Source organism: Phalangium opilio, unplaced genomic scaffold, assembly GCF_054372755.1.
Source record: "Phalangium opilio isolate 3A_F unplaced genomic scaffold, DU_Popi_V2 ptg000043l_1, whole genome shotgun sequence".
NCBI lineage: Eukaryota > Metazoa > Arthropoda > Arachnida > Opiliones > Phalangiidae > Phalangium > Phalangium opilio.
Window position 1 is genome coordinate 6,138,618 of NW_028324167.1, and position 72,089 is coordinate 6,210,706.

The 72,089-nt window shown below is 43.3% G+C and overlaps 2 protein-coding genes across 8 annotated transcripts; both read right to left on the reverse strand.

Annotated features, from left to right (window-relative positions):
- Nucleotides 1-29,153: 29,153 nt before the first annotated feature.
- Nucleotides 29,154-32,318, reverse strand: LOC149677943 (uncharacterized). 6 transcript variants are annotated; one of them, XM_089837324.1, is made up of 8 exons: nt 30,911-32,318; nt 30,644-30,833; nt 30,416-30,558; nt 30,264-30,337; nt 30,152-30,201; nt 29,650-30,079; nt 29,475-29,555; nt 29,154-29,411 (listed from the first exon to the last, which is right to left on the reverse strand). In XM_089837324.1, the coding sequence occupies exon 1, from the start codon at nt 32,301-32,303 to the stop codon at nt 31,839-31,841; it is 465 nt and encodes a 154-aa protein (XP_089693450.1). In that variant the 5' UTR covers nt 32,304-32,318; the 3' UTR covers nt 29,154-29,411; nt 29,475-29,555; nt 29,650-30,079; nt 30,152-30,201; nt 30,264-30,337; nt 30,416-30,558; nt 30,644-30,833; nt 30,911-31,838. The 6 variants fall into 6 exon arrangements, with proteins under 6 accessions (XP_089693450.1, XP_089693454.1, XP_089693452.1 ...); XM_089837328.1 differs by lacking the exons at nt 29,154-29,411; nt 29,475-29,555 and having other exon boundaries at nt 29,942-30,079; nt 30,911-31,008; nt 31,476-32,318; XM_089837326.1 differs by lacking the exons at nt 29,154-29,411; nt 29,475-29,555 and having other exon boundaries at nt 29,942-30,079; nt 30,911-30,952; nt 31,046-32,318.
- A 1,730-nt stretch (nt 32,319-34,048) lies between these two features.
- Nucleotides 34,049-38,735, reverse strand: LOC149677944 (uncharacterized). 2 transcript variants are annotated; one of them, XR_016366401.1, is made up of 3 exons: nt 38,174-38,735; nt 38,028-38,104; nt 34,049-34,185 (listed from the first exon to the last, which is right to left on the reverse strand). XR_016366401.1 is itself a non-coding variant. In XM_089837323.1 (2 exons), exons 1-2 carry the CDS (start codon nt 38,639-38,641, stop codon nt 38,090-38,092), a joined length of 483 nt encoding a protein of 160 aa, XP_089693449.1. In that variant the 5' UTR covers nt 38,642-38,735; the 3' UTR covers nt 37,651-38,089. The 2 variants fall into 2 exon arrangements, 1 of the variants encoding a protein (XP_089693449.1); XM_089837323.1 differs by lacking the exon at nt 34,049-34,185 and having other exon boundaries at nt 37,651-38,104.
- Between the last annotated feature and the right edge of the window lie 33,354 nt (nt 38,736-72,089).

A 72,089-nucleotide genomic window follows, 5' to 3' on the forward strand; every position in this document is an offset into this window, starting at 1 on the left:
TTTCCCGTCTTTGTCTACAAAGACGGTTTTTTATTAATACCTATTGGCTTTGGCTTAACCTCTCTTAACGAGTTTCATTTTTATTGTTCTTTATTTTACTTATGGTTAGGATTTGGGTAAAATCTTGGTAGCTTATATTTCTTGCGCTTCTTTGGTTAGGATCTACGATCGAAATTTCAAAACTTGAGTTTGTTAAGAAATGAAAGATTTGGTACCTTGGAGATGTATTATTACCTGGGTTTTCAAATAGCGAATCTCCTGTGAGTTCTCAACGAAAAGCCCATGAAGATCCTTTTGTTGGATCAAGTCGTCTAATGTATCCACTTTAAAGGAATGGTTTACCCATAAACTTTTTTGTCTCTTAGCGTCAATAGTACTTATATAAAGATAGTGGTACTACGGAAATTAAATTATTAACGATAGTTTTCATTTTATAACTAAAATAAAGTTTTATATGGACGAAACCCTTAACCCCTATCTGTAAACTTCACTGTCGTGCTTTTCCAGACCTGCCAGATGACTGGCTGGTTTAAATAGCGTTTAGCCAATGAGATTTTAGCACTCCAAGCAGAAGAATTTAGGTCGGGTTTTTTTTTTGAGTCTGACAATTTCGTCTTCAAGAATGTTTAGCTCTATCGTTAGTCGTTTCGTTGATCAATTTGAATCAAAATTAATTGCCGAAATAACAAGTTGTATTATAAAAGACTGTCAGAGTGTTAACTCTAGGTGTGCGGTTAGTTTTTATACTGTTCCCTTATAGTGCATCAAAATGGTTACGATTTGCTAGCGTACTAGCTAGGCCTTTGCTACGGCCGTCTACGAGCAGGCTTGACTACGGCTCTACCGGCGCTGCCAACGTACCTTGTTGCCGGTCTAGCGCTCAACCGCGTAATAGTCGAGTTTACTTTTTAGTAGAAGCTTGTCCTATAGATACCTCGGCCAATAAGATGGAGGACTGAATTAATATATGAGAGTGACGTATCGCACTCTCTCTGGCTTTGCGGAAAAGCACCATACAGGCGCGATAAGGTCCTCAATGCAATTAGTTTTTCTGATTTAATTTAAAATATACTTAATGTAAAATTTTTTCAACTCTCGAAATCTTGGTTTTGGATGTAATTAAAGGGATTACAGCAAAAAAGGTTTATGGGTAAACCATTCCTTTAATTAGTTAATCGTACTTGAAACCATAGGTTTAAGGAAAATCAAGTGCAATCTGCATCGTTAAACATTCAGGAAATATCTTCGAATGATTATTAAAATTCAAATTCTATTCTAGGAGAGCGATAGCTCTCTTAGATAAGACTTCATACTGACTTTAATGTATAAGGAGGGTTTTTTGTTCGGATGTAACTTTTTTTGGATTGTTTCAACTGTTTTGAAAATATTCCACAGAACTACAATTCGGGCCCTCAATCTGTGTTTAAAATTTCAAAAAAATCCACCCATTAGTTAATTTTATAAAAAATAAAGTTGCTAAGGGTGGTTTTCATTTCAATAAAATTAGTCAGTGTTTTTGGTGAAAACGTTCAAATTTTCCCATAGAAATAACATGGGAGTTTTTCTCCATTTTACCCATTTTGTCGCAACCGTTTTGAATTGAAATGTTCGTTTGTTACGTTTGGGAACGGTTTTATATCAATACATAAACCTTTTTCTAGGACCATTTTTAAGGTTTTTGAGAAAAATTAAGTTTAAGTGCTAAATTTCATGTTTTTTAATCATGCTTTGACTTACGTTGTTGCACCCTATATGTCATACTGTTGGACTTACGGCGTTTTACCGTGGATAAAGCCGAGGAGAAAGCCACTATTGCACATACGCTGTTTTACCGCGGACTTTTATCTGATTTTACTCTCTTTCGTTGCAAAAACTAAACGATTACAGGTAATTAAGCTAGACTAACGATTACAGGTAATTAAGCTAGAGTAACGATTACAGGCAATTAAGCTAGAGTAACGATTACAGACAATTAAGCTAGAGTAACGATTACAGACAATTAAGCTAGATTAACGATTACAGGTAATTAAGCTTGAGTAACGATTACTGGTAATTAAGCTAGACTAACGATTACAGGTAATTAAGCTAGAGTAACGATTACAGGCAATTAAGCTAGATTAACGATTACAGGTAATTAAGCTAGACTAACGATTACAGGTAATTAAGCTAGAGTAACGATTACAGGCAATTAAGCTAGAGTAACGATTACAGGTAATTAAGCTAGACTAACGATTACAGGTAATTAAGCTAGAGTAACGATTACAGGCAATTAAGCTAGAGTAACGATTACAGACAATTAAGCTAGATTAACGATTACAGGTAATTAAGCTAGAGTAACGATTACAGGTAATTAAGCTAGAGTAACGATTACAGTTAACTAAGCTAGATTAACGATTACAGGTAATTAAGCTAGATTAACGATTACAGGTAATTAAGCTAGATTAACGATGGCGGGTAATTAAGCTAGATTACCGATGGCGGATAATTAAGCTGGATTACCGATGGCGGGTAATTAAGCTAGATTACCGATGGAGGGTAAATAAGCTAGATTACCGATGGCGGGTAATTAAGCTAATTACCGATGGCGGGTAATTAGGCTAGATTACCGATGGCGGGTAATAAAGCTAGATTACCGATGGCGGGTAATTAAGCTGGATTACCGATGGCGGGTAATTAAGCTAGATTACCGATGGCGGATAATTAAGCTGGATTACCGATGGCGGGTAATTAAGCTAGATTACCGATGGCGGATAATTAAGCTGGATTACCGATGGCGGGTAATTAAGCTAGATTACCGATGACGGATAATTAAGCTGGATTACCGATGGCGGGTAATTAAGCTAGATTACCGATGGCGGGTAAATAAGCTAGATTACCGATTGCGGGTAATTAAGCTAGATTACCGATGGCGGGTAATTAAGCTAGATTACCGATGGCGGGTAATAAAGCTAGATTACCGATGGCGGGTAATTAAGCTGGATTACCGATGGCGGGTAATTAAGCTAGATTACCGATGGCGGATAATTAAGCTGGATTACCCATGGCGGGTAATTAAGCTAGATTACCGATGGCGGATAATTAAGCTGGATTACCGATGGCGGGTAATTAAGCTAGATTACCGATGGCGGATAATTAAGCTGGATTACCGATGGCGGGTAATTAAGCTAGATTACCGATTGCGGGTAATTAAGCTAGATTACCGATGGCGGGTAATTAAGCTAGATTACGGATGGCGGGTAATTAAGCTAGATTACCGATGGCGGGTAATTAAGCTAGATTACCGATGGCGGGTTGTTAAGCTAGATTACCGATGGCGGGTAATTAAGCTAGATTACCGGTGGCGGTAATTAAGCTAGATTACCGATGGCGGGTAATTAAGCTAGATTACCGATGGCGGGTAATTAAGCTAGATTACCGATGGCGGGTAATTAAGCTAGATTACCGATGGCGGGTAATTAAGCTAGATTACCGATGGCGGGTAATTAAGCTAGATTACCGATGGCGGGTAATTAAGCTAGATTACCGGTGGCGGGTAATTAAGCTAGAATACCGATGGCGGGTAATTAAGCTAGATTACCGATGGCGGGTAATTAAGCTAGATTACCGATGGCGGGTAATTAAGCTGGATTACCGATGGCGGGTAATTAAGCTAGATTACCGATGGCGGATAATTAAGCTGGATTACCGATGGCGGGTAATTAAGCTAGATTACCGATGGCGGGTAAATAAGCTAGATTACCGATGGCGGGTAATTAAGCTAGATTACCGATGGCGGGTAATTAGGCTAGATTACCGATGGCGGGTAATTAAGCTAGATTACCGATGGCGGGTAATAAAGCTAGATTACCGATGGCGGGTAATTAAGCTGGATTACCGATGGCGGATAATTAAGCTAGATTACCGATGGCGGATAATTAAGCTGGATTACCGATGGCGGGTAATTAAGCTGGATTACCGATGGCGGATAATTAAGCTAGATTACCGATGGAGGATAATTAAGCTGGATTACCGATGGCGGGTAATTAAGCTAGATTACCGATGGCGGGTAAATAAGCTAGATTACCGATTGCGGGTAATTAAGCTAGATTACCGATGGCAGGTAATTAAGCTAGATTACCGATTGCGGGTAATTAAGCTAGATTACCGATGGCGGGTAATTAAGCTAGATTACCGATGGCGGGTAATTAAGCTAGATTACGGATGGCGGGTAATTAAGCTAGATTACCGATGGCGGGTAATTAAGCTAGATTACCGATGGCGGGTAATTAAGCTAGATTACCGATGGCGGGTAATTAAGCTAGATTACCGATGGCGGGTAATTAAGCTAGATTACCGATGGCGGGTAATTAAGCTAGATTACCGATGGCGGGTAATTAAGCTAGATTACCGGTGGCGGGTAATTAAGCTAGAATACCGATGGCGGGTAATTAAGCTAGAATACCGATGGCGGGTAATTAAGCTAGATTACCGATGGCGGGTAATTAAGCTAGATTACCGATGGCGGGTAATTAAGCTGGATTACCGATGGCGGGTAATTAAGCTAGATTACCGATGGCGGATAATTAAGCTGGATTACCGATGGCGGGTAATTAAGCTAGATTACCGATGGCGGGTAAATAAGCTAGATTACCGATGGCGGGTAATTAAGCTAGATTACCGATGGCGGGTAATTAGGCTAGATTACCGATGGCGGGTAATTAAGCTAGATTACCGATGGCGGGTAATAAAGCTAGATTACCGATGGCGGGTAATTAAGCTGGATTACCGATGGCGGATAATTAAGCTAGATTACCGATGGCGGATAATTAAGCTGGATTACCCATGGCGGGTAATTAAGCTGGATTACCGATGGCGGATAATTAAGCTAGATTACCGATGGAGGATAATTAAGCTGGATTACCGATGGCGGGTAATTAAGCTAGATTACCGATGGCGGGTAAATAAGCTAGATTACCGATTGCGGGTAATTAAGCTAGATTACCGATGGCAGGTAATTAAGCTAGATTACCGATTGCGGGTAATTAAGCTAGATTACCGATGGCGGGTAATTAAGCTAGATTACCGATGGCGGGTAATTAAGCTAGATTACGGATGGCGGGTAATTAAGCTAGATTACCGATGGCGGGTAATTAAGCTAGATTACCGATGGCGGGTAATTAAGCTAGATTACCGGTGGCGGGTAATTAAGCTAGATTACCGATGGCGGGTAATTAAGCTAGATTACCGATGGCGGGTAATTAAGCTAGATTACCGATGGCGGGTAATTAAGCTAGATTACCGATGGCGGGTAATTAAGCTAGATTACCGATGGCAGGTAATTAAGCTAGATTACCGATGGCGGGTAATTAAGCTGGATTACCGATGGCGGGTAATTAAGCTGGATTACCGATGGCGGGTAATTAAGCTGGATTACCGATGGCGGGTAATTAAGCTAGATTACCGATGGCGGATAATTAAGCTAGATTACCGATGGCGGGTAATTAAGCTAGATTACCGGTGGCGGGTAATTAAGCTAGATTACCGGTGGCGGGTAATTAAGCTGGATTACCTATGGCGGGTAATTAAGCTAGATTACCGATGGCGGGTAATTAAGCTAGATTACCGATGGCGGGTTGTTAAGCTAGATTACCGATGGCGGGTAATTAAGCTAGATTACCGATGGCGGGTTGTTAAGCTAGATTACCGGTGGCGGGTAATTAAGCTAGATTACCTGTGGCGTGTAATTAAGCTAGATTACCGATGGCGGGTAATTAAGCTAGATTACCGATGGCGGGTTGTTAAGCTAGATTACCGATGGCGGGTAATTAAGCTAGATTACCGGTGGCGGTAATTAAGCTAGATTACCGATGGCGGGTAATTAAGCTAGATTACCGATGGCGGGTAATTAAGCTAGATTACCGATGGCGGGTAATTAAGCTAGATTACCGATGGCGGGTAATTAAGCTAGATTACCGATGGCGGGTAATTAAGCTAGATTACCGATGGCGGGTAATTAAGCTAGATTACCGGTGGCGGGTAATTAAGCTAGAATACCGATGGCGGGTAATTAAGCTAGATTACCGATGGCGGGTAATTAAGCTAGATTACCGATGGCGGGTAATTAAGCTGGATTACCGATGGCGGGTAATTAAGCTAGATTACCGATGGCGGATAATTAAGCTGGATTACCGATGGCGGGTAATTAAGCTAGATTACCGATGGCGGGTAAATAAGCTAGATTACCGATGGCGGGTAATTAAGCTAGATTACCGATGGCGGGTAATTAGGCTAGATTACCGATGGCGGGTAATTAAGCTAGATTACCGATGGCGGGTAAATAAGCTAGATTACCGATGGCGGGTAATTAAGCTGGATTACCGATGGCGGATAATTAAGCTAGATTACCGATGGCGGATAATTAAGCTGGATTACCCATGGCGGGTAATTAAGCTGGATTACCGATGGCGGATAATTAAGCTAGATTACCGATGGAGGATAATTAAGCTGGATTACCGATGGCGGGTAATTAAGCTAGATTAACGATGGCGGGTAAATAAGCTAGGTTACCGATTGCGGGTAATTAAGCTAGATTACCGATGGCAGGTAATTAAGCTAGATTACCGATTGCGGGTAATTAAGCTAGATTACCGATGGCGGGTAATTAAGCTAGATTACCGATGGCGGGTAATTAAGCTAGATTACGGATGGCGGGTAATTAAGCTAGATTACCGATGGCGGGTAATTAAGCTAGATTACCGATGGCGGGTAATTAAGCTAGATTACCGGTGGCGGGTAATTAAGCTAGATTACCGATGGCGGGTAATTAAGCTAGATTACCGATGGCGGGTAATTAAGCTAGATTACCGATGGCGGGTAATTAAGCTAGATTACCGATGGCGGGTAATTAAGCTAGATTACCGGTGGCGGGTAATTAAGCTAGATTACCGATGGCGGGTAATTAAGCTGGATTACCGATGGCGGGTAATTAAGCTGGATTACCGATTGCGGGTAATTAAGCTAGATTGCCGATTGCGGGTAATTAAGCTAGATTACCGATGGCGGGTAATTAAGCTAGATTACCGATGGCGGGTAATTAAGCTAGATTACCGATGGCGAAAAATTAAGCTAGATTACCGATGTCGGGTAATTAAGCTAGATTACCGATGGCGGGTAATTAAGCTAGATTACCGATGGCGGGTTGTTAAGCTAGATTACCAATGGCGGGTAATTAAGCTAGATTACCGATGGCGTTTAATTAAGCTAGATTACCGGTGGCGGATAATTAAGCTAGATTACCGATGGCGGGTAATTAAGCTAGATTACCGAAGGCGGGTAATTAAGCTAGATTACCGATGGCGGATAATTAAGCTAGATTACCGATGGCGGGTAATTAAGCTAGATTACCGATTGCGGGTAATTAAGCTAGATTACCGATGGCGGGTAATTAAGCTAGATTACCGATGGCGGGTAATTAAGCTAGATTACCGATGGCGGGTAATTAAGCTAGATTACCGATGGCGGGTAATTAAGCTAGATTACCGATTGCGGGTAATTAAGCTAGATTACCGATGGCGGGTAATTAAGCTAGATTACGGATGGCGGGTAATTAAGCTGGATTACCGATGGCGGGTAATTAAGCTAGATTACCGATGGCGGGTTGTTAAGCTAGATTACCGATGGCGGGTAATTAAGCTAGATTACCGGTGACGGTAATTAAGCTAGATTACCGATGGCGGGTAATTAAGCTAGATTACCGATGGCGGGTAATTAAGCTAGATTACCGATGGCGGGTAATTAAGCTAGATTACCGATGGCGGGTAATTAAGCTAGATTACCGATGGCGGGTAATTAAGCTAGATTACCGATGGCGGGTAATTAAGCTAGATTACCGATGGCGGGTAATTAAGCTAGATTACCGGTGGCGGGTAATTAAGCTAGATTACCGGTGGCGGGTAATTAAGCTAGAATACCGATGGCGGGTAATTAAGCTAGATTACCGATGGCGGGTAATTAAGCTAGATTACCGATGGCGGGTAATTAAGCTGGATTACCGATGGCGGGTAACTAAGCTAGATTACCGATGGCGGATAATTAAGCTGGATTACCGATGGCGGGTAATTAAGCTAGATTACCGATGGCGGGTAAATAAGCTAGATTACCGATGGCGGGTAATTAAGCTAGATTACCGATGGCGGGTAATTAGGCTAGATTACCGATGGCGGGAAATTAAGCTAGATTACCGATGGCGGGTAATAAAGCTAGATTACCGATGGCGGGTAATTAAGCTGGATTACCGATGGCGGATAATTAAGCTAGATTACCGATGGCGGATAATTAAGCTGGATTACCCATGGCGGGTAATTAAGCTGGATTACCGATGGCGGATAATTAAGCTAGATTACCGATGGAGGATAATTAAGCTGGATTACGGATGGCGGGTAATTAAGCTAGATTACCGATGGCGGGTAATTAAGCTAGATTACCGATTGCGGGTAATTAAGCTAGATTACCGATGGCGGGTAAATAAGCTAGATTACCGATGGCGGGTAATTAAGCTAGATTACCGATGGCAGGTAATTAAGCTAGATTACCGATGGCGGGTAATTAAGCTGGATTACCGATGGCGGGTAATTAAGCTGGATTACCGATGGCGGGTAATTAAGCTAGATTACCGATGGCGGATAATTAAGCTAGATTACCGATGGCGGGTAATTAAGCTAGATTACCGGTGGCGGGTAATTAAGCTAGATTACCGGTGGCGGGTAATTAAGCTGGATTACCTATGGCGGGTAATTAAGCTAGATTACCGATGGCGGGTAATTAAGCTAGATTACCGATGGCGGGTTGTTAAGCTAGATTACCGATGGCGGGTAATTAAGCTAGATTACCGATGGCGGGTTGTTAAGCTAGATTACCGGTGGCGGGTAATTAAGCTAGATTACCTGTGGCGTGTAATTAAGCTAGATTACCGATGGCGGGTAATTAAGCTAGATTACCGATGGCGGGTTGTTAAGCTAGATTACCGATGGCGGGTAATTAAGCTAGATTACCGGTGGCGGTAATTAAGCTAGATTACCGATGGCGGGTAATTAAGCTAGATTACCGATGGCGGGTAATTAAGCTAGATTACCGATGGCGGGTAATTAAGCTAGATTACCGATGGCGGGTAATTAAGCTAGATTACCGATGGCGGGTAATTAAGCTAGATTACCGATGGCGGGTAATTAAGCTAGATTACCGGTGGCGGGTAATTAAGCTAGAATACCGATGGCGGGTAATTAAGCTAGATTACCGATGGCGGGTAATTAAGCTAGATTACCGATGGCGGGTAATTAAGCTGGATTACCGATGGCGGGTAATTAAGCTAGATTACCGATGGCGGATAATTAAGCTGGATTACCGATGGCGGGTAATTAAGCTAGATTACCGATGGCGGGTAAATAAGCTAGATTACCGATGGCGGGTAATTAAGCTAGATTACCGATGGCGGGTAATTAGGCTAGATTACCGATGGCGGGTAATTAAGCTAGATTACCGATGGCGGGTAATAAAGCTAGATTACCGATGGCGGGTAATTAAGCTGGATTACCGATGGCGGATAATTAAGCTAGATTACCGATGGCGGATAATTAAGCTGGATTACCCATGGCGGGTAATTAAGCTGGATTACCGATGGCGGATAATTAAGCTAGATTACCGATGGAGGATAATTAAGCTGGATTACCGATGGCGGGTAATTAAGCTAGATTACCGATGGCGGGTAAATAAGCTAGATTACCGATTGCGGGTAATTAAGCTAGATTACCGATGGCAGGTAATTAAGCTAGATTACCGATTGCGGGTAATTAAGCTAGATTACCGATGGCGGGTAATTAAGCTAGATTACCGATGGCGGGTAATTAAGCTAGATTACGGATGGCGGGTAATTAAGCTAGATTACCGATGGCGGGTAATTAAGCTAGATTACCGATGGCGGGTAATTAAGCTAGATTACCGGTGGCGGGTAATTAAGCTAGATTACCGATGGCGGGTAATTAAGCTAGATTACCGATGGCGGGTAATTAAGCTAGATTACCGATGGCGGGTAATTAAGCTAGATTACCGATGGCGGGTAATTAAGCTAGATTACCGGTGGCGGGTAATTAAGCTAGATTACCGATGGCGGGTAATTAAGCTGGATTACCGATGGCGGGTAATTAAGCTGGATTACCGATTGCGGGTAATTAAGCTAGATTACCGATTGCGGGTAATTAAGCTAGATTACCGATGGCGGGTAATTAAGCTAGATTACCGATGGCGAAAAATTAAGCTAGATTACCGATGTCGGGTAATTAAGCTAGATTACCGATGGCGGGTAATTAAGCTAGATTACCGATGGCGGGTTGTTAAGCTAGATTACCGGTGGCGAGTAATTAAGCTAGATTACCTGTGGCGTGTAATTAAGCTAGATTACCGATGGCGGGTAATTAAGCTAGATTACCGATGGCGGGTAATTAAGCTAGATTACCGATGGCGGGTAATTAAGCTAGATTACCGATGGCGGGTAATTAAGCTAGATTACCGATGGCGGGTTGTTAAGCTAGATTACCAATGGCGGGTAATTAAGCTAGATTACCGGTGGCGTTTAATTAAGCTAGATTACCGGTGGCAGGTAATTAAGCTAGATTACCGATTGCGGGTAATTAAGCTAGATTACCGAAGGCGGGTAATTAAGCTAGATTACCGATGGCGGTTAATAAAGCTAGATTACCGATGGCGGGTAATTAAGCTGGATTACCGATGGCGGGTAATTAAGCTAGATTACCGATGGCGGATAATTAAGCTGGATTACCCATGGCGGGTAATTAAGCTAGATTACCGATGGCGGATAATTAAGCTAGATTACCGAAGGCGGGTAATTAAGCTAGATTACCGATGGCGGATAATTAAGCTAGATTACCGATGGCGGGTAATTAAGCTAGATTACCGATTGCGGGTAATTAAGCTAGATTACCGATGGCGGGTAATTAAGCTAGATTACCGATGGCGGATAATTAAGCTAGATTACCGATGGCGGGTAATTAAGCTAGATTACCGGTGGCGGGTAATTAAGCTAGATTACCGGTGTCGGGTAATTAAGCTGGATTACCTATGGCGGGTAATTAAGCTAGATTACCGATGGCGGGTTGTTAAGCTAGATTACCGATGGCGGGTAATTAAGCTAGATTACCGATGGCGGGTTGTTAAGCTAGATTACCGGTGGCGAGTAATTAAGCTAGATTACCTGTGGCGTGTAATTAAGCTAGATTACCGATGGCGGGTAATTAAGCTAGATTACCGATGGCGGGTAATTAAGCTAGATTACCGATGGCGGGTAATTAAGCTAGATTACCGATGGCGGGTAATTAAGCTAGATTACCGATGGCGGGTTGTTAAGCTAGATTACCAATGGCGGGTAATTAAGCTAGATTACCGGTGGCGTTTAATTAAGCTAGATTACCGGTGGCAGGTAATTAAGCTAGATTACCGATTGCGGGTAATTAAGCTAGATTACCGAAGGCGGGTAATTAAGCTAGATTACCGATGGCGGTTAATAAAGCTAGATTACCGATGGCGGGTAATTAAGCTGGATTACCGATGGCGGGTAATTAAGCTAGATTACCGATGGCGGATAATTAAGCTGGATTACCCATGGCGGGTAATTAAGCTAGATTACCGATGGCGGATAATTAAGCTGGATTACCGATGGCGGGTAATTAAGCTAGATTACCGATGGCGGATAATTAAGCTGGATTACCGATGGCGGGTAATTAAGCTAGATTACCGATTGCGGGTAATTAAGCTAGATTACCGATGGCGGGTAATTAAGCTAGATTACGGATGGCGGGTAATTAAGCTAGATTACCGATGGCGGGTAATTAAGCTAGATTACCGATGGCGGGTTGTTAAGCTAGATTACCAATGGCGGGTAATTAAGCTAGATTACCGATGGCGGGTTGTTAAGCTAGATTACCAATGGCGGGTAATTAAGCTAGATTACCGATGGCGTTTAATTAAGCTAGATTACCGGTGGCGGATAATTAAGCTAGATTACCGATGGCGGGTAATTAAGCTAGATTACCGAAGGCGGGTAATTAAGCTAGATTACCGATGGCGGATAATTAAGCTAGATTACCGATGGCGGGTAATTAAGCTAGATTACCGATTGCGGGTAATTAAGCTAGATTACCGATGGCGGGTAATTAAGCTAGATTACCGATGGCGGATAATTAAGCTAGATTACCGATGGCGGGTAATTAAGCTAGATTACCGGTGGCGGGTAATTAAGCTAGATTACCGGTGGCGGGTAATTAAGCTGGATTACCTATGGCGGGTAATTAAGCTAGATTACCGATGGCGGGTTGTTAAGCTAGATTACCGATGGCGGGTAATTAAGCTAGATTACCGATGGCGGGTTGTTAAGCTAGATTACCGGTGGCGAGTAATTAAGCTAGATTACCTGTGGCGTGTAATTAAGCTAGATTACCGATGGCGGGTAATTAAGCTAGATTACCGATGGCGGGTAATTAAGCTAGATTACCGATGGCGGGTAATTAAGCTAGATTACCGATGGCGGGTAATTAAGCTAGATTACCGATGGCGGGTTGTTAAGCTAGATTACCAATGGCGGGTAATTAAGCTAGATTACCGGTGGCGTTTAATTAAGCTAGATTACCGGTGGCAGGTAATTAAGCTAGATTACCGATTGCGGGTAATTAAGCTAGATTACCGAAGGCGGGTAATTAAGCTAGATTACCGATGGCGGGTAATAAAGCTAGATTACCGATGGCGGGTAATTAAGCTGGATTACCGATGGCGGGTAATTAAGCTAGATTACCGATGGCGGATAATTAAGCTGGATTACCCATGGCGGGTAATTAAGCTAGATTACCGATGGCGGATAATTAAGCTGGATTACCGATGGCGGGTAATTAAGCTAGATTACCGATGGCGGATAATTAAGCTGGATTACCGATGGCGGGTAATTAAGCTAGATTACCGATTGCGGGTAATTAAGCTAGATTACCGATGGCGGGTAATTAAGCTAGATTACGAATGGCGGGTAATTAAGCTAGATTACCGATGGCGGGTAATTAAGCTAGATTACCGATGGCGGGTTGTTAAGCTAGATTACCGATGGCGGGTAGTTAAGCTAGATTACCGGTGGCGGTAATTAAGCTAGATTACCGATGGCGGGTAATTAAGCTAGATTACCGATGGCGGGTAATTAAGCTAGATTACCGATGGCGGGTAATTAAGCTAGATTACCGATGGCGGGTAATTAAGCTAGATTACCTATGGCGGGTAATTAAGCTAGATTACCGATGGCGGGTAATTAAGCTAGATTACCGATGGCGGGTAATTAAGCTAGATTACCGGTGGCGGGTAATTAAGCTAGATTACCGATGGCGGGTAATTAAGCTAGATTACCGATGGCGGGTAATTAAGCTAGATTACCGATGGCGGGTAATTAAGCTGGATTACCGATGGCGGGTAATTAAGCTAGATTACCGATGGCGGATAATTAAGCTGGATTACCGATGGCGGGTAATTAAGCTAGATTACCGATGGCAGGTAAATAAGCTAGATTACCGATGGCGGGTAATTAAGCTAGATTACCGATGGCGGGTAATTAGGCTAGATTACCGATGGCGGGTAATTAAGCTAGATTACCGATGGCGGGTAATAAAGCTAGATTACCGATGGCGGGTAATTAAGCTGGATTACCGATGGCGGATAATTAAGCTAGATTACCGATGGCGGATAATTAAGCTGGATTACCCATGGCGGGTAATTAAGCTGGATTACCGATGGCGGATAATTAAGCTAGATTACCGATGGCGGATAATTAAGCTGGATTACCGATGGCGGGTAATTAAGCTAGATTACCGATGGCGGGTAAATAAGCTAGATTACCGATTGCGGGTAATTAAGCTAGATTACCGATGGCAGGTAATTAAGCTAGATTACCGATTGCGGGTAATTAAGCTAGATTACCGATGGCGGGTAATTAAGCTAGATTACCGATGGCGGGTAATTAAGCTAGATTACGGATGGCGGGTAATTAAGCTAGATTACCGATGGCGGGTAATTAAGCTAGATTACCGATGGCGGGTAATTAAGCTAGATTACCGGTGGCGGGTAATTAAGCTAGATTACCGATGGCGGGTAATTAAGCTAGATTACCGATGGCGGGTAATTAAGCTAGATTACCGATGGCGGGTAATTAAGCTAGATTACCGATGGCGGGTAATTAAGCTAGATTACCGGTGGCGGGTAATTAAGCTAGATTACCGATGGCGGGTAATTAAGCTGGATTACCGATGGCGGGTAATTAAGCTGGATTACCGATTGCGGGTAATTAAGCTAGATTACCGATTGCGGGTAATTAAGCTAGATTACCGATGGCGGGTAATTAAGCTAGATTACCGATGGCGGGTAATTAAGCTAGATTACCGATGGCGAAAAATTAAGCTAGATTACCGATGTCGGGTAATTAAGCTAGATTACCGATGGCGGGTAATTAAGCTAGATTACCGATGGCGGGTTGTTAAGCTAGATTACCAATGGCGGGTAATTAAGCTAGATTACCGATGGCGTTTAATTAAGCTAGATTACCGGTGGCGGATAATTAAGCTAGATTACCGATGGCGGGTAATTAAGCTAGATTACCGAAGGCGGGTAATTAAGCTAGATTACCGATGGCGGATAATTAAGCTAGATTACCGATGGCGGGTAATTAAGCTAGATTACCGATTGCGGGTAATTAAGCTAGATTACCGATGGCGGGTAAATAAGCTAGATTACCGATGGCGGGTAATTAAGCTAGATTACCGATGGCAGGTAATTAAGCTAGATTACCGATGGCGGGTAATTAAGCTGGATTACCGATGGCGGGTAATTAAGCTGGATTACCGATGGCGGGTAATTAAGCTGGATTACCGATGGCGGGTAATTAAGCTAGATTACCGATGGCGGATAATTAAGCTAGATTACCGATGGCGGGTAATTAAGCTAGATTACCGGTGGCGGGTAATTAAGCTAGATTACCGGTGGCGGGTAATTAAGCTGGATTACCTATGGCGGGTAATTAAGCTAGATTACCGATGGCGGGTAATTAAGCTAGATTACCGATGGCGGGTTGTTAAGCTAGATTACCGATGGCGGGTAATTAAGCTAGATTACCGATGGCGGGTTGTTAAGCTAGATTACCGGTGGCGGGTAATTAAGCTAGATTACCTGTGGCGTGTAATTAAGCTAGATTACCGATGGCGGGTAATTAAGCTAGATTACCGATGGCGGGTAATTAAGCTAGATTACCGATGGCGGGTAATTAAGCTAGATTACCGATGGCGGGTAATTAAGCTAGATTACCGATGGCGGATAATTAAGCTGGATTACCGATGGCGGGTAATTAAGCTAGATTACCGGTGGCGGATAATTAAGCTGGATTACCTATGGCGGGTAATTAAGCTAGATTACCTGTGGCGTGTAATTAAGCTAGATTACCGATGGCGGGTAAATAAGCTAGATTACCGATGGCGGGTAATTAAGCTAGATTACCGATGGCGGGTAATTAAGCTGGATTACCGATGGCGGGTAATTAAGCTAGATTACCGGTGGCGGATAATTAAGCTGGATTACCTATGGCGGGTAATTAAGCTGGATTACCGATGGCGGGTAATTAAGCTAGATTACCGATGGCGGGTTGTTAAGCTGGATTACCGATGGCGGGTAATTAAGCTAGATTACCGGTGGCGGATAATTAAGCTAGATTACCGATTGCGGGTAATTAAGCTAGATTACCGAAGGCGGGTAATTAAGCTAGATTACCGATGGCGGGTAATTAAGCTAGATTACCGATGGCGGGTAATTAAGCTAGATTACCGATTGCGGGTAATTAAGCTAGATTACCGATGGCGGGTAATTAAGCTAGATTACCGATGGCGGGTAATTAAAATGGATTACCGATGGCGGGTAATTAAGCTAGATTACCGGTGGCGGAAAATTAAGCTGGATTACCTATGGCGGGTAATTAAGCTGGATTACCGATGGCGGGTAATTAAGCTAGATTACCGATGGCGGGTTGTTAAGCTGGATTACCGATGGCGGGTAATTAAGCTAGATTACCGGTGGCGGATAATTAAGCTAGATTACCGATTGCGGGTAATTAAGCTAGATTACCGAAGGCGGGTAATTAAGCTAGATTACCGATGGCGGGTAATTAAGCTAGATTACCGATGGCGGGTAATTAAGCTAGATTACCGATTGCGGGTAATTAAGCTAGATTACCGATGGCGGGTAATTAAGCTAGATTACCGATGGCGGGTAATTAAACTGGATTACCGATGGCGGGTAATTAAGCTAGATTACCGGTGGCGGATAATTAAGCTGGATTACCTATGGCGGGTAATTAAGCTGGATTACCGATGGCGGGTAATTAAGCTAGATTACCGATGGCGGGTTGTTAAGCTGGATTACCGATGGCGGGTAATTAAGCTAGATTACCGGTGGCGGATAATTAAGCTGGATTACCTATGGCGGGTAATTAAACTAGATTACCTGTGGCGTGTAATTAAGCTAGATTACCGATGGCGGGTAATTAAGCTAGATTACCGATGGCGGGTAATAAAGCTAGATTACCGATGGTGGGTAATTAAGCTGGATTACCGATGGCGGGTAATTAAGCTAGATTACCGGTGGCGGATAATTAAGCTGGATTACCTATGGCGGGTAATTAAGCTTGATTACCGATGGCGGGTAATTAAGCTAGATTACCGATGGCGGGTAAATAAGCTAGATTACCGATGGCGGGTAATTAAGCTGGATTACCGATTGCGGGTAATTAAGCTAGATTACCGGTGGCGGGTAATTAAACTAGATTACCGATGGCGGGTAATTAAGCTGGATTACCGATGGCGGGTAAATAAGCTAGATTACCGATGGCGGGTAATTAAGCTAGATTACCGATGGCGGGTATTTAGGCTAGATTACCGATGGCGGGTAATTAAGCTGGATTACCGATGGCGGGTTGTTAAGCTAGATTACCGATGGCGGGTAATTAAGCTAGATTACCGATGGCGGGTTGTTAAGCTAGATTACCGGTGGCGGGTAATTAAACTAGATTACCTGTGGCGTGTAATTAAGCTAGATTACCGATGGCGGGTAATTAAGCTAGATTACCGATGGCGGGTAATAAAGCTAGATTACCGATGGCGGGTAATTAAGCTGGATTACCGATGGCGGGTAATTAAGCTAGATTACCGATGGCGGATAATTAAGCTGGATTACCGATGGCGGGTAATTAAGCTAGATCACAGATGGCGGATAATTAAGCTGGATTACCGATGGCGGGTAATTAAGCTAGATTACCGATGGCGGGTTGTTAAGCTAGATTACCGATGGCGGGTAATAAAGCTAGATTACCGATGGCGGGTAATAAAGCTGGATTACCGATGGCGGGTAATTAAGCTAGATTACCGATGGCGGATAATTAAGCTGGATTACCGATGGCGGGTAATTAAGCTAGATTACCGATGGCGGGTAATTAAGCTGGATTACCGATGGCGGGTAATTAAGCTAGATTACCGATGGCGGGTAATTAAGCTGGATTACCGATGGCGGGTAATTAAGCTGGATTACCGATGGCGGGTAATTAAGCTGGATAACCGATGGCGGGTAATTAAGCTAGATTACCGATGGCGGATAATTAAGCTGGATTACCGATGGCGGGTAATTAAGCTAGATTACCGGTGGCGGATAATTAAGCTGGATTACCTATGGCGGGTAATTAAGCTAGATTACCTGTGGCGTGTAATTAAGCTAGATTACCGATGGCGGGTAAATAAGCTAGATTACCGATGGCGGGTAATTAAGCTAGATTACCGATGGCGGGTATTTAGGCTAGATTACCGATGGCGGGTAATTAAGCTGGATTACCGATGGCGGGTAATTAAGCTAGATTACCGATTGCGGAAAATTAAGCTAGATTACCGATGGCGGGTAATAAAGCTAGATTACCGATGGCGGGTAATTAAGCTGGATTACCGATTGCGGGTAATTAAGCTAGATTACCGATTGCGGGTAATTAAGCTAGATTACCGATGGCGGGTAATTAAGCTAGATTACCGATGGCGGGTAATTAAACTGGATTACCGATGGCGGGTAATTAAGCTAGATTACCGGTGGCGGATAATTAAGCTGGATTACCTATGGCGGGTAATTAAGCTGGATTACCGATGGCGGGTAATTAAGCTAGATTACCGATGGCGGGTTGTTAAGCTGGATTACCGATGGCGGGTAATTAAGCTAGATTACCGGTGGCGGATAATTAAGCTGGATTACCTATGGCGGGTAATTAAACTAGATTACCTGTGGCGTGTAATTAAGCTAGATTACCGATGGCGGGTAATTAAGCTAGATTACCGATGGCGGGTAATAAAGCTAGATTACCGATGGTGGGTAATTAAGCTGGATTACCGATGGCGGGTAATTAAGCTAGATTACCGGTGGCGGATAATTAAGCTGGATTACCTATGGCGGGTAATTAAGCTTGATTACCGATGGCGGGTAATTAAGCTAGATTACCGATGGCGGGTAAATAAGCTAGATTACCGATGGCGGGTAATTAAGCTGGATTACCGATTGCGGGTAATTAAGCTAGATTACCGGTGGCGGGTAATTAAACTAGATTACCGATGGCGGGTAATTAAGCTGGATTACCGATGGCGGGTAAATAAGCTAGATTACCGATGGCGGGTAATTAAGCTAGATTACCGATGGCGGGTATTTAGGCTAGATTACCGATGGCGGGTAATTAAGCTGGATTACCGATGGCGGGTTGTTAAGCTAGATTACCGATGGCGGGTAATTAAGCTAGATTACCGATGGCGGGTTGTTAAGCTAGATTACCGGTGGCGGGTAATTAAACTAGATTACCTGTGGCGTGTAATTAAGCTAGATTACCGATGGCGGGTAATTAAGCTAGATTACCGATGGCGGGTAATTAAGCTAGATTACCGATGGCGGGTAATTAAGCTGGATTACCGATGGCGGGTAATTAAGCTAGATTACCGATGGCGGATAATTAAGCTGGATTACCGATGGCGGGTAATTAAGCTAGATCACAGATGGCGGATAATTAAGCTGGATTACCGATGGCGGGTAATTAAGCTAGATTACCGATGGCGGGTTGTTAAGCTAGATTACCGATGGCGGGTAATAAAGCTAGATTACCGATGGCGGGTAATTAAGCTGGATTACCGATGGCGGGTAATTAAGCTAGATTACCGATGGCGGATAATTAAGCTGGATTACCGATGGCGGGTAATTAAGCTAGATTACCGATGGCGGATAATTAAGCTGAATTACCGATGGCGGGTAATTATGCTAGATTACCGATGGCGGGTTGTTAAGCTAGATTACCGGTGGCGGGTAATTAAGCTAGATTACCTGTGGCGTGTAATTAAGCTAGATTACCGATGGCGGGTAATTAAGCTAGATTACCGATGGCGGATAATTAAGCTAGATTACCGATGGCGGGTAATTAAGCTGGATTACCGATGGCGGGTAATTAAGCTAGATTACCGGTGGCGGATAATTAAGCTGGATTACCTATGGCGGGTAATTAAGCTTGATTACCGATGGCGGGTAATTAAGCTTGATTACCGATGGCGGGTAATTAAGCTAGATTACCGATGGCGGGTTGTTAAGCTAGATTACCGATGGCGGGTAATTAAGCTAGATTACCGATGGCGGGTTGTTAAGCTAGATTACCGGTGGCGGGTAATTAAACTAGATTACCTGTGGCGTGTAATTAAGCTAGATTACCGATGGCGGGTAATTAAGCTAGATTACCGATGGCGGGTAATAAAGCTAGATTACCGATGGCGGGTAATTAAGCTGGATTACCGATGGCGGGTAATTAAGCTAGATTACCGATGGCGGATAATTAAGCTGGATTACCGATGGCGGGTAATTAAGCTAGATCACCGATGGCGGATAATTAAACTGGATTACCGATGGCGGGTAATTAAGCTAGATTACCGATGGCGGGTTGTTAAGCTAGATTACCGATGGCGGGTTGTTAAGCTAGATTACCGATGGCGGGTAATAAAGCTAGATTACCGATGGCGGGTAATTAAGCTGGATTACCGATGGCGGGTAATTAAGCTAGATTACCGATGGCGGATAATTAAGCTGGATTACCGATGGCGGGTAATTAAGCTAGATTACCGATGGCGGATAATTAAGCTGAATTACCGATGGCGGGTAATTATGCTAGATTACCGATGGCGGGTTGTTAAGCTAGATTACCGGTGGCGGGTAATTAAGCTAGATTACCTGTGGCGTGTAATTAAGCTAGATTACCGATGGCGGGTAATTAAGCTAGATTACCGATGGCGGGTAATAAAGCTAGATTACCGATGGCGGGTAATTAAGCTGGATTACCGATGGCGGGTAATTAAGCTAGATTACCGATGGCGGATAATTAAGCTGGATTACCGATGGTGGGTAATTAAGCTAGATTACCGATGGCGGATAATTAAGCTGAATTACCGATGGCGGGTAATTATGCTAGATTACCGATGGCGGGTTGTTAAGCTAGATTACCGATGGCGGGTTGTTAAGCTAGATTACCGGTGGCGGGTAATTAAGCTAGATCACCGATGGCGGGTTGTTAAGCTAGATTACCGGTGGCGGGTAATTAAGCTAGATTACCGATGGCGGGTAATTAAGCTAGATTACCGATGGCGGGTAATTAAGCTGGATTACCGATGGCGGGTAATTAAGCTAGATTACCGGTGGCGGATAATTAAGCTGGATTACCTATGGCGGGTAATTAAGCTTGATTACCGATGGCGGGTAATTAAGCTTGATTACCGATGGCGGGTAATTAAGCTAGATTACCGATGGCGGGTTGTTAAGCTAGATTACCGATGGCGGGTAATTAAGCTAGATTACCGATGGCGGGTTGTTAAGCTAGATTACCGGTGGCGGGTAATTAAACTAGATTACCTGTGGCGTGTAATTAAGCTAGATTACCGATGGCGGGTAATTAAGCTAGATTACCGATGGCGGGTAATAAAGCTAGATTACCGATGGCGGGTAATTAAGCTGGATTACCGATGGCGGGTAATTAAGCTAGATTACCGATGGCGGATAATTAAGCTGGATTACCGATGGCGGGTAATTAAGCTAGATTACCGATGGCGGATAATTAAGCTGAATTACCGATGGCGGGTAATTATGCTAGATTACCGATGGCGGGTTGTTAAGCTAGATTACCGATGGCGGGTTGTTAAGCTAGATTACCGGTGGCGGGTAATTAAGCTAGATCACCGATGGCGGGTTGTTAAGCTAGATTACCGGTGGCGGGTAATTAAGCTAGATTACCGATGGCGGGTAATTAAGCTAGATTACCGATGGCGGGTAATTAAGCTGGATTACCGATGGCGGGTAATTAAGCTAGATTACCGGTGGCGGATAATTAAGCTGGATTACCTATGGCGGGTAATTAAGCTTGATTACCGATGGCGGGTAATTAAGCTTGATTACCGATGGCGGGTAATTAAGCTAGATTACCGATGGCGGGTTGTTAAGCTAGATTACCGATGGCGGGTAATTAAGCTAGATTACCGATGGCGGGTTGTTAAGCTAGATTACCGGTGGCGGGTAATTAAACTAGATTACCTGTGGCGTGTAATTAAGCTAGATTACCGATGGCGGGTAATTAAGCTAGATTACCGATGGCGGGTAATAAAGCTAGATTACCGATGGCGGGTAATTAAGCTGGATTACCGATGGCGGGTAATTAAGCTAGATTACCGATGGCGGATAATTAAGCTGGATTACCGATGGCGGGTAATTAAGCTAGATCACCGATGGCGGATAATTAAACTGGATTACCGATGGCGGGTAATTAAGCTAGATTACCGATGGCGGGTTGTTAAGCTAGATTACCGATGGCGGGTTGTTAAGCTAGATTACCGATGGCGGGTAATAAAGCTAGATTACCGATGGCGGGTAATTAAGCTGGATTACCGATGGCGGGTAATTAAGCTAGATTACCGATGGCGGATAATTAAGCTGGATTACCGATGGCGGGTAATTAAGCTAGATTACCGATGGCGGATAATTAAGCTGAATTACCGATGGCGGGTAATTATGCTAGATTACCGATGGCGGGTTGTTAAGCTAGATTACCGGTGGCGGGTAATTAAGCTAGATTACCTGTGGCGTGTAATTAAGCTAGATTACCGATGGCGGGTAATTAAGCTAGATTACCGATGGCGGGTAATAAAGCTAGATTACCGATGGCGGGTAATTAAGCTGGATTACCAATGGCGGGTAATTAAGCTGGATTACCGATGGCGGGTAATTAAGCTAGATTACCGATGGCGGGTAATTAGTAGTAGGGACTACCTAGATATGCAGACATCCAAGATGGCCGCCACCCCAAGATGGCCGCCCTCTCCTCATCCACCAAACTTGCAAACAAAGATTAAGCTAAATTCCTACCTGATCAACCCTACCTTCCAACATGCTATGACTCTTTAGAGGGGTTTTACCCATTTTTCCCCCAAAACAAGCTCGGCTTAACCCTGGGAGGTTGTAGTTCTTTTAATAAACCAGTGTAGTTATTTTGTAAGATTCTTGTTTGAATTTCCCGCCATAAACCTTTAAAGTATGTCTGAGAAACAAAGACAAATATATAAATAAAGATTTTTTAATAACAAATACCAAATAATATATACAATAAAATAGAGAATAACAAGAATATAAATAGAGAATAACAAGAATATAAATATAAACAAAAATTAAATTAAAACCAGAAATATTTACCGCTACTTTTACCGCTAATGTCTTTAAATCGAAATTTTAAAGGTAGTTGTTTTTATCTCTGGCGTAAAAAGCATCTTGCTCAAAGTGACATTTTGATTTTCAAAACTTGATATTTTAGTCGAAATCTTAACTGAAAGCCGCTCTTTAAATCGTAATTAGCGCCGCGTTTTATTAACAATTTCACGACATCAACGTGGCATTCACTCTAGCGGGGCGTCGGCCACTAGCTTTGTTCAGGCACTCTGGTGGTACATGCCTCCATTGATTCAGGAAGATCTTGGGCATTTCGGCTGTGAGTCGTATCCACGTTGATCGAGCGAACAGCTGTTAAGTTTGAGAAGGACATCGAAGTCAAGGCCTCACTGAAGAGAACGTGCTCCATTTGGTGCAGGGTACGCAGAACCTTATGCGCTGGCACGGCTTGTCGGGTTGTACGGGCCGATAAAATTCTTCGTTGAACCTTTACCTCCCGAAGGAAGTTACATCCGAGCCACTGCGGGGCTTGAAGCGACTTCACACAAATTTTACACAACGTTTAAGAGACCATAATAGAAATTTCTTTTCCATCCCGATCTATAACCGGGATGGAAAAGGCGCCAAATTAAGTCCTGGCCCAAACTGGTTCGGGATGGAAAAGGAGCCAACCAGTTGTTTGGGCCAGGACTTCCCCTTCATCGCGGTGGTCAGTTGTATGGATGCAAATGACACTGCAATGAAGGGTGATTCATGGGCTAGAATATATGTATCTTTGAAGGATTTATACGAAAGTTGCATAAATCTAGCCCATGAATTAAAGTTGGTCTCTTTTCAGGCAATGCCCGAAAAAGACAGTTGGAAAAAATTAAAGTTGGTCCCTTTTCCGTTGGAAAATTGAGTTTGGTCTTTTCTCACCCAACAAAAGCGGCACGAGTTAAAGCAAGACATCTTTAGTTGGACTTTTAAGAGCATAGCTGAGCAACTGATAACTTTCTCCGCGAAACACAGAGCTTATATACTAAATGACCGAGAGCAGATTTAATATTAAACAAGTTCTCTAGATAAAAAAATTTATTTTTTAAGGACCACACCCTGTCGACCACACCCTGAAACGTACTATTAAAGCCCAACGTCTTATATAATAACTGCATCAAACAAGTTGAAAACCGGCTCGAACTAGTCAGGGCGTTGTCTTTTTTATCGGAATCGGGTAAGGTCAATTACCTAGCTACGTAGATTTTTCAAGGGTAACGACTTTAAAAGTTTAAGAATTTTTTAAAGTTTTTTTTGATGAAGATAAACGGCGTGTATTTTAAGATCGTCCATAGCTCAGTGGTTAAAGGCAGGGTCTACTAATGTAATACCTAAAAAGGTGGCGAGTTCAAATCCCGGCCAGTCTACCGAGCTATGGCCGATCTTTTTATGAAATTTATGTATAAAATAAGGTTTGTTTAAGAAGTTGGGGTTAGTTGATAAACAGGCGTTAGTCATGAATGACGACTTCTTTTTAACTTTAGCGTCTAATACGTGTTTAGATATATACCCAAACAATACCCAATCAAGTTTTAAAAATTATTTGCATCAACCTCTTAACTTGACTAGCGATTATGAAGTTGGGCTGGCCGAAATCATATTTCCAAATCATTGGGTGAATATAAGCGAAGAGTTTAACAAGTTTGAAATTCAGGTTGCAAGTGACCCAAGCCGTGACAACTATGCAGCTGTTAGAGAGCCTGTTGAATATCAAAAAATAGAGATACCTGTCAATCGTTATACCAAGACCAAAGAGTACGAACTGCCCCAAAATTTTGTCGAGCTGTTAAATGATGATGTAAACAGTCATCCATATTTAAAAGGCAAATTATCTTTTAAATTAGTGAATAAATATAAAGACGGGGCCCTAGGCAAACAGTTAGATACAAACTTTCCCGTTTACCTGCAAGTTTTAGGAGAGGAAAACATACGGTTCAAAATACCAGCTGATTCCCCCTTGGCCACGCTATATGAATTTAAAGAGAATAATTACGAAGATGTTCCCTATATATCCAAATATCCTGTATCAAAGCATGCTAAAAATATAGGTTTAAATTACACTAACAATTACGTGGAAATCGAAATTGATAATGTTGGAGATAGTTTAAAAAAAAAAATTGATTACAAGTACATTCCTAAGGCAGGCATTAAACGTAAAACAAGCCACGAAGTTCCGCCGATAAGAAAAAAACCTCAACCGGAATATAAGCCTGTAGCCCCATCTATGCCTATTTTACCGCGAACTACTCCCTTTCTTCCAATTCCTATTACTGCAGCTAAGCCCGTAGTACCTGTACAACCACAGCCACCCAAAATAACCCCTCTTCCAAAACGAAAACCTTCACCACCACCCAAAATAACCCCTCCTCCAAAACGAAAACCTTCACCACCACCCAAAATAACCCCTCCTCCACCACCCCCGAGACGCTCCTCTCCTCCACCACCCCCGAAACCTCCCTCTCCTCCACCGGCACCAGCACCACCAGCCCCGAAACAAACCCTACCACCGCCCCCGAAAACCTCTTCTCCGCCACCACCCCCAAAACCTCCCTCTCCTCCACCGGCACCAGCACCACCAGCCCCGAAACAAACCCTACCACCGCCCCCGAAAACCTCTTCTCCGCCACCACCCCCAAAACCTCCCTCTCCTCCACCGGCACCAGCACCACCAGCCCCGAAACAAACCCTACCACCGCCCCCGAAAACCTCTTCTCCGCCACCACCCCCGAAACCTCCCTCTCCTCCACCGGCACCAGCACCACCAGCCCCGAAACAAACCCTACCACCGCCCCCGAAAACCTCTTCTCCGCCACCACCCCCGAAACCTCCCTCTCCTCCACCGGCACCAGCACCACCAGCCCCGAAAGCCTCTTCTCCGCCACCACCCCCAAAACCCTCCACTCCACCACCGCCCCCACGCTCAAGACCCCTCGCCCCCTTTGAACCATTAACACCCACACCTTCGCCCACACCCCCCTCATCTCCAGAGCTACCCGTATTACCGACCCCCTCCCCACCAGCGATTGATGAAAAACCCTTGTTTCCGCAGCCGGTTGATCCGCCAAAGAAAAAACCCGAGCCAACTATTTCTGAAAAGCCTAAGCAAATTAACCCCGAAGATTATGATAACTATAAGATATTGTTCTTACCGCAAACTTTTAGAGCCAGTAAAACGCCAGAGAAAAACGCCGAAGGGCTTTATCGAGCTGTAACGCGTACTTTAGAAAAATTAGTATTTAAAAAAATTGAAGTAACATATCACATTATAGATAATCGGGGTGATGCTATCATGTATAATTTTAAAACACCGGAATGGGTGGAAATTAAATTTTCTCCCCAACTAGCTAAATTGCTCGATCTTGACCCAAATAAATACTACACAGGACGCAATCAATCTGGTCCTTTGAGGATGACGGTACAAGAATATACCATAAACGAAAACAATGCGTATCTAGAATATCGAGTTAATAGAACCATAAAGCGCTATACCCCTTGGGAAGAACCCTGGCTTTATTTCTTTTTTAAAGTGTCAGGCGAGTTTAGATCGACAGATGATTATAAGATTTACGAAGATATTGCCGAAAACCTCCAAATAACGGCGCGCAATTTTGACCCTCTAAGATTGCACAATGCTGAATTAAGCGTTATTAAGCAAGGAGCGGAGCATTATTTTAGAGTCCATTGTCCGGCAAAAATTGAAATGCTCTTGCCAAAAGAATTGCGTGATATATTAAATTTAGAAGCTGAATACGTTGGTGGGACGTTTTTATCCACTAAACCTTTAGAGCGTAATTTTACGCATTTCAAAACAACTAATGACACATTTATCAATTATCGCGTTCATGACTCGCTAATGTATCTATTTACTAGGACTAATTTTACAAAAATTAAAATACCCGCGGGCGAATATACCTGCGATTTGACGGCGACCGGGGCCGTAATTCCCTTCTCTTAACATTTAAAAATTATAAATCAGTTATTGGGTGTTCAAGAATATATGCCTCGCCAGTATTTTAAAATGTACATTCTCAAAACGGAAACGGAAAATAGATACTATGTTCGTCTCGAAATAGAGCCAGGTGTTCGCGTGTCGGTAGCTGGACCAATGGCCAAGTTATTTAACATTCCCGAAGAGGGGGAATTTTTTAAACACAGTCACTCGGGAGTAGCTTTGGTAAATCCCCGATTAAGATCAATGACATTGACGGATAATAATAATTTTTGGACTAGCGAATACGATGTGGATAGATTTCCAGAAGATCCCGACTATGCTGACCAACCGTATTTACCCGGGTCTCAAGCCAGACGAGTTGATAATTTCGCGTGCGAGATACCTCCCGGGGTTTATTATCATATTAGCGATGTTTTAAGTGCTATGAGCGAAGCCATGTCGCCGATGCATAGAAAAAGTCTAAAATTTACGCAGAATGTAGACGGAACCGTGACGGTTTCAAAACTGAACGATACGGTCTCAATTTTGTTTCCCAAAACAACACCCGGGAGGGGGCTGGGGAGACTGCTAGGCTTTAGTGCCAATCAATTAGATCGGTATCTTAATAACGAGACTTCGGATTACCCCGCGGATATCATGAGAGGCGTCGATGCCATGTTTGTTTATACCAATATTATCCGTCAACAAGTAGTGGGTGGTGGTCAAGCTCCTCTGCTACGTTTCATAAAAATGCCGGCTTTTTCGCTGCTAGACGAAGAGAACCAGGAAATATTTAATAATATCGACTTCTATCCAATTTCAACTAGCGATATACAAGAAATTGCAATTGAATTGAAATCCGATTACGGGGAAAATATTCCGTTTAATTTGGGCAAAGTATATATTAAACTGTTTTTTAGGCGTCGACGTCAATAGACCTTGAGCGATGGTACCCAATAGATATACGCTGTATTTCCAAAGAGGATCGTCCCTTCCGGCTTTACACGCAAACGTTTTCCAATCGGGTGGTCGTTTTAGTGTTGGCGGTATCTTTAATTCTTTATTGCGCAAAATTACGCCCTTTATTAGGCCGGCCATTAGTACTTTAGCGTCCGAAGCTGTTGGGTTAACGAGTAGAGTAATTAGCGATGCCCAAAACCCCGGAATATCACCTCGAGAATCGATTAAACGAAATGTCAAACAATCAATAAATTCCCTACTACATAAAGGCGTGGACCGGTTCGTCAACACTCAAAGCGGGACGGGCCGAAAACGAAAGAGGACTGCTAAAACAAGCCGGAGCAAACGTGTTAAGCAACGCACTAAACGCGATTTTCTAGACTAATCATGTCGACTTACGAAAGTGTTCTTTCCGACTTTGAAGTATTTGAAAAGCCAGTGGTGAATAATAATATTGTGGGGACTAAAACGACTGCTCATTATCCCATTGCTCCCCTAACTAATGCTAAATATGTAGAATTTATCATTCCTCCCTCTAACAATTATCATGATTTGACTAAAACTCTTTTGAGATTAAAATTTCGCGTTTTGCACGAGGACGGCACGGTCGTTCCAGATGCGGAAAAGAAAGTCTCGGTGACAAATTTAATAATTGCCTCGCTATTTTGTCAAGTAGAATTATTTCTTAATGGCGTCGCTGTCCAGCAACCTAATAATATGTACCCATATATGGCCTATTTTAAAATACTTTTAAATTATGGACAAACGGCGGCCAATTCCTGGTTAACTTCTATGTTATATTATTTGGATACCATTATCGAACCGGCGACGGCTTTAGATAACGCCAATATTAACAAAGAAGATAATGGTATTGGTCGTCGCGCTAAACGCGTGGCCCAATCAAAGACGTGCGATGTAATTGGCGAATTATTTTTGGATATGTTCAAAACGCCCAAATTCTTACTAGATAATATCGAGGTGCGAATTAGACTTCATCGAAGCTCCACGGATTTCGCTATTATTCACAATGAGCAGGGCAAAAAGTATAAGATTGATTTAACGGAATGCACCTTGTTTACGCGCGAAATTGAGGTTAATCCCGAACTGCAACTAGCTCACGCCCAGATGTTAAACTCGGGAATAAACGCTCGCTACGAAGTAAACTCTATTGTTATGAAAAATTTCTTAATAACCACCGGAACGCAAGATTTTATTAGGGACAGCTTGTTTACGGGGCAATTACCCTCGCGAACTGTCGTGGCTTTCGTTACTAATAAAAAATTTGTAGGGGAAGCAACTTCCAACCCCCTGGATCTCCAACACTTCAAACTCGATTTCATGCAATTCTCTTTAAATTCGCAAAATTATCCCGATATCCCCTTTACGCCCAATTTTGACGACGACCAGTACGTTAGATGTTACAATTCTTTATTCGAGGGTCTCGAGATATTAGGTCTTGACCGAGGAAATATTATTTCTTACGATTTATATAAGAAGGGCTTTTTTGCCGTTGTTTTTGATCTGAGTAGAGAGCATCTCGCTTCGTTAGGTCTAAATTCCATGCCCCAGACTGGTAACTTGCGATTATCGTTAAGATTTAGCTCTCCGCTAACCGAAAACGTCACGTGCATTGTCATGGCCGAATTTCCAAACAACCAATTAATAATATCTAAAAACAGAGAAATTATTTATAATCACCCCAACGTATAAAAGACTAAAACTTTATAAATACAATATCAGTCGCGAGCCAAGATGCACCAAGTACACACCGTCACGCCAAAGCTCGATATTTGCGTCATTGAATCTATTGAACCTAAAATATTAATTCAAAGATCGGATACGCGTACAAAAACTATATTAAAACCTAACGCCTGGTACGCTTTGTTTCGGTTTCAAAATGAACTCACGTCCTTTTTTGACGGAAAAATACCTCGCTATCATATTTGGTTGCCCGTCAAAGAGCGCATCAAGCTGGAATGCTTCGTCAACTCGAAAGATGAACGTCTAATCGATCTTCGATACTATGAACGAGGCAGTGGCAGTCGTTATTTCCTCAACTTTAGCACCAGCGAAGGATTTAGCCTGAACAAAACAGGATGGCAGACGTTGATCGACTTAAAGCCGTTGATTGACGAGGATCTCAAGGCTAAAGGGATAGCTGTCTGTCGCATGCGCGAATTAATTTTAAACGAGCTCACTACCACCTTGTTTGACGTCACTTCCACTTGCGCCAACGTCGAGTGCCGAAAACAAATATGCCACTCTCAAAGCTGCTCGGAATTTGACACAAATTTCAGCGATCGAGTCGAGCGTAATTTGCACGAAGCGCTGCCTCAACTGGATCGTGAGAAAATTTTGCATCAATTTGAGACCGAACACGGATGGATCGAGGATCAAGAGGATATTTACGCTTATTTTGTCAACAGTTTTGCCGATTTAAAGAATGCCTTGATTTATGGCTATTAAGATAAATGTATTGATATAGCGTATTTGTTTAACTGATATTGTTTTTATAAAATACCTTTGCGTGTATTAAATAAAGTTGTTTATTGGGAAACCATTTAGTCGTTATTTATACTTGTTAAGGCATGGACGCTAAAATTAGAAAAATTTATTACGACGTGGCAAATCCGGCCGCTTATGGGTCGCTAGCCAGATTACAAAAGGCCTTACCGGACGTGCCAAAAGCAAAATTAATCGCCTTTCTCGAGAAACAACCTGCCTACACGAAACATCGATTTCGACGTTTCCGATTCAAAACTAACCAAGTGTACGCCTCAACTATCGATGACGTTTTTCAAGCTGATTTGTTGGATCTACCGAAATTAAAACGTTTTAATAAAAATGTTCGCTATGTTTTGTGCGTCATTGACGTCTTAAGCCGCTACGGATGGACAGTACCTCTTAGAAACAAAACATCTGGCGAGGTTATCGAGGCTTTTAAAAAAATATTTCGAGAGAGGATCCCTTTAAAAATATACACGGACTACGGTGGGGAATTTAGTTCGCGCAACTTTGCCTCCTTCTTGAAACAAAACAATGTGCAAATACATTTTGCCCGGAGTCAGCATAAGGCCAGTCTCGCGGAACGCTTTATTAGGACAATTAAGGAACAAATTGCCCGGGTTATTACGGCCACGGGGAATAAAAATTACGTTAAATATTTACCTTTAATTACTAAAGCTTATAATGAACGGGTTCATTCAACTACTGGAATTGCACCGGTTCATGTTAATATAGATAACGAATCAATCATTTGGAATAAACTGTACGGGAAATCAAACGGCATTACTCGATACGCACCGAGGCTTAAAGTTGGCGACTACGTGCGTCTCTCTATAGCTAGTAGAGTATTTAGAAAAACCAGCTCGGGAGGCACGTTTACTGACGAAATATTTCGCGTTGTTGACGTCATACCCAGGTCACCACCCGTCTATCGCGTAGCAGATTTAAAGGGGGAGCAAATTCTGGGTGTTTTCTACGGCGCCGAATTACAAAAAGTCTCGTTACCTGAGACTAAATTATGAACACTTCGCAAATAAACGCTCTTTTAACTTGCGACAAAAGAACGCGACCCTACTATTTAGGATGCTTCCCAGTAAACAGACTCCCAGAACGGCCAAAAAGGTCCAAATTTTGCTTTATATTCAATAATGAAGCAGCTGGAGAGGCTGGAGAACATTGGATAGCGTGCTTTTCTAACAATGACACGGTGGAAATGTTTTGCACTTACGGAAATTCGCCGCGATACTATAAAGTTAATTTAAAACGATACGGGAAACGAGTTGTTTACAATAAACAACAAATTCAACATCCATTCTTTCAACTGTGTGGCGTCCATTGTTGTCTGTACCTATCACTCCGCTGTAAGGGCGTAGCTAGAAAGACGATATTAGACGCCATCTATGACCAGAATCTTAAACTTAACGACTATGTCGCTTTATTATATTTATCTTTACATTTAAAAAAACATGTACACAGATATTGTTCGCAATAAAACAATTTTTTATTTGTCTAAATATTACATTTTTTTATTAATCAATATCGCGCCATTTATTATGCCTCTTTCTCCTCTCGTTAGATGGAACCAGCGGTCCTAAGTTTTGGAGTTCGTCTTTCTTTTTCCGAGGTTTTTTCTTTTTTTCTTGTTTTTCTGTTTAGCGGAGGCCGTCTCAAACAGGTTTTCCAAGTCCGTTAAATTGTCCCCGTTTTCCTCCGCTAAATTCTCTTGTTCATCGACAATTTCCTCTTGTAAATCGTCGTCACGATTTGCATAACCGACAGCTCCTTCTTCTAGCTCTCTTTTTGGCGTGAAAAATGTGTTTTGCAAATGATTTGCAAGAACTTCGGCTTGCCGTTTCACCATATCTCCAACATAAGTCGGCCCAAATTGTTGGTAAAAATCTTCTGGTGTTGGTGTCCCCGCAGTCGTTTCGCTTTTTAAAACCTTTTGCCGAGGCTCGGTTCGTTTAGGCGTAGTAAAAGAACTGCCCGAAGCGCTTGTTGTCGGTGATGACGTGGCATAGCTCGGCCATGACAATTGTTTTTTTCGCGGGGGCATTTTAGGGGTGACCAGTAATGGCGGCGTGGGGACATTAGACATTGCCTGTGTTACGACCTCAAATTTAGGTAAAGGAATTTGTTTCTCAATACTTAAATATTTCTTAAAAGCGTCTAAATATTTATATAATTTATCGTAGGCATTCAATGGCGATTTTAAAATATCCTCAATCTCTCGGTCCAAAGCCGAGTGCTCTTGGGCAGCTGTTGAAGTTACTGCGCTAGCGGGCACAAGAACCATTTGTTTCATAGTTTAGCAGCTATGGCTTGGACAATCGAAGGCAAGATTGCGGCAAGCAACGTCGTAAGAAAACCACCTGATTGCTGCAACAACAGCTTTTTTTTGCTTTTCTGCGACAAGGTACTTGATCCGAGTTGTCTAATAATTTTCTTGTACTTTGCTAGCTTTTTCTTGCGGTCTTTACTCAAAAAAATACCCCCTCCCTTTAAATTCTTACAAATTGTCTGAATGCTCTTTAATTGAGGCGCACTACTATTGTTTAAGAGGGTTCGCCGTTGTTTACAGCTAGTTTGACGCAAGCTCTGTAAATAAGGGACAAATTTGGCAAACTTGGCTGAGGGACGCGCTACGACGAGTCGGGAGCGTTTTGCTGATCGACGTTTAACGCGTGGGGCCATTATTCAAATGACAATTAAATTTAATCGACATAGACATACATAGGTGATTCGTGAGGTAGAACTCGCGACCTTAATCGTAAATTTTCCGGAGTTTCTTGTTTTAAATCAATTAACAAATAGCTATAGGGTTCTCTAGTGGCTAGTCTGTACGCCTCCGTAATACGCTTCGGGTTATCTGGACTTATTTGTTGCGCCAAATATCTAATAGAGGCGACATCTCGAGGATTTTTCATTATTATAAAATAGGAAGAGTTTTGAGAAATTATCCGCGATTGGCTACCCTTGGGAAACAGTTGTTGAGTAATAATAATAACCGTATACCCTAAATGATGCGACGTCACGCACACTAAATCGGCAATATGAGCTTGTTTAAATAATTGGCTAGCTAAGTCGTCTAGTATCAAGTAGGAGTCGCGATTCATTTCCCAAAAGTCCGGATCCGCCGTTGGCAAGCCTTGAATAAATTGAATTCCCGGAATCAATTGTTTCAATTTTTCATAGTTTGGCTGCCAGGCGGCGTAGCAATAAATAACCTTTTTATGTGGTGGGTCAAACATAAGCTGATGATTTTGCAATAAGTTACTTAAAAGAAAACTTTTCCCCGCTTGCGTTGGCCCCACGATTAGAAACTGGGCGGGTGTTTGGAACTTTAAAGAATGCGAGACTGACTCGGTTGGATTCATCTTGATTAATAAACATTTTTATTTTAATTGACAGTTTATATATATAATCAAAAATACAATTAACCCAAAACCCAAAGACCCTTAATAAACACAAATTAAAAAATATTTAAACAATATAAACGAAACCCTTTTACCCAAAAAAAATTCCCCTATGAAGTAATTGTTTTTTTAAAAAGTTTCTCTTCTAATTCCAGACAACGCTGGCGGAAGCGTTGAACGTTGAGGAGGTTAAAGTTGACGCGAGACTCGGAGGGTAGTTGGTACACACGCACTACAGAAGAAAACACGACGGATTTATGCGCACGCGCACTTTTTCGTTTCCCGACCGCTCTTTGTTGATGGCTGGGCATGTTTGGATTAGAGGCTCGCAAACATCCTCGCCCTCGCTGGTCGGGAATTCGGGAAACCCCTGACGCAGTGGTTTGTTGTTGCACGGTTTTTTGGAAACCATCGGACACGATGGGCTGTGTTTCCGATGTTCCCTCGATGGATGGTCCGTGCAACGCCACTGGTACAAGGCGATGCCGCAAAAGGCGCAGCGCGTCGTCTGTGTTTCTACATCTGCAAGATAGAAACCGTCTTTGGCCAGGGCTTCGATAGGAACGCAAGATTCCCACAAGCCCTCAAAAGTATGTCTTCGCCTAGCCTCGTAATTCATGCGAGAGAGATGTTGAAGCGGGTGTTGCCTCTTTGAAACCGTAGGGTCGACTGGTTGTCAAATCGGCGTTCAACAATCTCTTATTCGAGGTCTGGCGAAATCTTTTGGTAATTTTAACGGCCTCTAGCTGCAGCTTGTATTTATCCCGTTTAAAATTAAAAGGGACATTGACTGTAACTTCCTTTTCCGGATTCATCGCTACACTTTCAAAGGTTTCAAAGTCAAGTTTTTCAAGATTTTCTCGATTTAACGTCAACCCTTTAATTTTCTTGACTTCTTTTCCTTTGCTAGTGCGAAACGAGTAACTTTTGGCACCGGTACTACAAAAGGAAGTTATATAATCACCGCCGAGTTCATCCGCCCAGCAACCAATATGATTGCCAGTTGGAATGTCAAACTTTCCCGGTAGATGGCGGTAGATTATCGAGTCGGTGTCACAATACAAGGCTGCGCGGTCTAATTGAAGCAGCATCTTGTTCAATTCAAGTCGCCCGTAGCAAGAAACAAAGCTCCCCACAATGGCCGACCCCAGTTTGTAGTCCGAAACGTAATCGCTTTTGGCTTTGTACGATAAAAGAGCGATCGACTCCGTAACTGGCCGTAAGTCGACTAATTCCAGAGTGTAATCGCTCGCGTATCGTATCAATTCGTAATAATTGTTGATAAAGATGCTGCGAATCTTTCCCGTATTCAGAGCCATGCGACCCCAAAGAGAATTTAAATTAATTTTAGCGATATTACGCAGTGAAGGATTTGATTGAATATCCGCCACGGTCAGAGAAAGCTTTTCATTCTTGTTTATATCAGCGATATACGCCTCTTTTTGCAGAGGCGTTTGCGCGTGAGCGGGAAATCCGGAATTCTTCACTTTTAGGGCGATAAAATCAGTCATGTACTGGGCGAAGAAATATTCCGTTTTTGGATAATGGTACACCTCGAATATATCGAGGAGTTTATATCCATGCTCCATAGCGGCATAGACTTCAACCGTTGGCCAGACTGATTCGAAAGCCCTTTCGTTGACAGTGTGATCGCAGATTTCCGCTCGCAATTCTAGACACGTGCGACAGAGGGCGTAGGCTAATTTACCACCGCTGCGGAAGGGAATTAAGGGGATGTGGAGATCTCGAGGGGGAAGCAGACGACAACTCATAACGCCAAAATACCAGCCTGGCGATTTGTCAAAATCTCTGCTATAGATTATGGGGTGGCCGCTAGGGTACGGACAATCGCGACAAACTTTCGGGTACAAAGAAATAATATCCTTGTAGAAAATTTTCTCCTCACCTTGCACGTGGCAGTTAAGAACAAAATTTTCCGTTCGTCCCCCATAGAGAGCGCTACGGGCTGATATTTGAGGTCGAAAAGTTAAACTTTTGCAGAAAGCCTTTGCTTCGGCGTTTTCTTTTAAAAGCTTAGCAAATTGACACTCAAAGATCGAGGTATATTCATACCCGACCATCTTCTCTTTAATAAACAGCTCTCTATCTAGGGTCCGCTCGTACAGAAATCTGTTGCTGGCTTTGAGTTGGGTATTGTAGGCATTAAGTTTTTGGCATGGACAACCGTGAAAGTAGCAACCGTGGAAATCGTAGATTTTGGGAGGAGTTTCGCTATAGCCGTCGACTAAATAGCGACCCACGCGGTACTCGCCCCCGTAGCTTAAAGCAGTGCGCAATTTTATATTTTCAGTTTTCTCCACCCAAGCGAGATATTTTAAGCTAATTTGACTGTGATTAAATTTTGCGTTATAGCCGTTAGAAGGAACAATACCCATGCTGTAAGGTTTATAGTAATTGTTAAGATAAATAGTGGTTAGAGCACCCGCCAAAGTAATATTTTTTAAGCAGAAAGGGTCTAATTTGGTTAGATCTACGTAAATTTTTCTAAAAGCTTCGACGCCTTGTCTTAGGACTTTGACGTCTTGAATGCAATATTTAATAAGCTCCTCTTTGATGTTGTAAATAGATCCTTCCATTGACGCGTACCAAGTTTGAAAATCTCGATAATCATTGGCTTTCATTTGAGCTACGTTAAAGTACGAACCTTCAGGGATGACGCCAATGTAATTAAGATTTTCTTCGGTATGAAAATCAAATGGAAAGAATCCTTTCGCCACATCGCCGAGGCTAAACATGCTGGTGAAATTACGCAGAGGTTGACTAATGTAATTAAAGCTATCGAGGAATCTAATTTGCGGTCCCTCGAGATGAATCATGAGAATTTTACTGCCGTCAAAAATAACGGCAGGGGTGACGTGTCTATGGACTAAAGCGTTAAGAATTAAGAAGTTATCAAAAGCTTTCGCGTAATGAGCTACGACTTGAGTGTTAGTAAAGCGCGGTTGGTACGTTTTACGTTTCTGTCCAGTCAAAACTACCTGCTCGACGCTAAATAAATAATTTAAAAATTGCTCGACGCAATTAGCGCCGTAAAAAATTTTAGTTTCAAAGCCAGCTTCAGTCTCTACATCGCAAACTAATAAAATGGGGACGTGGATATTATTTCTAAGAATAGTCTCAATGTCGTAATAAATAAACCGTGAGGCTTTCATTTTGGTTTCCAAAGGCATAACAAAATGTTCACCTGGCGGATGGACTATTTTACATTGAGAGCATTCGGGATTGCAGTCGTGGTCGTCACCCATCAGTCGCCCACATTCTAAACATCGTTTTTGGCTCGCGCAGGTGCCATTAAGTAAATGAGTTTCGTAGCAGGGGCCCGGGAAAAAGTAGCGGTGGCATTCATCGCAACGTTTTAAAACATCCTCGTTGGTTAAATGAAAAGCTTCTCCTTGACACCGAAAACATATATAGGGTTTTGTATCCTCGGGGCATTTATGCTCTTTTAGCAATTCACGTTTGTAAAACGATTTCAAGCATAAATCGCAAGAGGTAACACCGCCCATCATGCCATGCCAAGTTTTCGCGGGGTGGATATGGTCGCCAATTTTTAATAAATAGATAAATTTAGGAGCTTGGGGTCCTTTGAAAAATATGGTAAAATTATTCGCAGCATCAACGATTACGATTCGATAATGGGGAGCTAAATAATTTTGAAATTTTTGAATATCTTCTAGAGTAACAAAACCTTCGGGGACTCCCGCTTTTCTGTGCAAGATTTTCGCAATATTACCTTGAAGAGTGCTATTGCGTCTCAGTTTGTTAAAATTGTCCTGGTTAAAGGGCGGACCTTGCTTATTTTGTTGATAAAAGTTGCGATCGGCCATCTCTTTACCCAGAACTAAACTTCGAGCAAAACAGAGATTATCATTATTCTCCATAAAAATAAATTGGTTATTTTGTTTAACAAAATAATCCAAATTAACCAAAGTTCTATTTTTTATAGATTTATAATAAGTTCCTATATTTGCATCGAGGTTTAGAAAAATTATATCAAACTGAAAATCTTCGCCATTAAAGACAAAGTCCCGACTAGATTGCGTTACTCTATAGATGGTGCGCATAATTCGCTTACTGGTGAATTTGTCAATTTTTATAAATTTAATATTAACGGGGGTCGTCAATCCGGGGGAGCTTAAAACAAATCGAACCCGATTATACCCGGGATTCTCGGTTACTAATTTGCGTATAACTTCGTCGAGAATTTTTCGAAAAATTCGAAAAAAATCTCGCGTTGGAATGTCTTCCAGATTTTTGAAAGCTATACGCAAATCGATTTGTTTACAATGCCACTTGCGACTCGTTTTGTCAATCTGTCGCTCAATTGTGTAGTACCGGTTTACCTGTGCGTGTTCCTCTCCGCCACTACCCTCCGAGTCACTCCCGCTGCTGCCGCTGCTCGAACTCATTTTTTGAATCTCTATCAGAAATAAAAAAAAATTGGAACAAAATTTTTGGTTTGTAAATTTATTGTTAATAAGATACTTACTTTGCTTGGCGGCTGCTGAGCGGCTTCTGCGTCGTTCTTCACGTCGTCCACCAAGCGATGGAAAGCGTTTAGAAGTTTGACGGCGTCTTTGTTTTTAGCGTCAACGACTCTTTTTAGCCGCTTATGTCTACACTCCCACAGTTTGTCCGCCTGGGCGTCTTTTATGTCTTTAAATTTATATATACTGATATCTATGTAGAAATCCCCTTTTCGCGGGGGGATTTTAGTTTCGAAATATTGCCCGTCGCTTCTCAAGCGATAGGACCCCTCAACCCCGTTGACGCCGACAACGTGTTTCTGCAACACGTCCTGGACAAACTCCTCGTCGTCAGAATCGAGGAGGATCTCAACGGGGTCGGGTTTTACAAATTGACTCAGCGTTCGTTGACCGTTGCTGGATCCTTGTCGATTATTAGGAGAAGAAGGTGGAGATTCAAACATAGATTGAGACTCTTGGTACTTGTTCATGGCTGGATCGATTGTGAGAATCCAATACCCATGCTCAAGCTTTTATACCCAAAATCTCAGGGCCATTTTTTTTAGAATACAGGCTTAGACATGGTTTTTTTTACTAAGAATTTAAAAAATATAATTATGTCTGATACGCTATTTTTAATTTGACCTAAAAACATTTTTTTATTGTGGAGTTGGTACTAAAGATTATAGAAGACATTAGGATATCTATCTATATAAAAAATACCTCTATAGTTTAATATTAATATACATTTATTTAGATTTAAATCATGTCAAAAAAACAATTTCCGTCCCTCCCAAAGTAATTAGTTTTAACCTTCACTAATAAATTGTTTTTCTTATATAAAGCGATCTCGTGAGAATTATTCAAATTATTCGAAACACGCCTAAACAAGCTTTTGCATACGAATAATATTTGTCCCCTTAGGCATTTATCAAAGTAACTTCTTTTTAACCTTCGCTAAAGGGTTTTTTATATAACACGATCTCGTTTGAATTATTTAAAACACACCTAGACAACTTTTTTGCATACGAAAAAAAAACTTAGACCTCGGAGAGATTTTGTAATTTTATACCTATATATCTAATTAACTTTTTGGCTATTTATTAAATTTTAAAAATCTTGAAAGTATTGGCTAGACACTATTAGATTTGACCTCGCTAATTTTGTATATAAGCCCCGTGTTTCAAAATGAAAGTTATCAGTTGTTTAACTTCTGTTTCTGAAACACCAGTCCCAAAAACTTTAAGATGTCTTTCTCTACCGCTCCTCGTTTGCCCTGCCTGCCCGTGATTAAAATCCATCCGGCAGCGCTTACTCCCCGTCGTGCCACCCCCCAGTCGGCCGGACTGGACTTATATTGTCCAGTGGATACCGTAATCGACCCTCACGGTATCAAAATCGTGTCGACTGGGTTAGGCGTGATGCTGCCCGAGAACAGCTACGGCCGCCTTGTTGGCCGTAGCAGCTTAACAGCCCAAGGGCTGTTTGTCGCCGAGGGGACGATAGGTATGTTTATTAGTTATTTTATAGTGCTTAAAAGTATAATAATTCTTAACAATAATAGACGCCGACTATCGGGGACCCATAAAAGTCGTCATAGCCAACGTCGGGGACACCGCCTACAATATTCGGCGGGGCAATAGGCTTGCCCAATTGATAGTGACCCCGGTTATATTGCTAAGACCGGTGGAAACGGCGGTAAATATTTTCAAGTTTTTAATTTAGGTTTCAGCACGTAACACATTTTTATGTTGTTTCTAGACTTTGACCCCGACGGCACGCGGCAGTGGGGGGTTTGGGTCGACCGGTGTTTAATCTTTTTAAATGGTGGTGGGTTTTTCATATAAATATTTGTTATTGTATATATTATATTGTTTGTTATTAAAAAATCTTTATTTCTATATTTGTTATTCTTGTCAGACTTATAATTATAGGCTTATTTTCTAACTCCACCTTAATTAACCTATCCAATGATATTATCTCTTTACTTACGCTCCGCCTAATGTGACAAATAGGATCCAATTAAAACTGCCTCTTACCTCTCTAGTTTGTTACATATAGCACGTACTAGCAATTTAAATATCATTTGTTATCATAGCCCTCGCAATATGTTGTGCCTCATTTTCTTTTTTGTTTACGGGTTAATAGTCAACGTTTTGTTAACTCTTTACGAAATTGAACGGCGAAGCAGAAAACAATTAGAAAATAAGCCCAAACGTCCCTCCGCCGATTGCACTTCCGAGTCAAATAACGATACAGGGTCAACGTGAAAAATGAACTCTTTAAAACATGTTTGTTTATCCTTGTTGGTTGTTGATTATTTTGTAATATATATTCTGTATTTATTTATCACCCATATCTGTACATCTTATAAAAAGTAAATATTTGATGTCTTAAAATCTGTGTTTTTATTAACTTTAGGCTTACAGAGAAAAAAGGGTAACACCCAATGTTAGCAAGCCAGGGATGACGTCAAGGTTGACTATAGTTTTAGTTTTAGTTTAAGTTAAGAAGATGATGTCATGGGAGGGATGAAACTAACAGCTCGGGCTAGTCTAGACTTGTCTGAAAAGTTTGGTTTGAGTCTGGTGGATGGGGAGAGGGCGGCCATCTTGGGGTGGCGGCCATCTTGGATGTCTGCATATCTAGGTAGTCCCTACTATTAAGCTAGATCACCGATGGCGGATAATTAAACTGGATTACCGATGGCGGGTAATTAAGCTAGATTACCGATGGCGGGTTGTTAAGCTAGATTACCGATGGCGGGTTGTTAAGCTAGATTACCGATGGCGGGTAATAAAGCTAGATTACCGATGGCGGGTAATTAAGCTGGATTACCGATGGCGGGTAATTAAGCTAGATTACCGATGGCGGATAATTAAGCTGGATTACCGATGGCGGGTAATTAAGCTAGATTACCGATGGCGGATAATTAAGCTGAATTACCGATGGCGGGTAATTATGCTAGATTACCGATGGCGGGTTGTTAAGCTAGATTACCGGTGGCGGGTAATTAAGCTAGATTACCTGTGGCGTGTAATTAAGCTAGATTACCGATGGCGGGTAATTAAGCTAGATTACCGATGGCGGGTAATAAAGCTAGATTACCGATGGCGGGTAATTAAGCTGGATTACCAATGGCGGGTAATTAAGCTGGATTACCGATGGCGGGTAATTAAGCTAGATTACCGATGGCGGGTAATTAAGCTAGATTACTGATGGCGGATAATTAAGCTGAATTACCGATGGCGGGTAATTATGCTAGATTACCGATGGCGGGTTGTTAAGCTAGATTACCGATGGCGGGTTGTTAAGCTAGATTACCGGTGGCGGGTAATTAAGCTAGATCACCGATGGCGGGTTGTTAAGCTAGATTACCGGTGGCGGGTAATTAAGCTAGATTACCGGTGGCGGGTAATTAAGCTAGATTACCGATGGCGGGTAATTAAGCTAGATTACCGATTGCGGGTAATTAAGCTAGATTACCGATTGCGGGTAATTAAGCTAGATTTTCGATGGCGGGTAATTAAGCTAGATTACCGATGGCGGGTAATTAAGCTAGATTACCGATGTCGGGTAATTAAGCTAGATTACCGATGGCGGGTAATTAAGCTAGATTACCGATGGCGGGTAATTAAGCTGGATTACCGATGGCGGGTAATTAAGCTAGATTACCGATGGCGGGTAATTAAGCTGGATTACCGATGGCGGGTAATTAAGCTAGATTACCGATGGCGGATAATTAAGGTGGATTACCGATATCGGGTAATTAAGCTAGATTACCGATGGCGGATAATTAACCTGGATTACCGATTGCGGGTAATTAAGCTAGATTACCGATTGCGGGTAATTAAGCTAGATTACCGATGGCGGGTAATTAAGCTAGATTACCGATGGCGGGTAATTAAGCTGGATTACCTATGGCGGGTAATTAAGCTAGATTACCGGTGGCGGATAATTAAGCTGGATTACCTATGGCGGGTAATTAAGCTAGATTACCGATGGCGGGTAATTAAGCTAGATTACCGATGGCGGGTTGTTAAGCTAGATTACCGATGGCGGGTAATTAAGCTGGATTACCGATTGCGGGTTATTAAGCTAGATTACCGATTGCGGGTAATTAAGCTAGATTACCGATTGCGGGTAATTAAGCTAGATTACCGATGGCGGGTAATTAAGCTAGATTACCAATGGCGGGTAATTAAGCTGGATTACCGATGGCGGGTAATTAAGCTAGATTACCGGTGGCGGATAATTAAGCTGGATTACCTATGGCGGGTAATTAAGCTAGATTACCGATGGCGGGTAATTAAGCTAGATTACCGATGGCGGGTTGTTAAGCTAGATTACCGATGGCGGGTAATTAAGCTAGATTACCGATGGCGGGTTGTTAAGCTAGATTACCGGTGGCGGGTAATTAAACTAGATTACCTGTGGCGTGTAATTAAGCTAGATTACCGATGGCGGGTAATTAAGCTAGATTACCGATGGCGGGTAATAAAGCTAGATTACCGATGGCGGGTAATTAAGCTGGATTACCGATGGCGGGTAATTAAGCTAGATTACCGATGGCGGATAATTAAGCTGGATTACCGATGGCGGGTAATTAAGCTAGATTACCGATGGCGGATAATTAAGCTGAATTACCGATGGCGGGTAATTATGCTAGATTACCGATGGCGGGTTGTTAAGCTAGATTACCGATGGCGGGTTGTTAAGCTAGATTACCGGTGGCGGGTAATTAAGCTAGATCACCGATGGCGGGTTGTTAAGCTAGATTACCGGTGGCGGGTAATTAAGCTAGATTACCGATGGCGGGTAATTAAGCTAGATTACCGATTGCGGGTAATTAAGCTAGATTACCGATTGCGGGTAATTAAGCTAGATTTTCGATGGCGGGTAATTAAGCTAGATTACCGATGGCGGGTAATTAAGCTAGATTACCGATGTCGGGTAATTAAGCTAGATTACCGATGGCGGGTAATTAAGCTAGATTACCGATGGCGGGTAATTAAGCTGGATTACCGATGGCGGGTAATTAAGCTAGATTACCGATGGCGGGTAATTAAGCTGGATTACCGATGGCGGGTAATTAAGCTAGATTACCGATGGCGGATAATTAAGGTGGATTACCGATATCGGGTAATTAAGCTAGATTACCGATGGCGGATAATTAACCTGGATTACCGATTGCGGGTAATTAAGCTAGATTACCGATTGCGGGTAATTAAGCTAGATTACCGATGGCGGGTAATTAAGCTAGATTACCGATGGCGGGTAATTAAGCTGGATTACCTATGGCGGGTAATTAAGCTAGATTACCGGTGGCGGATAATTAAGCTGGTTTACCTATGGCGGGTAATTAAGCTAGATTACCGATGGCGGGTAATTAAGCTAGATTACCGATGGCGGGTTGTTAAGCTAGATTACCGATGGCGGGTAATTAAGGTGGATTACCGATATCGGGTAATTAAGCTAGATTACCGAAGGCGGGTAATTAAGCTGGATTACCGATTGCGGGTAATTAAGCTAGATTACCGATTGCGGGTAATTAAGCTAGATTACCGATTGCGGGTAATTAAGCTAGATTACCGATGGCGGGTTGTTAAGCTAGATTACCGATGGCGGGTAATTAAGGTGGATTACCGATATCGGGTAATTAAGCTAGATTACCGATGGCGGGTAATTAAGCTGGATTACCGATTGCGGGTAATTAAGCTAGATTACCGATTGCGGGTAATTAAGCTAGATTACCGATTGCGGGTAATTAAGCTAGATTACCGATGGCGGGTAATTAAGCTAGATTACCAATGGCGGGTAATTAAGCTGGATTACCGATGGCGGGTAATTAAGCTAGATTACCGGTGGCGGATAATTAAGCTGGATTACCTATGGCGGGTAATTAAGCTAGATTACCGATGGCGGGTAATTAAGCTAGATTACCGATGGCGGGTTGTTAAGCTAGATTACCGATGGCGGGTAATTAAGCTAGATTACCGATGGCGGGTTGTTAAGCTAGATTACCGGTGGCGGGTAATTAAACTAGATTACCTGTGGCGTGTAATTAAGCTAGATTACCGATGGCGGGTAATTAAGCTAGATTACCAATGGCGGGTAATAAAGCTAGATTACCGATGGCGGGTAATTAAGCTGGATTACCGATGGCGGGTAATTAAGCTAGATTACCGATGGCGGATAATTAAGCTGGATTACCGATGGCGGGTAATTAAGCTAGATTACCGATGGCGGATAATTAAGCTGAATTACCGATGGCGGGTAATTATGCTAGATTACCGATGGCGGGTTGTTAAGCTAGATTACCGATGGCGGGTTGTTAAGCTAGATTACCGGTGGCGGGTAATTAAGCTAGATCACCGATGGCGGGTAGTTAAGCTAGATTACCGGTGGCGGGTAATTAAGCTAGATTACCGATGGCGGGTAATTAAGCTAGATTACCGATTGCGGGTAATTAAGCTAGATTACCGATTGCGGGTAATTAAGCTAGATTTTCGATGGCGGGTAATTAAGCTAGATTACCGATGGCGGGTAATTAAGCTAGATTACCGATGTCGGGTAATTAAGCTAGATTACCGATGGCGGGTAATTAAGCTAGATTACCGATGGCGGGTAATTAAGCTGGATTACCGATGGCGGGTAATTAAGCTAGATTACCGATGGCGGGTAATTAAGCTGGATTACCGATGGCGGGTAATTAAGCTAGATTACCGATGGCGGATAATTAAGGTGGATTACCGATATCGGGTAATTAAGCTAGATTACCGATGGCGGATAATTAACCTGGATTACCGATTGCGGGTAATTAAGCTAGATTACCGATTGCGGGTAATTAAGCTAGATTACCGATGGCGGGTAATTAAGCTAGATTACCGATGGCGGGTAATTAAGCTGGATTACCGATGGCGGGTAATTAAGCTAGATTACCGGTGGCGGATAATTAAGCTGGATTACCTATGGCGGGTAATTAAGCTAGATTACCGATGGCGGGTAATTAAGCTAGATTACCGATGGCGGGTTGTTAAGCTAGATTACCGATGGCGGGTAATTAAGCTAGATTACCGATGGCGGGTTGTTAAGCTAGATTACCGGTGGCGGGTAATTAAACTAGATTACCTGTGGCGTGTAATTAAGCTAGATTACCGATGGCGGGTAATTAAGCTAGATTACCAATGGCGGGTAATAAAGCTAGATTACCGATGGCGGGTAATTAAGCTGGATTACCGATGGCGGGTAATTAAGCTAGATTACCGATGGCGGATAATTAAGCTGGATTACCGATGGCGGGTAATTAAGCTAGATTACCGATGGCGGATAATTAAGCTGAATTACCGATGGCGGGTAATTATGCTAGATTACCGATGGCGGGTTGTTAAGCTAGATTACCGATGGCGGGTTGTTAAGCTAGATTACCGGTGGCGGGTAATTAAGCTAGATCACCGATGGCGGGTAGTTAAGCTAGATTACCGGTGGCGGGTAATTAAGCTAGATTACCGATGGCGGGTAATTAAGCTAGATTACCGATTGCGGGTAATTAAGCTAGATTACCGATTGCGGGTAATTAAGCTAGATTTTCGATGGCGGGTAATTAAGCTAGATTACCGATGGCGGGTAATTAAGCTAGATTACCGATGTCGGGTAATTAAGCTAGATTACCGATGGCGGGTAATTAAGCTAGATTACCGATGGCGGGTAATTAAGCTGGATTACCGATGGCGGGTAATTAAGCTAGATTACCGATGGCGGGTAATTAAGCTGGATTACCGATGGCGGGTAATTAAGCTAGATTACCGATGGCGGATAATTAAGGTGGATTACCGATATCGGGTAATTAAGCTAGATTACCGATGGCGGATAATTAACCTGGATTACCGATTGCGGGTAATTAAGCTAGATTACCGATTGCGGGTAATTAAGCTAGATTACCGATGGCGGGTAATTAAGCTAGATTACCGATGGCGGGTAATTAAGCTGGATTACCTATGGCGGGTAATTAAGCTAGATTACCGGTGGCGGATAATTAAGCTGGATTACCTATGGCGGGTAATTAAGCTAGATTACCGATGGCGGGTAATTAAGCTAGATTACCGATGGCGGGTTGTTAAGCTAGATTACCGATGGCGGGTAATTAAGGTGGATTACCGATATCGGGTAATTAAGCTAGATTACCGAAGGCGGGTAATTAAGCTGGATTACCGATTGCGGGTAATTAAGCTAGATTACCGATTGCGGGTAATTAAGCTAGATTACCGATTGCGGGTAATTAAGCTAGATTACCGATGGCGGGTAATTAAGCTAGATTACCAATGGCGGGTAATTAAGCTGGATTACCGATGGCGGGTAATTAAGCTAGATTACCGGTGGCGGATAATTAAGCTGGATTACCTATGGCGGGTAATTAAGCTAGATTACCGATGGCGGGTAATTAAGCTAGATTACCGATGGCGGGTTGTTAAGCTAGATTACCGATGGCGGGTAATTAAGCTAGATTACCGATGGCGGGTTGTTAAGCTAGATTACCGGTGGCGGGTAATTAAACTAGATTACCTGTGGCGTGTAATTAAGCTAGATTACCGATGGCGGGTAATTAAGCTAGATTACCGATTGCGGGTAATTAAGCTAGATTACCGATGGCGGGTAATTAAGCTAGATTACCGATTGCGGGTAATTAAGCTAGATTACCGATGGCGGGAAATCAAGCTGGATTACCGATGGCGGGTAATTAAGCTAGATAACGGATGGCGGGTAATTAAGCTAGATTACCGATGGCGGGTAATTAAGCTAGATTACCGATGGCGGGTTGTAAGGCTAGATTACCGATGGCGGGTAATTAAGCTAGATTACCGGAGGCGGGTAATTAAGCTAGATTACCGATGGCGGGTAATTAAGCTAGATTACTGATGGCGGGTAATTAAGCTAGATTACCGATGGCGGGTAATTAAGCTAGATTACCGATGGCGGGTAATTAAGCTAGATTACCGGTGGCGGGTAATTATGCTAGATTACCGATGGCGAGTAATTAAGCTAGATTACCGATGGCGGGTAATTAAGCTAGATTACCGATGGCGGGTAATTAAGCTAGATTACCGGTGGCGTGTAATTAAGCTAGATTACCGATGGCGGGTAATTAAGCTAGATTACCGATGGCGGGTAATTAAGCTAGATTACCGATGGCGGGTAATTAAGCTAGATTACCGATGGCGGGTAATTAAGCTAGATTACCGATGGCGGGTAAATAAGCTAGATTACCGATGGCGGGTAATTAAGCTAGATTACCGATGGCGGGTAATTAAGCTAGATTACCGATGGCGGGTAATAAAGCTAGATTACCGATGGCGGGTAATTAAGCTGGATTACCGATGGCGGGTAATTAAGCTAGATTACCGATGGCGGATAATTAAGCTGGATTACCGATGGCGGGTAATTAAGCTAGATTACCGATGGCGGGTAATTAAGCTAGATTACCGATTGCGGGTAATTAAGCTAGATTACCGATTGCGGGTAATTAAGCTAGATTTTCGATGGCGGGTAATTAAGCTAGATTACCGATGGCGGGTAATTAAGCTAGATTTCCGATGTCGGGTAATTAAGCTAGATTACCGATGGCGGGTAATTAAGCTAGATTACCGATGGCGGGTAATTAAGCTGGATTACCGATGGCGGGTAATTAAGCTAGATTACCGATGGCGGGTAATTAAGCTGGATTACCGATGGCGGGTAATTAAGCTAGATTACCGATGGCGGATAATTAAGGTGGATTACCGATATCGGGTAATTAAGCTAGATTACCGATGGCGGATAATTAACCTGGATTACCGATTGCGGGTAATTAAGCTAGATTACCGATTGCGGGTAATTAAGCTAGATTACCGATGGCGGGTAATTAAGCTAGATTACCGATGGCGGGTAATTAAGCTGGATTACCTATGGCGGGTAATTAAGCTAGATTACCGGTGGCGGATAATTAAGCTGGATTACCTATGGCGGGTAATTAAGCTAGATTACCGATGGCGGGTAATTAAGCTAGATTACCGATGGCGGGTTGTTAAGCTAGATTACCGATGGCGGGTAATTAAGGTGGATTACCGATATCGGGTAATTAAGCTGGATTACCGATATCGGGTAATTAAGCTAGATTACCGATGGCGGGTAATTAAGCTGGATTACCGATTGCGGGTAATTAAGCTAGATTACCGATTGCGGGTAATTAAGCTAGATTACCGATTGCGGGTAATTAAGCTAGATTACCGATGGCGGGTAATTAAGCTAGATTACCAATGGCGGGTAATTAAGCTGGATTACCGATGGCGGGTAATTAAGCTAGATTACCGGTGGCGGATAATTAAGCTGGATTACCTATGGCGGGTAATTAAGCTAGATTACCGATGGCGGGTAATTAAGCTAGATTACCGATGGCGGGTTGTTAAGCTAGATTACCGATGGCGGGTAATTAAGCTAGATTACCGATGGCGGGTTGTTAAGCTAGATTACCGGTGGCGGGTAATTAAACTAGATTACCTGTGGCGTGTAATTAAGCTAGATTACCGATGGCGGGTAATTAAGCTAGATTACCGATGGCGGGTAATAAAGCTAGATTACCGATGGCGGGTAATTAAGCTGGATTACCGATGGCGGTTAATTAAGCTAGATTACCGATGGCGGATAATTAAGCTGGATTACCGATGGCGGGTAATTAAGCTAGATTACCGATGGCGGATAATTAAGCTGAATTACCGATGGCGGGTAATTATGCTAGATTACCGATGGCGGGTTGTTAAGCTAGATTACCGATGGCGGGTTGTTAAGCTAGATTACCGGTGGCGGGTAATTAAGCTAGATCACCGATGGCGGGTTGTTAAGCTAGATTACCGGTGGCGGGTAATTAAGCTAGATTACCGATGGCGGGTAATTAAGCTAGATTACCGATTGCGGGTAATTAAGCTAGATTACCGATTGCGGGTAATTAAGCTAGATTTTCGATGGCGGGTAATTAAGCTAGATTACCGATGGCGGGTAATTAAGCTAGATTACCGATGTCGGGTAATTAAGCTAGATTACCAATGGCGGGTAATTAAGCTAGATTACCGATGGCGGGTAATTAAGCTGGATTACCGATGGCGGGTAATTAAGCTAGATTACCGATGGCGGGTAATTAAGCTGGATTACCGATGGCGGGTAATTAAGCTAGATTACCGATGGCGGATAATTAAGGTGGATTACCGATATCGGGTAATTAAGCTAGATTACCGATGGCGGATAATTAACCTGGATTACCGATTGCGGGTAATTAAGCTAGATTACCGATTGCGGGTAATTAAGCTAGATTACCGATGGCGGGTAATTAAGCTAGATTACCGATGGCGGGTAATTAAGCTGGATTACCTATGGCGGGTAATTAAGCTAGATTACCGGTGGCGGATAATTAAGCTGGATTACCTATGGCTGGTAATTAAGCTAGATTACCGATGGCGGGTAATTAAGCTAGATTACCGATGGCGGGTTGTTAAGCTAGATTACCGATGGCGGGTAATTAAGATGGATTACCGATATCGGGTAATTAAGCTAGATTACCGAAGGCGGGTAATTAAGCTGGTTTACCGATTGCGGGTAATTAAGCTAGATTACCGATTGCGGGTAATTAAGCTAGATTACCGATTGCGGGTAATTAAGCTAGATTACCGATGGCGGGTTGTTAAGCTAGATTACCGATGGCGGGTAATTAAGGTGGATTACCGATATCGGGTAATTAAGCTAGATTACCGATGGCGGGTAATTAAGCTGGATTACCGATTGCGGGTAATTAAGCTAGATTACCGATTGCGGGTAATTAAGCTAGATTACCGATTGCGGGTAATTAAGCTAGATTACCGATGGCGGGTTGTTAAGCTAGATTACCGATGGCGGGTTGTTAAGCTAGATTACCGGTGGCGGGTAATTAAACTAGATTACCTGTGGCGTGTAATTAAGCTAGATTACCGATGGCGGGTAATTAAGCTAGATTACCGATGGCGGGTAATAAAGCTAGATTACCGATGGCGGGTAATTAAGCTGGATTACCGATGGCGGGTAATTAAGCTAGATTACCGATGGCGGATAATTAAGCTGGATTACCGATGGCGGGTAATTAAGCTAGATTACCGATGGCGGATAATTAAGCTGAATTACCGATGGCGGGTAATTATGCTAGATTACCGATGGCGGGTTGTTAAGCTAGATTACCGATGGCGGGTTGTTAAGCTAGATTACCGGTGGCGGGTAATTAAGCTAGATCACCGATGGCGGGTTGTTAAGCTAGATTACCGGTGGCGGGTAATTAAGCTAGATTACCGATGGCGGGTAATTAAGCTAGATTACCGATTGCGGGTAATTAAGCTAGATTACCGATTGCGGGTAATTAAGCTAGATTTTCGATGGCGGGTAATTAAGCTAGATTACCGATGGCGGGTAATTAAGCTAGATTACCGATGTCGGGTAATTAAGCTAGATTACCGATGGCGGGTAATTAAGCTAGATTACCGATGGCGGGTAATTAAGCTGGATTACCGATGGCGGGTAATTAAGCTAGATTACCGATGGCGGGTAATTAAGCTGGATTACCGATGGCGGGTAATTAAGCTAGATTACCGATGGCGGATAATTAAGGTGGATTACCGATATCGGGTAATTAAGCTAGATTACCGATGGCGGATAATTAACCTGGATTACCGATTGCGGGTAATTAAGCTAGATTACCGATTGCGGGTAATTAAGCTAGATTACCGATGGCGGGTAATTAAGCTAGATTACCGATGGCGGGTAATTAAGCTGGATTACCTATGGCGGGTAATTAAGCTAGATTACCGGTGGCGGATAATTAAGCTGGATTACCTATGGCGGGTAATTAAGCTAGATTACCGATGGCGGGTAATTAAGCTAGATTACCGATGGCGGGTTGTTAAGCTAGATTACCGATGGCGGGTAATTAAGGTGGATTACCGATATCGGGTAATTAAGCTAGATTACCGAAGGCGGGTAATTAAGCTGGATTACCGATTGCGGGTAATTAAGCTAGATTACCGATTGCGGGTAATTAAGCTAGATTACCGATTGCGGGTAATTAAGCTAGATTACCGATGGCGGGTAATTAAGCTAGATTACCAATGGCGGGTAATTAAGCTGGATTACCGATGGCGGGTAATTAAGCTAGATTACCGGTGGCGGATAATTAAGCTGGATTACCTATGGCGGGTAATTAAGCTAGATTACCGATGGCGGGTAATTAAGCTAGATTACCGATGGCGGGTTGTTAAGCTAGATTACCGATGGCGGGTAATTAAGCTAGATTACCGATGGCGGGTTGTTAAGCTAGATTACCGGTGGCGGGTAATTAAACTAGATTACCTGTGGCGTGTAATTAAGCTAGATTACCGATGGCGGGTAATTAAGCTAGATTACCGATGGCGGGTAATAAAGCTAGATTACCGATGGCGGGTAATTAAGCTGGATTACCGATGGCGGGTAATTAAGCTAGATTACCGATGGCGGATAACTAAGCTGGATTACCGATGGCGGGTAATTAAGCTAGATTACCGATTGCGGGTAATTAAGCTAGATTACCGATGGCGGGTAATTAAGCTAGATTACCGATTGCGGGTAATTAAGCTAGATTACCGATGGCGGGAAATCAAGCTGGATTACCGATGGCGGGTAATTAAGCTAGATAACGGATGGCGGGTAATTAAGCTAGATTACCGATGGCGGGTAATTAAGCTAGATTACCGATGGCGGGTTGTAAGGCTAGATTACCGATGGCGGGTAATTAAGCTAGATTACCGGAGGCGGGTAATTAAGCTAGATTACCGATGGTGGGTAATTAAGCTAGATTACTGATGGCGGGTTGTTAAGCTAGATTACCGGTGGCGGGTAATTAAGCTAGATTACCGATGGCGGGTAATTAAGCTAGATTACCGATGGCGGGTAATTAAGCTAGATTACCGATGGCGGGTAATTAAGCTAGATTACCGATGGCGGGTAATTAAGCTAGATTACCGATGGCGGGTAATTAAGCTAGATTACCGATGGCGGGTAATTAAGCTAGATTACCGATAGCGGGTAATTAAGCTAGATTACCGATGGCGGGTAATTAAGCTAGATTACCGATTGCGGGTAATTAAGCTAGATTACCGATGGCGGGAAATCAAGCTGGATTACCGATGGCGGGTAATTAAGCTAGATTACGGATGGCGGGTAATTAAGCTAGATTACCGATGGCGGGTAATTAAGCTAGATTACCGATGGCGGGTTGTAAGGCTAGATTACCGATGGCGGGTAATTAAGCTAGATTACCGGAGGCGGGTAATTAAGCTAGATTACCGATGGCGGGTAATTAAGCTAGATTACCGATGGCGGGTAATTAAGCTAGATTACCGATGGCGGGTAATTAAGCTAGATTACCGATGGCGGTTAATTAAGCTAGATTACCGATGGCGGGTAATTAAGCTAGATTACCGATGGCGGGTAATTAAGCTAGATTACCGATGGCGGGCAATTAAGCTAGATTACCGGTGGCGGGTAATTATGCTAGATTACCGATGGCGGGTAATTAAGCTAGATTACCGATGGCGGGTAATTAAGCTAGATTACCGATGGCGGGTAATTAAGCTAGATTACCGGTGGCGTGTAATTAAGCTAGATTACCGATGGCGGGTAATTAAGCTAGATTACCGATGGCGGGTAATTAAGATAGATTACCGATGGCGGGTAATTAAGCTAGATTACCGATGGCGGGTAATTAAGCTAGATTACCGATGGCGGGTAAATAAGCTAGATTACCGATGGCGGGTAATTAAGCTAGATTACCGATGGCGGGTAATTAAGCTAGATTACCGATGGCGGGTAATAAAGCTAGATTACCGATGGCGGGTAATTAAGCTGGATTACCGATGGCGGGTAATTAAGCTAGATTACCGATGGCGGGTAATTAAGCTAGATTACCGATGGCGGATAATTAAGCTAGATTACCGGTGGCGGGTAATTAAGCTAGATTACCGATGGCGGGTAAATAAGCTAGATTACCGATGGCGGGTAATTAAGCTGGATTACCGATGGCGGGTAATTAAGCTAGATTACCGATGGCGGATAATTAAGCTGGATTACCGATGGCGGGTAATTAAGCTAGATTACCGATGGCGGGTAATTAAGCTAGATTACCGATGGCGGGTTGTTAAGCTAGATTACCGGTGGCGGGTAATTAAGCTAGATCACCGATGGCGGGTTGTTAAGCTAGATTACCGGTGGCGGGTAAATAAGCTAGATTACCGATGGCGGGTAATTAAGCTAGATTACCGATGGCGGGTAATTAAGCTAGATTACCGATGGCGGGTAATTAAGCTAGATTACCGATGGCGGGTAATTAAGCTAGATTACCGATGGCGGGTAATTAAGCTAGATTACCGATGGCGGGTAATTAAGCTAGATTACCGATGGCGGGTAATTAAGCTAGATTACCGATTGCGGGTAATTAAGCTAGATTACCGATTGCGGGTAATTAAGCTAGATTACCGATGGCGGGTAATTAAGCTAGATTACCGATTGCGGGTAATTAAGCTAGATTACCGATGGCGGGTAATTAAGCTAGATTACCGATTGCGGGTAATTAAGCTAGATTACCGATGGCGGGAAATCAAGCTGGATTACCGATGGCGGGTAATTAAGCTAGATTACGGATGGCGGGTAATTAAGCTAGATTACCGATGGCGGGTAATTAAGCTAGATTACCGATGGCGGGTTGTAAGGCTAGATTACCGATGGCGGGTAATTAAGCTAGATTACCGGAGGCGGGTAATTAAGCTAGATTACCGATGGCGGGTAATTAAGCTAGATTACCGATGGCGGGTAATTAAGCTAGATTACCGATGGCGGGTAATTAAGCTAGATTACCGATGGCGGGTAATTAAGCTAGATTACCGGTGGCGGGTAATTATGCTAGATTACCGATGGCGGGTAATTAAGCTAGATTACCGATGGCGGGTAATTAAGCTAGATTACCGATGGCGGGTAATTAAGCTAGATTACCGGTGGCGTGTAATTAAGCTAGATTACCGATGTCGGGTAATTAAGCTAGATTACCGATGGCGGGTAATTAAGCTAGATTACCGATGGCGGATAATTAAGCTAGATTACCGATGGCGGGTAATTAAGCTAGATTACCGATGGCGGGTAAATAAGCTAGATTACCGATGGCGGGTAATTAAGCTAGATTACCGATGGCGGGTAATTAAGCTAGATTACCGATGGCGGGTAATAAAGCTAGATTACCGATGGCGGGTAATTAAGCTGGATTACCGATGGCGGGTAATTAAGCTAGATTACCGATGGCGGATAATTAAGCTGGATTACCGATGGCGGGTAATTAAGCTAGATTACCGATGGCGGGTAAATAAGCTAGATTACCGATGGCGGATAATTAAGGTGGATTACCGATATCGGGTAATTAAGCTAGATTACCGATGGCGGATAATTAAGCTGGATTACCGATGGCGGGTAATTAAGCTAGATTACCGGTGGCGGATAATTAAGCTGGATTACCTATGGCGGGTAATTAAGCTAGATTACCGATGGCGGGTAATTAAGCTAGATTACCGATGGCGGGTTGTTAAGCTAGATTACCGATGGCGGGTAATTAAGCTAGATTACCGATGGCGGGTTGTTAAGCTAGATTACCGGTGGCGGGTAATTAAGCTAGATTACTTGTGGCGGGTAATTAAGCTAGATCACCGATGGCGGGTTGTTAAGCTAGATTACCGGTGGCGGGTAATTAAGCTAGATTACCGGTGGCGGGTAATTAAGCTAGATTACCGATGGCGGGTAATTAAGCTAGATTACCGATGGCGGGTAATTAAGCTAGATCACCGATGGCGGGTTGTTAAGCTAGATTACCGGTGGCGGGTAATTAAGCTATATTACCGGTGGCGGGTAATTAAGCTAGATTACCGATGGCGGGTAATTAAGCTAGATTACCGATGGCGGGTAATTAAGCTAGATTACCGATGGCGGGTAATTAAGCTAGATTACCGATGGCGGGTAATTAAGCTAGATTACCGATTGCGGGTAATTAAGCTAGATTACCGATGGCGGGAAATCAAGCTGGATTACCGATGGCGGGTAATTAAGCTAGATTACGGATGGCGGGTAATTAAGCTAGATTACCGATGGCGGGTAATTAAGCTAGATTACCGATGGCGGGTTGTAAGGCTAGATTACCGATGGCGGGTAATTAAGCTAGATTACCGGAGGCGGGTAATTAAGCTAGATTACCGATGGCGGGTAATTAAGCTAGATTACCGATGGCGGGTAATTAAGCTAGATTACCGATGGCGGGTAATTAAGCTAGATTACCGATGGCGGGTAATTAAGCTAGATTACCGAAGGCGGGTAATTATGCTAGATTACCGATGGCGGGTAATTAAGCTAGATTACCGATGGCGGGTAATTAAGCTAGATTACCGATGGCGGGTAATTAAGCTAGATTACCGGTGGCGTGTAATTAAGCTAGATTACCGATGGCGGGTAATTAAGCTAGATTACCGATGGCGGGTAATTAAGCTAGATTACCGATGGCGGATAATTAAGCTAGATTACCGATGGCGGGTAATTAAGCTAGATTACCGATGGCGGGTAATTAAGCTAGATTACCGATGGCGGGTAATTAAGCTAGATTACCGATGGCGGGTAATTAAGCTAGATTACCGATGGCGGATAATTAAGCTGGATTACCGATGGCGGGTAATTAAGCTAGATTACCGGTGGCGGATAATTAAGCTGGATTACCTATGGCGGGTAATTAAGCTAGATTACCGATGGCGGGTAATTAAGCTAGATTACCGATGGCGGGTTGTTAAGCTAGATTACCGATGGCGGGTAATTAAGCTAGATTACCGATGGCGGGTTGTTAAGCTAGATTACCGGTGGCGGGTAATTAAGCTAGATTACCGATGGCGGGTAATTAAGCTAGATTACCGATGGCGGGTAATTAAGCTAGATCACCGATGGCGGGTTGTTAAGCTAGATTACCGGTGGCGGGTAATTAAGCTATATTACCGGTGGCGGGTAATTAAGCTAGATTACCGATGGCGGGTAATTAAGCTAGATTACCGATGGCGGGTAATTAAGCTAGATTACCGATGGCGGGTAATTAAGCTAGATTACCGATGGCGGGTAATTAAGCTAGATTACCGATTGCGGGTAATTAAGCTAGATTACCGATGGCGGGAAATCAAGCTGGATTACCGATGGCGGGTAATTAAGCTAGATTACGGATGGCGGGTAATTAAGCTAGATTACCGATGGCGGGTAATTAAGCTAGATTACCGATGGCGGGTTGTAAGGCTAGATTACCGATGGCGGGTAATTAAGCTAGATTACCGATGGCGGGTAATTAAGCTAGATTACCGATGGCGGGTAATTAAGCTAGATTACCGATGGCGGGTAATTAAGCTAGATTACCGATGGCGGGTAATTAAGCTAGATTACCGGTGGCGGGTAATTATGCTAGATTACCGATGGCGGGTAATTAAGCTAGATTACCGATGGCGGGTAATTAAGCTAGATTACCGATGGCGGGTAATTAAGCTAGATTACCGGTGGCGTGTAATTAAGCTAGATTACCGATGGCGGGTAATTAAGCTAGATTACCGATGGCGGGTAATTAAGCTAGATTACCGATGGCGGATAATTAAGCTAGATTACCGATGGCGGGTAATTAAGCTAGATTACCGATGGCGGGTAATTAAGCTAGATTACCGATGGCGGGTAATTAAGCTAGATTACCGATGGCGGGTAATTAAGCTAGATTACCGATGGCGGATAATTAAGCTGGATTACCGATGGCGGGTAATTAAGCTAGATTACCGGTGGCGGATAATTAAGCTGGATTACCTATGGCGGGTAATTAAGCTAGATTACCGATGGCGGGTAATTAAGCTAGATTACCGATGGCGGGTTGTTAAGCTAGATTACCGATGGCGGGTAATTAAGCTAGATTACCGATGGCGGGTTGTTAAGCTAGATTACCGGTGGCGGGTAATTAAGCTAGATTACCTGTGGCGTGTAATTAAGCTAGATTACCGATGGCGGGTAATTAAGCTAGATTACCGATGGCGGGTAATAAAGCTAGATTACCGATGGCGGGTAATTAAGCTGGATTACCGATGGCGGGTAATTAAGCTAGATTACCGATGGCGGATAATTAAGCTGGATTACCGATGGCGGGTAATTAAGCTAGATCACCGATGGCGGATAATTAAGCTGGATTACCGATGGCGGGTAATTAAGCTAGATTACCGATGGCGGGTTGTTAAGCTAGATTACCGATGGCGGGTTGTTAAGCTAGATTACCGATGGCGGGTTGTTAAGCTAGATTACTTGTGGCGGGTAATTAAGCTAGATCACCGATGGCGGGTTGTTAAGCTAGATTACCGGTGGCGGGTAATTAAGCTAGATTACCGGTGGCGGGTAATTAAGCTAGATTACCGATGGCGGGTAATTAAGCTAGATTACCGATGGCGGGTAATTAAGCTAGATCACCGATGGCGGGTTGTTAAGCTAGATTACCGGTGACGGGTAATTAAGCTATATTACCGATTGCGGGTAATTAATCTAAATTACCGATGGCGGGTAATTAAGCTAGATTACCGATGGCGGGTAATTAAGCTATATTACCGATGGCGGGTAATTAAGCTAGATTACCGATGTTGGGTAATTAAGCTAGATTACCGATGGCGGGTAATTAAGCTAGATTACCGATGGCGGGTAATTAAGCTAGATTACCGATGGCGGGTAATTAAGCTGGATTACCGATGGCGGGTAATTAAGCTGGATTACCGATTGCGGGTAATTAAGCTAGATTACCGATTGCGGGTAATTAAGCTAGATTACCGATGGCGGGTAACTAAGCTAGATTACCGATGGCGGGTAATTAAGCTAGATTACCGATGGCGGGTAATTAAGCTAGATTACCGATGTCGGGTAATTAAGCTAGATTACCGATGGCGGGTAATTAAGCTAGATTACCGATGGCGGGTTGTTAAGCTAGATTACCAATGGCGGGTAATTAAGCTAGATTACCGGTGGCGTTTAATTAAGCTAGATTACCGGTGGCGGGTAATTAAGCTAGATTACCGATTGCGGGTAATTAAGCTAGATTACCGAAGGCGGGTAATTAAGCTAGATTACCGATGGCGGGTAATTAAGCTAGATTACCGATGGCGGGTAATTAAGCTGGATTACCGATGGCGGGTAATTAAGCTAGATTACCGATGGCGGGTAATTAAGCTGGATTACCGATGGCGGGTAATTAAGCTAGATTACCGATGGCGGATAATTAAGCTGGATTACCGATGGCGGGTAATTAAGCTAGATCACCGATGGCGGATAATTAAGCTGGATTACCGATGGCGGGTAATTAAGCTAGATTACCGATGGCGGGTTGTTAAGCTAGATTACCGATGGCGGGTTGTTAAGCTAGATTACCGATGGCGGGTTGTTAAGCTAGATTACTTGTGGCGGGTAATTAAGCTAGATCACCGATGGCGGGTTGTTAAGCTAGATTACCGGTGGCGGGTAATTAAGCTAGATTACCGGTGGCGGGTAATTAAGCTAGATTACCGATGGCGGGTAATTAAGCTAGATTACCGATGGCGGGTAATTAAGCTAGATCACCGATGGCGGGTTGTTAAGCTAGATTACCGGTGACGGGTAATTAAGCTATATTACCGATTGCGGGTAATTAATCTAAATTACCGATGGCGGGTAATTAAGCTAGATTACCGATGGCGGGTAATTAAGCTATATTACCGATGGCGGGTAATTAAGCTAGATTACCGATGTTGGGTAATTAAGCTAGATTACCGATGGCGGGTAATTAAGCTAGATTACCGATGGCGGGTTGTTAAGCTAGATTACCGATGGCGGGTTGTTAAGCTAGATTACTTGTGGCGGGTAATTAAGCTAGATCACCGATGGCGGGTTGTTAAGCTAGATTACCGGTGGCGGGTAATTAAGCTAGATTACCGGTGGCGGGTAATTAAGCTAGATTACCGATGGCGGGTAATTAAGCTAGATTACCGATGGCGGGTAATTAAGCTAGATCACCGATGGCGGGTTGTTAAGCTAGATTACCGGTGACGGGTAATTAAGCTATATTACCGATTGCGGGTAATTAATCTAAATTACCGATGGCGGGTAATTAAGCTAGATTACCGATGGCGGGTAATTAAGCTATATTACCGATGGCGGGTAATTAAGCTAGATTACCGATGTTGGGTAATTAAGCTAGATTACCGATGGCGGGTAATTAAGCTAGATTACCGATGGCGGGTAATTAAGCTAGATTACCGATGGCGGGTAATTAAGCTGGATTACCGATGGCGGGTAATTAAGCTGGATTACCGATTGCGGGTAATTAAGCTAGATTACCGATTGCGGGTAATTAAGCTAGATTACCGATGGCGGGTAACTAAGCTAGATTACCGATGGCGGGTAATTAAGCTAGATTACCGATGGCGGGTAATTAAGCTAGATTACCGATGTCGGGTAATTAAGCTAGATTACCGATGGCGGGTAATTAAGCTAGATTACCGATGGCGGGTTGTTAAGCTAGATTACCAATGGCGGGTAATTAAGCTAGATTACCGGTGGCGTTTAATTAAGCTAGATTACCGGTGGCGGGTAATTAAGCTAGATTACCGATTGCGGGTAATTAAGCTAGATTACCGAAGGCGGGTAATTAAGCTAGATTACCGATGGCGGGTAATTAAGCTAGATTACCGATGGCGGGTAATTAAGCTGGATTACCGATGGCGGGTAATTAAGCTAGATTACCGATGGCGGGTAATTAAGCTGGATTACCGATGGCGGGTAATTAAGCTGGATTACCGATGGCGGGTAATTAAGCTGGATTACCGATGGCGGGTAATTAAGCTAGATTACCGATGGCGGATAATTAAGCTGGATTACCGATGGCGGGTAATTAAGCTAGATTACCGGTGGCGGATAATTAAGCTGGATTACCTATGGCGGGTAATTAAGCTAGATAACCGATGGTGGGTAATTAAGCTAGATTACCGATGGCGGGTTGTTAAGCTAGATTACCGATGGCGGGTAATTAAGCTAGATTACCGATGGCGGGTTGTTAAGCTAGATTACCGGTGGCGGGTAATTAAGCTAGATTACCTGTGGCGTGTAATTAAGCTAGATTACCGATGGCGGGTTGTTAAGCTAGATTACCGATGGCGGGTTGTTAAGCTAGATTACCAATGGCGGGTTGTTAAGCTAGATTACTGGTGGCGGGTAATTAAGCTAGATCACCGATGGCGGGTTGTTAAGCTAGATTACCGGTGGCGGGTAATTAAGCTAGATTACCGGTGGCGGGTAATTAAGCTAGATTACCGATGGCGGGTAATTAAGCTAGATTACCGATGGCGGGTAATTAAGCTAGATCACCGATGGCGGGTTGTTAAGCTAGATTACCGGTGGCGGGTAATTAAACTAGATTACCGGTGGCGGGTAATTAAGCTAGATTACCGATGGCGGGTAATTAAGCTAGATTACCGATGGCGGGTAATTAAGCTAGATTACCGATGGCGGGTAATTAAGCTGGATTACCGATGGCGGGTAATTAAGCTGGATTACCGATTGCGGGTAATTAAGCTAGATTACCGATTGCGGGTAATTAAGCTAGATTACCGATGGCGGGTAATTAAGCTAGATTACCGATGGCGGGTAATTAAGCTAGATTACCGATGGCGGGTAATTAAGCTAGATTACCGATGTCGGGTAATTAAGCTAGATTACCGATGGCGGGTAATTAAGCTAGATTACCGATGGCGGGTTGTTAAGCTAGATTACCAATGGCGGGTAATTAAGCTAGATTACCGGTGGCGTTTAATTAAGCTAGATTACCGGTGGCGGGTAATTAAGCTAGATTACCGATTGCGGGTAATTAAGCTAGATTACCGAAGGCGGGTAATTAAGCTAGATTACCGATGGCGGGTAATTAAGCTAGATTACCGATGGCGGGTAATTAAGCTGGATTACCGATGGCGGGTAATTAAGCTAGATTACCGATGGCGGGTAATTAAGCTGGATTACCGATGGCGGGTAATTAAGCTGGATTACCGATGGCGGGTAATTAAGCTGGATTACCGATGGCGGGTAATTAAGCTAGATTACCGATGGCGGATAATTAAGGTGGATTACCGATATCGGGTAATTAAGCTATATTACCGATGGCGGATAATTAAGCTGGATTACCGATGGTGGGTAATTAAGCTAGATTACCGATGGCGGGTTGTTAAGCTAGATTACCGATGGCGGGTAATTAAGCTAGATTACCGATGGCGGGTTGTTAAGCTAGATTACCGGTGGCGGGTAATTAAGCTAGATTACCTGTGGCGTGTAATTAAGCTAGATTACCGATGGCGGGTTGTTAAGCTAGATTACCGATGGCGGGTTGTTAAGCTAGATTACCAATGGCGGGTTGTTAAGCTAGATTACTGGTGGCGGGTAATTAAGCTAGATCACCGATGGCGGGTTGTTAAGCTAGATTACCGGTGGCGGGTAATTAAGCTAGATTACCGATGGCGGGTAATTAAGCTAGATTACCGATGGCGGGTAATTAAGCTAGATTACCGATTGCGGGTAATTAAGCTAGATTACCGATGGCGGGTAATTAAGCTAGATTACCGATGGCGGGTAATTAAGCTAGATTACCGATTGCGGTTAATTAAGCTAGATTACCGATGGCGGGAAATCAAGCTGGATTACCGATGGCGGGTAATTAAGCTAGATTGCGGATGGCGGGTAATTAAGCTAGATTACCGATGGCGGGTAATTAAGCTAGATTACCGATGGCGGGTTTTAAGGCTAGATTACCGATGGCGCGTAATTAAGCTAGATTACCGGAGGCGGGTAATTAAGCTAGATTACCGATGGCGGGTAATTAAGCTAGATTACCGGTGGCGGGTAATTAAGCTAGATTACCGATGGCGGGTAATTAAGCTAGATTACCGATGGCGGGTAATTAAGCTAGATTACCGATGGCGGGTAATTAAGCTAGATTACCGATGGCGGGTAATTAAGCTAGATTACCGGTGGCGGGTAATTATGCTAGATTACCGATGGCGGGTAATTAAGCTAGATTACCGATGGCGGGTAATTAAGCTAGATTACCGTTGGCGGGTAATTAAGCTAGATTACCGATGGCGGGTAATTAAGCTAGATTACCGATGGCGGGTAATTAAGCTAGATTACCGATGGCGGGCAATTAAGCTAGATTACCGATGGCGGGTAATTAAGCTAGATTACCGATGGCGGGTAAATAAGCTAGATTACCGATGGCGGGTAATTAAGCTAGATTACCGATGGCGGGTAATTAAGCTAGATTACCGATGGCGGGTAATAAAGCTAGATTACCGATGGCGGGTAATTAAGCTGGATTACCGATGGCGGGTAAATAAGCTAGATTACCGATGGCGGGTAATTAAGCTAGATTACCGATGGCGGGTAAATAAGCTAGATTACCGATGGCGGGTAATTAAGCTAGATTACCGATGGCGGGTAATTAGGCTAGATTACCGATGGCGGGTAATTAAGCTAGATTACCGATGGCGGAAAATTAAGCTGGATTACCGATGGCGGGTAATTAAGCTAGATTACCGATGGCGGATAATTAAGCTGGATTACCGATGGCGGGTAATTAAGCTAGATTACCGATGGCGGATAATTAAGCTGGATTACCGATGGCGGGTAATTAAGCTAGATTACCGATGGCGGGTAAATAAGAAAGATTACCGATGGCGGGTAATTAAGCTAGATTACCGATGGCGGGTAATTAAGCTAGATTACCGATTGCGGGTAATTAAGCTAGATTACCGATGGCGGGTAATTAAGCTAGATTCCCGATGGCGGGTAATTAAGCTAGATTACGGATGGCGGGTAATTAAGCTAGATTACCGATGGCGGGTAATTAAGCTAGATTACCGATGGCGGGTTGTTAAGCTAGATTACCGATGGCGGGTAATTAAGCTAGATTACCGGTGGCGGTTAATTAAGCTAGATTACCGGTGGCGGGTAATTAATCTAGATTACCGATGGCGGGTAATTAAGCTAGATTACCGATGGCGGGTAATTAAGCTATATTACAGATGGCGGGTAATTAAGCTAGATTACCGATGTTGGGTAATTAAGCTAGATTACCGATGGCGGGTAATTAAGCTAGATTACCGATGGCGGGTAATTAAGCTAGATTACCGATGGCGGGTAATTAAGCTGGATTACCGATTGCGGGTAATTAAGCTAGATTACCGATTGCGGGTAATTAAGCTAGATTACCGATGGCGGGTAATTAAGCTAGATTACCGATGGCGGGTAATTAAGCTAGATTACCGATGGCGGGTAATTAAGCTAGATTACCGATGTCGGGTAATTAAGCTAGATTACCGATGGCGGGTAATTAAGCTAGATTACCGATGGCGGGTTGTTAAGCTAGATTACCAATGGCGGGTAATTAAGCTAGATTACCGATGGCGGGTAATTAAGCTAGATTACCGATGGCGGGTAATTAAGCTAGATTAACGATGGCGGGTAATTAAGCTAGATTACCGGTGGCGGGTAATTAAGCTAGATTACCGATGGCGGGTAATTAAGCTAGATTACCGATTGCGGGTAATTAAGCTAGATTACCGATGGCGGGTAATTAAGCTAGATTACCGATGGCGGGTAATTAAGCTAGATTACCAATGGCGGGTAATTAAGCTAGATTACCGATGGCGGGTAATTAAGCTAGATTACCGATGGCGGGTAATTAAGCTAGATTAACGATGGCGGGTAATTAAGCTAGATTACCGGTGGCGGGTAATTAAGCTAGATTACCGATGGCGGGTAATTAAGCTAGATTACCGATTGCGGGTAATTAAGCTAGATTACCGATGGCGGGTAATTAAGCTAGATTACCGATGGCGGGTAATTAAGCTGGATTACCAATGGCGGGTAATTAAGCTGGATTACCGATTGCGGGTAATTAAGCTAGATTACCGATTGCGGGTAATTAAGCTAGATTACCGATGGCGGGTAATTAAGCTAGATTACCGATGGCGGGTAATTAAGCTAGATTACCGATGGCGGGTAATTAAGCTAGATTACCGATGTCGGGTAATTAAGCTAGATTACCGATGGCGGGTAATTAAGCTAGATTACCGATGGCGGGTTGTTAAGCTAGATTACCAATGGCGGGTAATTAAGCTAGATTACCGATGGCGGGTAATTAAGCTAGATTACCGATGGCGGGTAATTAAGCTAGATTAACGATGGCGGGTAATTAAGCTAGATTACCGGTGGCGGGTAATTAAGCTAGATTACCGATGGCGGGTAATTAAGCTAGATTACCGATTGCGGGTAATTAAGCTAGATTACCGATGGCGGGTAATTAAGCTAGATTACCGATGGCGGGTAATTAAGCTAGATTACCGATGGCGGGTAATTAAGCTAGATTACCGATGTCGGGTAATTAAGCTAGATTACCGATGGCGGGTAATTAAGCTAGATTACCGATGGCGGGTTGTTAAGCTAGATTACCAATGGCGGGTAATTAAGCTAGATTACCGGTGGCGTTTAATTAAGCTAGATTACCGGTGGCGGGTAATTAAGCTAGATTACCGATTGCGGGTAATTAAGCTAGATTACCGAAGGCGGGTAATTAAGCTAGATTACCGATGTCGGGTAATTAAGCTAGATTACCGATGGCGGGTAATTAAGCTAGATTACCGATGTCGGGTAATTAAGCTAGATTACCGATGGCGGGTAATTAAGCTAGATTACCGATGGCGGGTAATTAAGCTAGATTACCGATGTCGGGTAATTAAGCTAGATTACCGATGGCGGGTAATTAAGCTAGATTACCGATGGCGGGTTGTTAAGCTAGATTACCAATGGCGGGTAATTAAGCTAGATTACCGGTGGCGTTTAATTAAGCTAGATTACCGGTGGCGGGTAATTAAGCTAGATTACCGATTGCGGGTAATTAAGCTAGATTACCGATGGCGGGTAATTAAGCTAGATTACCGATGGCGGATAATTAAGGTGGATTACCGATATCGGGTAATTAAGCTAGATTACCGATGGCGGATAATTAAGCTGGTTTACCGATGAAGGGTAATTAAGCTAGATTACCGGTGGCGGATAATTAAGCTGGATTACCTATGGCGGGTAATTAAGCTAGATTACCGATGGCGGGTAATTAAGCTAGATTACCGATGGCGGGTTGTTAAGCTAGATTACCGATGGCGGGTAATTAAGCTAGATTACCGATGGCGGGTTGTTAAGCTAGATTACCGGTGGCGGGTAATTAAGCTAGATTACCTTGGCGTGTAATTAAGCTAGATTACCGATGGCGGGTAATTAAGCTAGATTACCGATGGCGGGTAATAAAGCTAGATTACCGATGGCGGGTAATTAAGCTGGATTACCGATGGCGGGTAATTAAGCTAGATTACCGATGGCGGATAATTAAGCTGGATTACCGATGGCGGGTAATTAAGCTAGATTACCGATGGCGGATAATTAAGCTGAATTACCGATGGCGGGTAATTATGCTAGATTACCGATGGCGGGTTGTTAAGCTAGATTACCGATGGCGGGTTGTTAAGCTAGATTACCGGTGGCGGGTAATTAAGCTAGATCACCGATGGCGGGTTGTTAAGCTAGATTACCGGTGGCGGGTAATTAAGCTAGATTACCGGTGGCGGGTTGTTAAGCTAGATTACTGGTGGCGGGTAATTAAGCTAGATCACCGATGGCGGGTTGTTAAACTAGATTACCGGTGGCGGGTAATTAAGCTAGATTACCGGTGGCGAGTAATTAAGCTAGATTACCGATGGCGGGTAATTAAGCTAGATTACCGATGGCGGGTAATTAAGCTAGATCACCGATGGCGGGTTGTTAAGCTAGATTACCGGTGGCGGGTAATTAAGCTAGATTACCGGTGGCGGGTAATTAAGCTAGATTACCGATGGCGGGTAATTAAGCTAGATTACCGATGGCGGGTAATTAAGCTAGATTACCGATGGCGGGTAATTAAGCTAGATTACCGATGGCGGGTAATTAAGCTAGATTACCGATTGCGGGTAATTAAGCTAGATTACCGATGGCGGGTAATTAAGCTAGATTACCGATGGCGGGTAATTAAGCTAGATTACCGATTGCGGTTAATTAAGCTAGATTACCGATGGCGGGAAATCAAGCTGGATTACCGATGGCGGGTAATTAAGCTAGATTGCGGATGGCGGGTAATTAAGCTAGATTACCGATGGCGGGTAATTAAGCTAGATTACCGATGGCGGGTTTTAAGGCTAGATTACCGATGGCGCGTAATTAAGCTAGATTACCGGAGGCGGGTAATTAAGCTAGATTACCGATGGCGGGTAATTAAGCTAGATTACCGGTGGCGGGTAATTAAGCTAGATTACCGATGGCGGGTAATTAAGCTAGATTACCGATGGCGGGTAATTAAGCTAGATTACCGATGGCGGGTAATTAAGCTAGATTACCGATGGCGGGTAATTAAGCTAGATTACCGGTGGCGGGTAATTATGCTAGATTACCGATGGCGGGTAATTAAGCTAGATTACCGATGGCGGGTAATTAAGCTAGATTACCGTTGGCGGGTAATTAAGCTAGATTACCGATGGCGGGTAATTAAGCTAGATTACCGATGGCGGGTAATTAAGCTAGATTACCGATGGCGGGCAATTAAGCTAGATTACCGATGGCGGGTAATTAAGCTAGATTACCGATGGCGGGTAAATAAGCTAGATTACCGATGGCGGGTAATTAAGCTAGATTACCGATGGCGGGTAATTAAGCTAGATTACCGATGGCGGGTAATAAAGCTAGATTACCGATGGCGGGTAATTAAGCTGGATTACCGATGGCGGGTAAATAAGCTAGATTACCGATGGCGGGTAATTAAGCTAGATTACCGATGGCGGGTAAATAAGCTAGATTACCGATGGCGGGTAATTAAGCTAGATTACCGATGGCGGGTAATTAGGCTAGATTACCGATGGCGGGTAATTAAGCTAGATTACCGATGGCGGAAAATTAAGCTGGATTACCGATGGCGGGTAATTAAGCTAGATTACCGATGGCGGATAATTAAGCTGGATTACCGATGGCGGGTAATTAAGCTAGATTACCGATGGCGGATAATTAAGCTGGATTACCGATGGCGGGTAATTAAGCTAGATTACCGATGGCGGGTAAATAAGAAAGATTACCGATGGCGGGTAATTAAGCTAGATTACCGATGGCGGGTAATTAAGCTAGATTACCGATTGCGGGTAATTAAGCTAGATTACCGATGGCGGGTAATTAAGCTAGATTCCCGATGGCGGGTAATTAAGCTAGATTACGGATGGCGGGTAATTAAGCTAGATTACCGATGGCGGGTAATTAAGCTAGATTACCGATGGCGGGTTGTTAAGCTAGATTACCGATGGCGGGTAATTAAGCTAGATTACCGGTGGCGGTTAATTAAGCTAGATTACCGGTGGCGGGTAATTAATCTAGATTACCGATGGCGGGTAATTAAGCTAGATTACCGATGGCGGGTAATTAAGCTATATTACAGATGGCGGGTAATTAAGCTAGATTACCGATGTTGGGTAATTAAGCTAGATTACCGATGGCGGGTAATTAAGCTAGATTACCGATGGCGGGTAATTAAGCTAGATTACCGATGGCGGGTAATTAAGCGGGATTACCAATGGCGGGTAATTAAGCTGGATTACCGATTGCGGGTAATTAAGCTAGATTACCGATTGCGGGTAATTAAGCTAGATTACCGATGGCAGGTAATTAAGCTAGATTACCGATGGCGGGTAATTAAGCTAGATTACCGATGGCGGGTAATTAAGCTAGATTACCGATGTCGGGTAATTAAGCTAGATTACCGATGGCGGGTAATTAAGCTAGATTACCGATGGCGGGTTGTTAAGCTAGATTACCAATGGCGGGTAATTAAGCTAGATTACCGATGGCGGGTAATTAAGCTAGATTACCGATGGCGGGTAATTAAGCTAGATTAACGATGGCGGGTAATTAAGCTAGATTACCGGTGGCGGGTAATTAAGCTAGATTACCGATGGCGGGTAATTAAGCTAGATTACCGATTGCGGGTAATTAAGCTAGATTACCGATGGCGGGTAATTAAGCTAGATTACCGATGGCGGGTAATTAAGCTAGATTACCGATGGCGGGTAATTAAGCTAGATTACCGATGTCGGGTAATTAAGCTAGATTACCGATGGCGGGTAATTAAGCTAGATTACCGATGGCGGGTTGTTAAGCTAGATTACCAATGGCGGGTAATTAAGCTAGATTACCGGTGGCGTTTAATTAAGCTAGATTACCGGTGGCGGGTAATTAAGCTAGATTACCGATTGCGGGTAATTAAGCTAGATTACCGAAGGCGGGTAATTAAGCTAGATTACCGATGGCGGGTAAATAAGAAAGATTACCGATGGCGGGTAATTAAGCTAGATTACCGATGGCGGGTAATTAAGCTAGATTACCGATTGCGGGTAATTAAGCTAGATTACCGATGGCGGGTAATTAAGCTAGATTACCGATGGCGGGTAATTAAGCTAGATTACGGATGGCGGGTAATTAAGCTAGATTACCGATGGCGGGTAATTAAGCTAGATTACCGATGGCGGGTTGTTAAGCTAGATTACCGATGGCGGGTAATTAAGCTAGATTACCGGTGGCGGGTAATTAAGCTAGATTACCGGTGGCGGGTAATTAAGCTAGATTACCGATTGCGGGTAATTAATCTAGATTACCGATGGCGGGTAATTAAGCTAGATTACCGATGGCGGGTAATTAAGCTATATTACCGATGGCGAGTAATTAAGCTAGATTACCGATGTTGGGTAATTAAGCTAGATTACCGATGGCGGGTAATTAAGCTAGATTACCGATGGCGGGTAATTAAGCTAGATTACCGATGGCGGGTAATTAAGCTGGATTACCAATGGCGGGTAATTAAGCTGGATTACCGATTGCGGGTAATTAAGCTAGATTACCGATTGCGGGTAATTAAGCTAGATTACCGATGGCGGGTAATTAAGCTAGATTACCGATGGCGGGTAATTAAGCTAGATTACCGATGGCGGGTAATTAAGCTAGATTACCGATGTCGGGTAATTAAGCTAGATTACCGATGGCGGGTAATTAAGCTAGATTACCGATGGCGGGTTGTTAAGCTAGATTACCAATGGCGGGTAATTAAGCTAGATTACCGATGGCGGGTAATTAAGCTAGATTACCGATGGCGGGTAATTAAGCTAGATTAACGATGGCGGGTAATTAAGCTAGATTACCGGTGGCGGGTAATTAAGCTAGATTACCGATGGCGGGTAATTAAGCTAGATTACCGATTGCGGGTAATTAAGCTAGATTACCGATGGCGGGTAATTAAGCTAGATTACCGATGGCGGGTAATTAAGCTAGATTACCGATGGCGGGTAATTAAGCTAGATTACCGATGTCGGGTAATTAAGCTAGATTACCGATGGCGGGTAATTAAGCTAGATTACCGATGGCGGGTTGTTAAGCTAGATTACCAATGGCGGGTAATTAAGCTAGATTACCGGTGGCGTTTAATTAAGCTAGATTACCGGTGGCGGGTAATTAAGCTAGATTACCGATTGCGGGTAATTAAGCTAGATTACCGAAGGCGGGTAATTAAGCTAGATTATCGATGTCGGGTAATTAAGCTAGATTACCGATGGCGGGTAATTAAGCTAGATTACCGATGTCGGGTAATTAAGCTAGATTACCGATGGCGGGTAATTAAGCTAGATTACCGATGGCGGGTAATTAAGCTAGATTACCGATGTCGGGTAATTAAGCTAGATTACCGATGGCGGGTAATTAAGCTAGATTACCGATGGCGGGTTGTTAAGCTAGATTACCAATGGCGGGTAATTAAGCTAGATTACCGGTGGCGTTTAATTAAGCTAGATTACCGGTGGCGGGTAATTAAGCTAGATTACCGATTGCGGGTAATTAAGCTAGATTACCGATGGCGGGTAATTAAGCTAGATTACCGATGGCGGATAATTAAGGTGGATTACCGATATCGGGTAATTAAGCTAGATTACCGATGGCGGATAATTAAGCTGGTTTACCGATGAAGGGTAATTAAGCTAGATTACCGGTGGCGGATAATTAAGCTGGATTACCTATGGCGGGTAATTAAGCTAGATTACCGATGGCGGGTAATTAAGCTAGATTACCGATGGCGGGTTGTTAAGCTAGATTACCGATGGCGGGTAATTAAGCTAGATTACCGATGGCGGGTAATAAAGCTAGATTACCGATGGCGGGTAATTAAGCTGGATTACCGATGGCGGGTAATTAAGCTAGATTACCGATGGCGGATAATTAAGCTGGATTACCGATGGCGGGTAATTAAGCTAGATTACCGATGGCGGATAATTAAGCTGAATTACCGATGGCGGGTAATTATGCTAGATTACCGATGGCGGGTTGTTAAGCTAGATTACCGATGGCGGGTTGTTAAGCTAGATTACCGGTGGCGGGTAATTAAGCTAGATCACCGATGGCGGGTTGTTAAGCTAGATTACCGGTGGCGGGTAATTAAGCTAGATTACCGGTGGCGGGTAATTAAGCTAGATTACCGATGGCGGGTAATTAAGCTAGATTACCGATGGCGGGTAATTAAGCTAGATTACCGATGGCGGGTAATTAAGCTAGATTACCGATTGCGGGTAATTAAGCTAGATTACCGATGGCGGGTAATTAAGCTAGATTGCCGATTGCGGGTAATTAAGCTAGATTGCCGATGGCGGGTAATTAAGCTAGATTACCGATGCCGGGTTGTTAAGCTAGATTACCGATGGCGGGTAATTAAGCTAGATTACCGATGGCGGGTTGTTAAGCTAGATTACCGGTGGCGGGTAATTAAGCTAGATCACCGATGGCGGGTTGTTAAGCTAGATTACCGGTGGCGGGTAATTAAGCTAGATTACCGGTGGCGGGTAATTAAGCTAGATTACCGATGGCGGGTAATTAAGCTAGATTACCGATGGCGGGTAATTAAGCTAGATTACCGATGGCGGGTAATTAAGCTAGATTACCGATGGCGGGTAATTAAGCTAGATTACCGATTGCAGGTAATTAAGCTAGATTACCGATGGCGGGTAATTAAGCTAGATTACCGATTGCGGGTAATTAAGCTAGATTACCGATGGCGGGTAATTAAGCTAGATTACCGATTGCGGGTAATTAAGCTAGATTACCGATGGCGGGTAATTAAGCTGGATTACCGATGGCGGGTAATTAAGCTAGATTACGGATGGCGGGTAATTAAGCTAGATTACCGATGGCGGGTAATTAAGCTAGATTACCGATGGCGGGTTGTAAGGCTAGATTACCGATGGCGGGTAATTAAGCTAGATTACCGGAGGCGGGTAATTAAGCTAGATTACCGGTGGCGGGTAATTAAGCTAGATTACCGGTGGCGGGTAATTAAGTTAGATTACCGATGGCGGGTAATTAAGCTAGATTACCGATGGCGGGTAATTAAGCTAGATTACCGGTGGCGGGTAATTAAGCTAGATTACCGATGGCGGGTAATTAAGCTAGATTAACGATGGCGGGTAATTAAGCTAGATTACCGATGGCGGGTAATTAAGCTAGATTACCGATAAGCATATGACTTGTGTTGGTGTACAATTCTTTGACATCTGTTGGTGCTCAGATCTATGGAATGCTCAGGTCTACTTAATCTTTTTGTGGTATAACTACCGCTTGCTCTGTGATTTGCATGTGAAAATGACGGGAAAGCAATTTTAGTTTGACTGG

What these genes read in the sequence shown, in the direction of transcription:
- LOC149677943 (XM_089837324.1), bottom strand. Translation starts at nt 32,303, where the DNA reads ATGCCCCCGCGAAAAAAACAATTGTCATGGCCGAGCTATGCCACGTCA.
- LOC149677944 (XM_089837323.1), bottom strand. Translation starts at nt 38,641, where the DNA reads ATGAACAAGTACCAAGAGTCTCAATCTATGTTTGAATCTCCACCTTCT.